This window comes from Aegilops tauschii, chromosome 3, assembly GCF_002575655.3.
Source record: "Aegilops tauschii subsp. strangulata cultivar AL8/78 chromosome 3, Aet v6.0, whole genome shotgun sequence".
Taxonomy (NCBI): Eukaryota; Viridiplantae; Streptophyta; class Magnoliopsida; order Poales; family Poaceae; genus Aegilops; species Aegilops tauschii.
The window spans coordinates 583,412,080-583,483,853 of record NC_053037.3 but is presented as its reverse complement, the minus strand read 5'-3'; the positions used below and the strand labels follow the sequence as shown (position 1 = coordinate 583,483,853).

Sequence of the window (71,774 nt, the reverse complement as noted above, 5' to 3'; positions counted from 1 at the left end):
TATATAGCTCAAAAGATATAAGTGAAGCGCATAGAGTATTCTAATAAATTCCGAATCATGTGTGTCTCTCTAAAAAGGTGAGTACAGAAAAGATGATTGTGGTAAACTAAAAATCAAAGACTCAAATCATACAAGACGCTCCAAGCAAAGCACATATCATGTGGTGAATAAAAATATAGCTCCAAGTAAAGTTACCGATGGAAGTAGACGAAAGAGGGGATGCCTTCCGGGGCATCCCCAAGCTTTGGCTTTTTGGTGTCCTTAGATTATATTTGGGTGCCATGGGCATCCCCAAGCTTATGCTGTTGCCACTCCTTGTTCCTTAATCAATCAAATCTTTTACCCAAAACTTGAAAACTTCACAACACAAAACTTAGCAGAAAATCTCGTGAGCTCCGTTAGCGAAAGAAAACAAAACACCACTTCAAGATACTGTAATGAACTCATTATTTATTTGTATTGGTGTTAAACCTACTGTATTCCAACTTCTCTATGGTTTATAAACTATTTTACTAGCCATAGATTCATCAAAATAAGAAAACAACACATGAAAAACAGAATCTGTCAAAAACAGAACAGTCTGTAGTAATCTGTAACTAACGCAAACTTCTGGAACTCCAAAAATTCAGCAAAAATAGGACGACCTAGATAATTTGTTTATTGATCAGCAGCAATTGGAATCAATATTTTATCACGTTCTGGTGATTTTTGAACAATTATTTTCGTGAACAGAAAGTTTCTGGAATTTTCAGCAAGATCAAATAACTATCATCCAGGAAGATCCTATAGGTTTAACTTGGCACAAACACTAATTAAATCATAAAAACACATCTAACCGGAGGCTAGATAGAATATTTATTCCTTAACAGAAGCAAAAAGAAAAAAAGAAAAATAAAATTGGGTTGCCTCCCAACAAGCTCTATCGTTTAACGCCCCTAGCTAGGCATAAGAGCAAGGATAGATCTAGGTATTGCCATCTTTGGTTTTAGGGAAGAAAAGAGCAAACCTGTTAGGTATAGAATTAATCTTTCTATTTTGATAGAGCACGTGGCTATTAATGGTAGAAGAAAGATTAAGCATGTTGCGGAAATTTGCATCGAGGCTAGTTTTTATCTCTTTGATGGATTCGTTTTGGTAGGAGAGCAAAAGAGATGTAGATTCAAGTTTCTCATTCATAGGGTGCCCAAATATGGTTTTCATCTTTTCATAAGTATCTACGGCATCCCTTTCAAGAAAGCCTTCTTCAAATATAGCATCTAAGACATGCTTAAACGAAGAAGGCAAGGCAACATAAAAGCTCTTCAAGTAAATTTCAATTTGGTATTGGGGTACATAGTTATCCCGGATCCTTAACAATCTATCCCAAGCATCTTTCAAAGTTTCATTGAGTAAATAATGAAAAATTCCGGAATCATCTTAATCAAAATTATTAGGACTCTCATTGACAACTCTGGCAGGTTTTTCCATAGTTTTATTTATGAGTTTAGATAGAGTAGAAGGGTCGTCCAAAGCACTAAAGCTCGGGAGAGAACCCCCAACTCTTTTTGGTTCCATCATGGCGAGGGAAAAGCGAACGAAAAGAGGCAAACGGAAAAGAGAGAGCGAATAAAACGACAAGGGTGAAGTGGGGGAGAGGAAAACGAGAGGCAAATGGCAAATAATGTAATGCGGGAGATAAGGGTTTGTGATGGTACTTGGTATGTTGACTTTTGCGTAGACTCCCCGGCAACGGCGCCAGAAATCCTTCTTGCTACCTCTTGAGCACTGCGTTGGTTTTCCCTTGAAGAGGAAAGGGTGATGCAGTAAAGCAGCGTAAGTATTTCCCTCAGTTTTTGAGAACCAAGGTATCAATCCAGTAGGAGGCCACGCACGAGTCCCTCGCACCTACACAAACAAATAAATCCTCGCAACCAACGCAATAAAGGGGTTGTCAATCCCTTCACGGTCACTTACGATAGTGAGATCTGATAGATATGATAAGATAATTTTTTTGGTATTTTTATGATAAAGATGCAAAGTAAACTAAAAGGCAATAAAAATAGCTAAGTGTTGAAAGATTAATATGATGGAAGATAGACCCGGGGGCCATAGGTTTCACTAGTGGCTTCTCTCGTGAGCATAAGTATTACGGTGGGTGAACAAATTACTATTGAGCAATTGACAGAATTGAGCATAGTTATGAGAATATCTAGGTATGATCATGTATATAGGCATCACGTCTGCGACAAGTAGACCGACTCCTGCCTGCATATACTACTATTACTCCCCACATCGACCGCTATCCAGCATGCATCTAGAGTATTAAGTTCATAAGAACAGAGTAACGCTTTAAGTAAGATGACATGATGTAGAGGGATAAACTCATGCAATATGATATAAACCCCATCTTGTTATCCTCGATGGCAACAATACAATACGTGCCTTGTTGCCCCTACTGTCACTGGGAAGGGCCACCGCAAGATTGAACCCAAAGCTAAGCACTTCTCCCATTGCAAGAAAGATCAATCTAGTAGGCCAAACCAAACTGATAATTCATACATAAAAGAATTCAGAGAAGATTCAAATATTGTTCATAGATAAACTTGATCATAAACCCACAATTCATCGCTCTCAACAAACACACCACAAAAGAAGATTACATCGAACAGATCTCCACGAGAATCGTGGAGAACTTTGTATTGAGATCCAAAGAGAGAGTAGAAGCCATTTAGCTAATAACTATGGACCCGAAGGTCTGAGATAAACTACTCACACATCATCGGAGAGGCTATGGTGTTGATGTAGAAGCCCTCCATGATCGATGCCCCCTCCGGCAGAGCTTCGAAAAAGGCCCCAAGATGGGATCTCACGGGTATAGAAGGTTGCGGCGGTGGAATTAGGTTTTTGGCTCCTTATCTGGTAGTTTGGGGGTACGTAGGTATATATAGGAGGAAGAAGTACGTCGGTGGAGCAACGTGGGGCCCACGAGGGTGGAGGGCGCGCCTGGGGGGGTAGGCGTGCCCCCCTACCTCGTGCCTTCCTCGTTGATGTCTTGACGTAGGGTCCAAGTCCTCTGGATCACGTTCGTTCCGAAAACCACGTTCCCGAAGGTTTCATTCCGTTTGGACTCCGTTTGATATTCTTTTTCTGCGAAACTCTGAAATAGGCAAAAAAACAGCAATCTGGGCTGGGCCTCCGGTTAATAGGTTAGTCCCAAAAATAATATAAAAGTGTATAATAAAGCCCATTAATGTCCAAAACAAAATATAATATAGCATGGAACAATCAAAATTATAGATACATTGGAGACGTATCACTTGCCGGTGCGTAAACCCAGGGCGGCATCTTGAGGACGGATCCCCAATGGACTGTCGGGTGTTCTTGCCGCCCCCAACGCAGCCGCTCGAACTGTCGAGCTTGACTCGAGTCAGAGTCGAGAGCGTTGCTGGTTGCGGAAGGCTACCCTGCCATTCTCGACACGGCCGTTTGAGCTGTTGAGCGGACTCGAAATAGAACAAAGGCGTTGCCAATCGCGGGAGGGCCCCTTTGCGTGCAGGTTTTCCATACAAAGAACAAGATCTCCGAGGGGAATAACCTGATATTAAAAAGGAAGTATTTAAAGATTGGCATGACTTAGCTTTCTTGTTGTCGCGCTGGCGTCCTTCGCGCTTGCAGGCGGCGTAGTCTTCTCCTGGTCGTCTTCTTCTTTAGAGGCCATGGCGATGAAAAACTGCTAGGCTAACTACTAGACCAGAATCTCACAATTGCGCCTGTCGGTGTCAAAACTGGCAGATCTCGGGTAGGGGGTCCCGAACTGTGCGTCTAAGGCGGATGGTAACAGGAGGCGGGGGACACGATGTTTACCCAGGTTCGGGCCCTCTCGATGGAGGTAATACCCTACTTCTTGCTTGATTGATCTTGATGATATGAGTATTACAAGATTTGATCTACCACGAGATCGTAGAAGCTAGCCTATGGTATGATTGTTGTTGTCCTACGGACTAAACCCTCCGGTTTATTTAGACACCGGAGGGGGGCTAGGGTTACACAGAGTCGGTTACAAGGGAGGAGATCTACATATCCGTATTGCCAAGCTTGCCTTCCACGCCAAGGAGAGTCCGATCTGGACACGGGACGAAGTCTTCAATCTTGTATCTTCATAGTCCAACAGTCCGGCTAAAGTATATAGTCCGGCCGTCCGAGGACCCCCTAATCCAGGACTCCCTTAGTATCCCCTGAACCAGGCTTCAATGACGATGAGTCCGGCGCGCTGATTTGTCTTCGGCATTGCAAGGCGGGTTCTTCCTCTGAATATTCCATAGAAGATCTTGAACACAAGGATAGTGTCCGGCTCTGCAAAACAAGTTCCACATACCACCGTAGAGAGAATAATATTTCCACAAACTAATCTGCTGACACGTTTGGCAACATGACATCATACCACGGCCCAGTCATTATTCGAACCGTTTTTCTCAACCAGCTATTGCACGTATTGCGAGGCGGTTTTCTTGGCACGTCTTGTCGAAGCAGAGTTCGTGTCCCCTTATCACGGGATTCTCATCAATACGGATGTGGGTAACCCAACCGCGCCATCAATTACGGCGCTTGGGGAATAAGCGAGTTTTACTAGGCAGGTGGGGAGGTGTATAGTTTCCTCCGTCCCTATAAAGGGACAAGGATTCCTCTTTTTTTACCCACGCCTTCTTCCTCCTTGCTCATCCATTCTTGCGCACTCGAGCTCCAGCACCCAAGTTCGCTTTTTCCCCTCAAACCACTCCAAGCATGTCCGGAGCGGGAGGCAAGTGCATGGTCTCCTCCGTCACGGAGGAGAACATCACAAAACTACGGGGAGCCGGATATCTGGCCGCGGACATCGCACACCGGCTGCCAGATGCGGGGCAGATCATCCCTATGCCCGAACCCCATGAGAGGGTGGTTTTCCTTACCCACTTTGTCCGCGGACTGGGATTTCCCCTCCACCCGTTTGTCCGCGGGCTCATGTTCTACTACGGGCTGGATTTTCACGATCTGGCCCCCAATTTCATCCTCAACATCTCGGTGTTTATCGTCGTGTGCGAGGCCTTCCTCCGCATCAGGCCCCACTTCGGCCTGTGGCTGAAGACCTTCAATGTTAAACCGAAGGTGGTGATCGGCCAGCAAGCGGAGTGCGGAGGCGCCATGGTGGGCAAAATGCCTAATGTCACCTGCTCGAAGGCTCCTATGTGGAGACCATAAAGGGGTGGCAATCGGGGTGGTTCTACATCACCGAGCCGCGCGACACCAACTGGGTGGGGCCCCAGAATTTTGATCCGGAATCCCCATGCGGCTCACCTCCTGGAAAGAGAAGGGCCTGTCTAGGGGTTCATCGGTGGAGCTGAACGGACTGCAGAAATGCATCAGAAACATGATGAGCAAGAAAATCAAGCTTGTCAACGTGGTCCAAGTCATGCTCTTCCGCCAGATCCTCCCGTGTCAACGACGGGCATTCAATTTGTGGGAGTTCGACCCGGCTGAGCACCAGACGCTGCGAGAGCTCTTCGACACGACGCACAAGGACGTTTGGAAGGTGCTGTTCAAGGGCGCCGAGGTACCTCCTCCCCTTACCGAGGACCACGGACTCGGCGCGAAGCGCCATACCAGAGAGCAAAAGAGGATGTTTTGCTCAAATTTTTCAAAGAACATTAGTGGGTTTTTTGCACAAAGATGAATAATATACTCCTACAAACATCCCCTAATTTTGGTGGAAGTTTTAAAGAAATATTTAAATAGGTTGTAGTGCAAAAGTGCAATTGGACCAGATTTGAAAACTTGGGGAAAAGCTCAAAATCTCCAAATGACTAAAGGATATTTTTGCACAAAAGTGATCTAGGAACATCACATGTCATCCCCAAATTTTGGTGGGATTTTTAAAATGAATTTATCAAAGGGTTGCAGTGCAAATGGGACCCTAAAACTTATGAAAACCCATTTTAGAGAACTAAAGCTCAGGAGAGAAAAAAATAATTATAAATAATCCCACTGATAAAAGAATTGTTTTATTTGAGAGGGTAAACAAGTCCAATAATAATTGGAAAGTCTTCACTTGGGGTGAAAACTCCACAACTTAGAAGAAAAGAGAGGTTCTGAGATCAAAAATAAATCCAGAAAAAAGAAAATTTAATTTCTTAGCAAAATTTTAATAAACAAAACATGGTTAAATTTTTGGGGCGTTACATGGATCACGTGATCACTTAGAGGATTAGAGGGATGTCTATCTAAGTGGGAGTTCTTAAGTAATACGATTAATTGAACTTTAATTTATCATGAACTTAGTCCTGGTAGTATTAGCATATCTATGTTGTAGATCAATAGCTCGCGTTTAGCTCCCCTGTTTTATTTTTGATATGTTCCTAGAGAAAACTAAGTTGAAAGATGTTAGTACCAATGATGCGGATTGGATCCGTGATCTGAGGTTTATCCTCATTGCTGCACAGAAGAATTATGTGCTTGATGCACCGCTAGGTGACAAACCTATTGCAGGAGCAGATGCAGACGTTATGAATGTTTGGCTAGCTCAATATGATGACTACTTGATAGTTTAGTGCACCATGCTTAACGGCTTAGAATCGGGACTTCAAAGACGTTTTGAACGTCATGGACCATATGAGATGTTCCAGGAGTTGAAGTTAATATTTCAAGCAAATACCTGAGTTGAGAGATATGAAGTCTCCAACAAGTCCTATAGCTAAAAGATGGAGGAGAATAGCTCAAGCAGTGAGCATGTGCTCAGATTGTCTGGGTACTACAATCGCTTGAATCAAGTGGGAGTTAATCTTCCAGATAAAATAGTGATTGACAGAATTCTCTAGTCACCATCACCAAGTTAGTAGAACTTCGTGATGAACTATAGTATGCAAGGGATGACAAAAGTAATTCCCGAGCTCTTCGTGATGCTGAAATCGACGAAGGTAGAAATCAAGAAAAACATCAAGTGTTGATGGTTGACGAGACCACTAGTTTCAAGAAAAGGGCAAAGGGAAGAATGGGAACTTCAAGAAGAACGGCAAGCAAGTTGCTGCTCAAGTGAAGAAGCCTAAGTCTGGTCCTAAGCCTGAGACTAAGTGCTTCTACTGCAAAGGGACTGGTCACTGGAAGCGGAACTGCCCCAAGTATTTGGTGGATAAGAAGGATGGCAAAGTGAACAAAGGTATATTTGATATACAGATTATTGATGTGTATTTTACTAGTGTTCATAGCAACCCCTCGGTATTTGATACTGGTTCAGTTGCTAAAGAGTAGTAACTCGAAATGGGAGTTGCATAATGAACAGAAACTAGTTAAGGATGAAGTGACGATGTGTATTGGAAGTGGTTCCAAGATTGATATGATCATCATCGCACACTCCCTATACTTTCGGGATTAGTGTTGAACCTAAATAAATGTTATTTGGTGTTTGGGTTGAGCATGAATATGATCTGATCATGTTTATTGCAATACGGTTATTCATTTAAGTTAGAGAATAATTGTTGTTCTATTTACATGAATAAAACCTTCTATGGTCATACACCCAATGAAAATGGTTTGTTGGATCTCAATCGTAGTGATACACATATTCATAATATTGAAGCCAAAAGATGCAAAGTTAATAATGATAGTGCAACTTATTTGTGGCACTGCCGTTTAGGTCATATTGGTGTAAAGCGCATGAAGAAACTCCATGCTGATGGGATTTTGGAATCACTTGATTATGAATCACTTGATGCTTGTGAACCATGCCTCTTGGGCAAGATGACTAAAACGCCGTTCTCCGGAACAATGGAGCAAGCAACAGATTTGTTGGAAATCATACATACTGATGTATGTGGTCCGATGAATATTAAGGCTCGTAGCGGGTATCACTATTTTCTGACCTTCACAGATGATTTGAGCAGATATGGGTATATCTACTTAATGAAACAGAAGTCTGAAACATTTGAAAAGTTCATATAATTTCAGAGTGAAGTGGAAAATCATCGTAACAAGAAAATAAAGTTTCTACGATCTAATCGTGGAGAAGAGTATTTGAGTTACGAGTTTTGTCTTCAATTAAAACAATGTGGAATAGTTTCACAAATTCGTGCCACCTGGAACACCACAACATAATGGTGTGTCCGAACGTCATAACCGTACTTTATTGGATATAGTGCAATCTATGATGTTTCTTACCGATTTACCACTATAGTTTTGGGGTTATGCATTAGAGATAGCTGCATTCACGTAAAAAGAGGGCACCATCTAAATCCGTTTGAGACGACACCGTATGAACTGTGGTTTGGCAAGAAACCAAAGTTATCGTTTCTTAAAGTTTGGGGTTGCGATGCTTATGTGAAAAAGATTCATCCTGATAAGCTCAAACCCAAATCGGAGAAATGTGTCTTCATAGGATACCCAAAGGAGACAGTTGGGTACATCTTCTATCACAGATCCGAAGGCAAGACATTCGTTGCTAAGAATGGATCCTTTCTAGAGAAGGAGTTTCTCTCGAAAGAAGTGAGTGGGAGGAAAGTAGAACTTGATGAGGTAATTGTACCTGCTCCCTTATTGGAAAGTAGTTCATCGCAGAAACCTGTTTCTGTGACGCCTATACCAATTAGTGAGGAAATTTATGATGATGATCATGGAACTTCAGATCAAGTTATTACTGAAGCTCGTAGGTCAACCAGAGTAAGATCCGCACCAGAGTGGTACGGTAATCCTGTTCTGGAGGTTATGTTACTAGACCATGACGAACCTACGAACTATGAGGAAGCGATGATGAGCCCAGATTCCGCGAAATGGCTTGAGGCCATGAAATCTGAGATGAGATCCATGTATGAGAACAAAGTATGGACTTTGATTGACTTGCCCAATGATCGGCGAGCCATTGAGATTAAATGGATCTTCAAGAAGAAGACTGGCGCTGACGGAATGTTACTGTCTATAAAGCTCGACTTGTTGCAAAAGGTTTTCGACAAGTTCAAGGGATTGACTACGATGAGACCTTCTCACCCGTAGCGATGCTTAAGTCTGTCCGAATCATGTTAGCAATTGCCGCATTTTATGATTATGAAATCTGGCAAATGGATGTCAAAACTGCATTCCTGAATGGATTTCAGGAAGAAGAGTTGTATATGATGCAACCGGAAGGTTTTGTTGATCCAAAGGGAGCTAACAAAGTGTGCAAGCTCCAGCGATCCATTTATGGACTGGTGCAAGCCTCTCGGAGTTGGAATAAACGCTTTGATAGTGTGATCAAAGCATTTGGTTTTGTACAGACTTTTGGAGAAGCCTGTATTTACAAGAAGGTGAGTGGGAGCACTACCGCATTTCTGATAAGTATATCTGAATGACATATTGTTGATCGGAAATAATGTAGAATTATTCTGCAAAGCATAAAGGAGTGTTTGAAAGGAGTTTTTCAAAGAAAGACCTCAGTGAAGCTGCTTACATATTGAGCATCAAGATCTATAGAGATAGATCAAGACGCTTGATAAGTTTTTTCAATGAGTACATACCTTAACAAGATTTTGAAGTAGTTCAAAATGGAACAGTCAAAGAAAGTGTTCTTGCTTGTGTTACAAGGTGTGAAATTGAGTAAGACTCAAAGCCCGACCACGGCAGAAGATAGAAAGAGAATGAAAGTCATTCCCTATGCCTCAGCCATAGGTTCTATAAAGTATGCCATGTTGTGTACCAGATCTATTGCATACCCTACACTGATTTTGGCAAGGGAGTACAATAGTGATCTAGGAGTAGATCACTGGACAGCGGTCAAAATTATCCTTAGTGGAATAAGGATATGTTTCTTGATTATGGAGGTGAAAAAAAGGTTTGTCGTAAAGGGTTACGTCGATGCAAGTTTTGACACTGATCCAGATGACTATAAGTCTCAATCTGGACACATATTGAAAGTGGGAGCAATTAAGCTAGAGTAGCTCCGCGCAGAGCATTGTTGACATATAAATTTGCAAAATACATACGGATCTGAATGTGACAGACCCGTTGACTAAAATTATCTCACAAGCAAAACATGATCACACCTTAGTACTCTTCGGGTGTTAATCACATAGCGATGTGAACTAGATTACTGACTCTAGTAAACCGTTTGGGTGTTGGTCACATGTCGATGTGAACTATGGGTGTTAACCACATAAAGATGTGAACCATTGATGTTAAATCACATGGCGATGTGAACTAGATTATTGACTCTAGTGCAAGTGGGAGGCTGAAGGAAATATGCCCTAGAGGCAATAACAAAGTTATTATTTATTTCCTTATATCATGATAAATGTTTATTATTCATGCTAGAATTGTACTAACCGGAAACATAATACTTGTGTGAATACATAGACAAACAAAGTGTCACTAGTATGCCTCTACTTGACTAGCTCGTTGATCAAAGATGGTTATGTTTCCTAGCCATTGACATGAGTTGTCATTCGATTAACGGGATCACATCATTAGGAGAATGATGTGATTGACTTGACCCATTTCGTTAGCTTAGCAACCGATCGTTTAGTATGTTGCTATTGCTTTCTTCATGACTTATACATGTTCCTATGACTATGAGATTATGCAACTCCCGTTTACCGGAGGAACACTTTGTGTGCTACCAAACGTCACAACGTAACTGGGTGATTATAAAGGTGCTCTACAGGTGTCTCCGAAGGTACTTGTTGGGTTGGCGTAATTCGAGATTAGGATTTGTCACTCCGATTGTCGGAGAGGTATCTCTGGGCCCTCTCGGTAATGCACATCACTTAAGCCTTGCAAGCATTGCAACTAATGAGTTTGTTGCGAGATGATGTATTACGGAACGAGTAAAGAGACTTGCCGGTAACGAGATTGAACTAGGTATTAAGATACCGACGATCGAATCTCGGGCAAGTAACATACCGATGACAAAGGGAACAACGTATGTTGTTATGCGGTCTGACCGATAAAGATCTTCGTAGAATATGTGGGAGCCAATATGAGCATCCAGGTTCCGCTATTGGTTATTGACCGGAGACGTGTCTCGGTCATGTCTACATAGTTCTCGAACCCGTAGGGTCCGCACGCTTAACGTTTCGATGGCAGTTATATTATGAGTTTATATGTTTTGATGTACCGAAGGTTGTTCGGAGTCCCGGATGTGATCACGGACATGACGAGGAGTCTCGAAATGGTCGAGACATAAAGATTGATATATTGGAAGCCTATGTTTGGATATCGGAAGTGTTCCGGGTGAAATCGGGATTTTACCGGAGTACCGGGAGGTTACCGGAACCCCCCGGCAACATAATGGGCCTTAGTGGGCCTAGGTGGAAGAGAGGAGAGGCGGCTAGGGCTGGGCCGCGCGCCCCTCCCCCCTAGTCCGCATAGGACAAGGAGAAGGGGGCGGCGCCCCCCTTCCTTCTTCTCCCTCTCCTCTTTCCCCCTCGCAAGTCTTAATCCAACTAGGGAAAGGGGGGGTCCTACTGCCGGTGGGAGTAGGACTCCTCCTGGCGCGCCCCAAGGCTGGCCGCACCTCTCCCCCTTTGCTCCTTTATATACGGGGGCAGGGGGCACCCCATAGACACAACAATTGATCTATTGATCTCTTAGCCGTGTGCGGTGCCCCCCTCCACCATATTACACCTCGATAATATCGTAGCGGTGCTTAGCCGAAGCCCTGCGTCGGTAGAACATCATCATCGTCACCACGCCGTCGTGCTGACGAAACTCTCCCTCAACACTCGGCTGGATCGGAGTTCGAGGGACGTCATCGAGATGAACGTGTGCTGAACTCGGAGGTGCCGTGCGTTCGGTACTCGATCGGTCGGATCGTGAAGACGTACGACTACATCAACCGCGTTGTGTTAACGCTTCCGCTTTCGGTCTACGAGGGTACGTGGACAACACTCTCCCCTCTTGTTGCTATGCATCACCATGATCTTGCGTGTGCGTAGGAAATTTTTTGAAATTACTACGTTCCCCAACACCGAATTGCTAGGCAAGCTCTGAACGTGCCAGGCGATCCTGTTGCAGGTTACTCCGGACTCGCTTGAAGGTGTCCGGGGGCTTTATCGCCGAATTGGCGGTTTGCCTTAAAAGGCTGCTTTGTGCCTCAGCTGCGAGGGCCACAGTGTGCTCCTCCATGCGGAGTGAGCGTTCTGTGTTTCCATTGACTGTTATAACCCCACGGGGTCCTGGCATTTTGAGCTTGAGGTATGCATAATGCGGTACCGCATTGAATCCGGCAAATGCGGTTCGCCGACCAGTGCGTGATAGCCACTGCAGAACGGGATGATATCGAAGATTAACTCCTCTCTTCGGAAGTTGTCCGGAGATCTGAAGACGACTTCCAGTGTGATTGAGCCAGTGCAATGGGCCTCTACACCTGGGATGACACCTTTAAAGGTGGTTTTAGTGGGTTTGATCCTCGAGGGGTCTATACCCATTTTGCACACTGTATCCTGATAGAGCAGGTTCAGGCTGCTGCCGCCATCCATAAGGACTCGAGTGAGGTGAAATCCGTCGATGATGGGGTCAAGGACCAATGCGGCAGATTCGCCATGTTGGATACTAGTGGGGTGGTCCCTGCGATCGAAGGTGATCGGACAAGACGACCATGGGTTGAACTTTGGGGCGACTGGCTCCATCGCATAGACGTCCCTTAGTGCACGCTTCCGTTCCCTCTTGGGAATGTGGGTTGCGTATATCATGTTTACCGTTTTCACTTGTGGGGGGAACCTCTTCTGTCCTCCCGTGTTCGGCGGCCGGGGCTCCTCCTCGTCGTCGCTATGCAACCCTTGCCCTTGTTTTCGGTGTTCAGTTTGCCGGCCTGCTTGAACACCCAGCATTCTCTATTGGTGTGATTGGCTGGCTTGTCGGGGGTGCCGTGAATTTGACACGAGCGATCGAGTATGCGGTCCAAACTGGACGGGCCCGGAGTACTTATTTTGAATGGCTTTTTCCGCTGACCGGATTTAGAGCCACTGAATCCGGCATTGACTGTCGTATCTTCGGCGGTATCGCCGTTGTTGCGGCGCTTGTGTCTATTACGACGTGGCCTGCCGTTAGTATCTTTGGTATCTGAAGTGCCAAGATTCCTTGATGTGTTGTTGCTGCGAGCCAGCCAGCTATCCTCGCCCGCGCAAAAGCGGTTCATGAGTGTCGTGAGGGCTGCCATCGACTTCGGCTTCTCCTGGCCGAGGTGCCAGGCGAGCCACTCGTCACGGATGTTATGCTTAAATGCCGCTAAGGCCTCTGCATCCGGACAGTCGACAATTTGGTTTTTCTTAGTTAGGAACCGTGTCCAGAATTGCATGGCCGATTCCCCTGGCTGCTGAGTTATATGGCTCAAGTCATCAGCATCCGGTGGTCGCACATAAGTGCCCTGGAAGTTGTCAAGGAATGCATCTTCCAAATCCTCCCAACTGCCAACGGAGTCTGCTGGCAAGCTATTCAGCCAATGCCGAGCTGGTCCTTTGAGTTTTAGTGGGAGGTACTTGATGGCATGTAGATCATCACCGCGAGCCATGTGGATGTGGAGGAGGAAATCCTCGATCCATACCGCGGGATCTGTTGTAGCATCATATGATTCAATATTTACGGGTTTAAAACCCTTTGGGAATTCGTGATCCATTACTTCATCAGTGAAGCATAGGGGGTGTGCGGCGCCTCTGTGCCGGGCTATATCACGACGCAGTTCATATGAGTCTTGTCTGCTGTATTCGGCCCGGCCGGATTTACTTTTAGTGTATCCGGCGTGACGGTCATCGTCCCGCGTTGGTGCGCGCCCCCGTGATCCGTAGATCGATCTTGCATGTTTTGCCTTGTTTTCCAATAAGTCTCGCTGGTCCCACGTGTTGCCCCGGGCCTTGGTATTTTTGTTTGAGTGGCGGCGGGGTGCAGGCTGAAATGCCTCTCTGTCTCGGCCACGAGGTGGCCGATCAGCCGCATCGTACGCCGGTGATGTAGGTTTCAATGCTTCCTCCTCGAGTCGGGGTAGCAACCTGCGCTTTGGGTAACTCTTGGAGGGGCGTTCGAGTTCGTATTCCTCGGCCGCAAGGACTTTGGTCCATCTGTCTGCTAGAAAATCTTGATCAGCTCGAAGCTGTTGTTGCTTTTTCTTCGGGCTATTTGCTGTGGCTATAAGCCGGCGCTTGAAGCGCTCCTGCTCGACGGGATCCTCAGTCACGATAAATTCTTCGTCGCCGAGGCTCACCTCGTCTTCGGAGAGAGGCATGTAATTGTCATCCTCCGTTTCTCCATCTGCTGCCTGTTCTGGAGGGCTAGCTTGTTCATCCTCCCGCTCTAAATCTGGCTGGAGGGGATTGTCGTCGTCTTCGGCACTATCCAGAGTGTTATTGTCTCTTGTGCCGGTATCACTACTTTTGCTATGGAGGGACTTAGAGCGGCGCCGCTAACGTCGATGCTTGGGTTGCTTCTTGGAGGGGTCATCCTCCACTGTCTTATCGCCATTGCCTTCTTTGGGGGTATCCACCATGTATATATATCATATCATGAGGTGGCGGTCCAGCGCCCTGTGGGCGGTGGTTCCTGTTCGTCTCCTGCATCGTCGTCTATACCGTCGATGTCTTCAGAGTCAAAGTCGAGCATGTCGGTTAAATCGTCGACAGTGGCTGCTAAGTGGGTGGTGGGTGGGTAGCGAATTTCTTCGTCGTCCACATCCCATTCTAGCCGGACATAGTTCGGCCAAGGTTCTCCTGACAAGGAGAGAGACCTTAATGAATTTAGCACATCGCCAAAAGGCGAGTGCTGAAAGATATCCGCGGAGGTAAACTCCATGATCGGTGCCCAATCGGACTCGATAGGCATGGACGCAGGCGGCTCGGAGCCCGTGGCCGGGGACGAATCCAATGGTTCGGCAACACGGCTCTCGTAAGGGGTGAAGTCAGTATTCTGCTCTATCACCACTAAGAGTGCGGCCTCCATGGCGGGGTCTATCCACCCGTCCTCGGATGGCGCAATTTGCTCCGGATTGAGGGCCGGAGTACTTGCAGGTGTGATCTCCCGAACACTGTCCGACAGCAGAGTTACGTCATGCTCGTCGTGATTGTGCGGCGCACCCGACATGGGTTCGAATCCGTCGAAGATCAAGTCTCCGCGGATGTCGGCAGTATAGTTCAAGTTTCCGAACCTGACCTGATGGCCAGGGGCGTAGCTCTCGATCTGCTCCAGATGGCCAAGCGAGTTGGCCCGCAGTGCGAAGCCGCCGAATACGAAGATTTGTCCAGGGAGGAAAACCTCACCCTGGATCGCATCGTTGCCGATGATCGAAGGAGCCATCAAGCCTTACGGTGTCGGCACAGTGGAACTCTCAATGAAAGCACCAATGTCGGTGTCAAAACTGGCGGATCTCGGGTAGGAGGTCCCGAACTGTGCGTCTAAGGCGGATGGTAACAGGAGGCGGGGGACGCGATGTTTACCCAGGTTCAGGCCCTCTCGATGGAGGTAATACCCTACTTCCTGCTTGATTGATCTTGATGATATGAGTATTACAAGAGTTGATCTACCACGAGATCGTAGAGGCTAAACCCTAGAAGCTAGCCTATGGTATGATTGTTGTTGTCCTACGGACTAAACCCTCCGGTTTATATAGACATCGGAGGGGGCTAGGGTTACACAGAGTCGGTTACAAGGGAGGAGATCTACATATCCGTATTTCCAAGCTTGCCTTCCACGGCAAGGAGAGTCCCATCCGGACACGGGACGAAGTCTTCAATCTTGTATCTTCATAGTTCAACAGTCCGGCTAAAGTATATAGTCCGGCCGTCCAAGGACCCCCTAATCCAGGACTCCCTCAGCGCCCCTACCTGGCTCGCCAAAGATGTCGGTGGGAAACGACACCTGTGGGATCACAAGAATCCCTACTACGGTTGCCGGGGCGCGGGGTTGTGAGAAGAGCAGGATTAACAGTCAGCACAAGGATCATTTACCCAGGTTCGGGCCGCGAGGATGCGTAAAACCCTAGTCCTGCTTTGGTGGATGTATTGAGTGTTCTTGAGCTCTCGAACTAGCTATGGTGGCTGTGTAGTTCCAAAGAGCCGAATCCTCCTCCAGTACGCCATGGGCCTCCTTTTATAGTCGAAAGGGGCTGCCACAATGGCACACATGAGGTGGAAAGGCCTACAGTACTACGAGCTTATCGCCCGTATTACAGGACAAGACACATTTAATGCGTCGCTTAGGTGTCCCCTAGCTTTATCGGGGACGGGAGTGAGGCCCGTCCCATCCGTCACCGCTCCTCTTCGCTTCGACACGCGCCCTGACCAGTGATGCATGCGGCGCCATGTAGGCAGGCACACTACTGGAATCAGCTAATTTGCCATCTGCCAGCTCTTTGCCGTCCGCTAGCTGACGGCAAAGAAGCTCTTTGCCATCAGCTACCCAAAAGCAGACGGCAAAGAAAGGGCAGACGGCAAAACTTCCCGGGGTTTGGACCACCATCATAGTGTCCGCCGGCCCAACTCCGTCCTTGGAGTTCTTTGCCGGCAAAACTTCCCGGGGTTTGTCACGTTGCCTGGTGAGGGTCGGCTTCCAGAGCTTGGGTTGAGCTGGGAGCACTACGTGGCTGCCCCGGCCCTGCCGGATGTCATTATCGACGGTGTCGTGTGCGACACGAGGGCAGACATGGTGATCAGGACGTTCTGGGTAATTTCTCCTTTACACATTTCAAAATCTTCAACTAGCTAGTTATTAATTGTACTAATCAATATTGTCTCATTTGATTGCAGACATTCTACAGGTGTGAGGAGGGATACGAGGAGGACGCGGCAAATGTTATCCAGAACGTCTGCAAGCGCCTACTCCAGAACTTACGGCACGAGGCTCGGGTGCAGGCTGTTCGAGACTACTACGCCTTGCGTGGTATCAAGAAGACCAAGCCGGCGTGCCGCGATAAGTTCCTGAGTAAGGAGCAGTACATGAAGATAATTCTTAAGGCCTTCTACTTAAGTTCCTTCATTTAGTAATTCTTAGCGGTAGCGCTCAAGTTTCTATTTGCTAACTTAGGCGCCTCCGAGATGGTGTGCGGATCGGATTGATTGTTGGGAGGTGTTGTTCAATGAGTGGTGCTCAAAAGAATGGCTAGCCCTCCACAACGAGGCCAAGGACAAACGTGCCCAAATGGAAGGTGTGCCACACCATCAAGGCAGCTCCAACTTATATCAGTTCGGGCGCAACCGGGTATGTGGTTTGCTTCATGATTCATGCAATTCATTCATCATGCTAGCTCGAGCCCTTTAATTACTAATTTTCATTGTTTCTCTCTTTCAGGCACACTACAATAAGGCGGATAAGGTGCCAGAGGTGTACGACCTGTATGCCATGGCCCACACTGGCTCTTTCAAGAAAGTCAAGGCTTTCTCTCAGTCTGACCTCGATGATGCAAACAACTTCACCAACATCTCCTCCCACAACAAGCTCGTGAGATATAGAGATGAGGGGAAGGCGAGGAAAGGGGAGGACTTTAACCCAAGCCAGGGTCCCATTGATCCAGAGCTGGTGATGATATCTGGTGGCGGGAGGTCCCATGGCTCCGTAGCCATTGGAGATGGACTTATCCGTTGTCCTAGCACTCTCCCGGAGATCAAGGCGCGCCAGTCGAGCTCCGCTCCTGAGATAAGGCCTCGTGAACGGCCAATGCAACTCGCCATCAAGGTTAGTGATACGTACTCAGTTATCTTTCTCCATTACATTGTGTGCGCTTCCATCAATGATTACAAATGGTCATGTGAGTGGTGTTGCAGGCTGCTATACAGACTGAGAGAGATAGAACGGAGAAACTTCTGGCGGAGGCGGCAGAGAGGCAGCGGGAGATGGAGGAGAGGATGAGAAAGATGATGGAGGAGGAGAGGGCACGGAATGACATGCAGGCAAGGGCCATGTACGAGCTCCTTGTGGTAAGTTTCTTCTGCAGATTACTTGCTAGTCTTAACATTTGAGTCTCATCACTAACTAGTATGACTCTGTTGTGAAAACCAAATGTGCAGTCTGTGTGCGAGAAGTCCGGTCAGCCCGCTCCGCCGATGCCAGTGATTGCTCCTGGGAGCACGGTGAGTTTAATTTGAATGGACATTACTTGCTAGTCTTAACATTTGAGTGTCATAATGCTAACGAGACATTGGAAATGATCTTTGGTGCAGCTTAACTCTAGAAACGCATCGCACGATCCTTCTCCAGGTAGCGGCACTAGCCACCCCGCTCCTACACCTCCCTAATCACGGTAAGTTTCTCTAGTGTTTTGCTTAACAAATGCATAAAGACCTAGACTTAGCTTTATTTCCTCCAATATGCTTACCATAATGACCTAGAGTTAGCTTCTTTTCCTCCAAAATGACTTAATAAGCTTACTGACCTCATAAACCATCCATTTTACCTAAGTTAGCTCTAAAACGATATGTACTTAGCTAACTTATGTCAAAAATTGCATAATTAGCTCATAAACGACCCATTTCACCTAGGTTAACTCATAAACGACCCATTTCACCTAGGTTAACTCATAAACGACCCATTTCACCTAGGTTAGCTCATAAACGACCCATTTCACCTAGGTTAGCTCATAAACGACCTATTTCACCTAGGTTAGCTCATAAACGACCCATTTCACCTAGGTTAGCTCATAAATGATCCATTTCACCTAGGTTAGCTCATAAACGATCCATTTCACCTAACTTAGCTCATAAACGATCCATTTCACCTAAGATAGCTCATAAACGATCCATTTCACCTAGGTTAGCTAATAAATGGCATATACTTCTTCTTCTAGTCTTCTTCTTCTTCTATTCTTTTTCTTCTAGTCTAATTCTTCTTCTAGTCTTCTTTTTCTAACTTTCTTATTTGTCATTTTGCAGGTTTCGTTCACTTCACGGAAGCCAGCTTTCTATGATGGATTGCTTGTTTTTTCCTTTGATGCACTTCTTGTATTCTGCTCGCTTGCTATGATGAAACTAGATTGCTATGATGAAACTTTGCATATTGTAATATGTAGGATCGATGGAACTATGTGCAACCTACTATGTATGTATGGATATATATGTGCTGGATATTTATTATGTTGGATATATATGTGCTGGCTCCTGTGATATATTTGTTGTGATATATTTCCTGTGATAATTGTTGGATATAAGAAAAACAGAACAAAAAGAGGCAGTGCAGGCTCTTTGCCGTCCGCCGCGGACGGCAAAGACACCTTTGCCAACGGTGGCAGACGGCAAAGGGGGCACGTGGCGCCCACCTGTGCTTCCTGAGAGATGGGCCATTTGGCAAATTTGCCTACCGTGGCGGACGGCAAAGCTAAGCTGATGGCAAAGACTTTGCCTTTGCCGTCCGCCGTGGCAGACGGCAAAAAACAGCGGGCGCTGACGCATTGCTGACGTCAACTGGCGGACGGCAAAGAGGCGCTCAAATTTGCCGTCCGCTGGCGGACGACAAAGGACGCCGTTAGCCGCCTAACGGACTAACGCTGGCGGACGTCCAGTATTTTTGCCGTCCCTCCTCTTTGCCGTCCGCCGCTGTAGGCAAAGGACTCTTTGCCGTCCGCCATAAAAAGCAGACGGCAAAGGACCTGTTTACCGTAGCCTACTTTGCCGGAGCCTTTTGCCGTCCGCGGCTGACGGCAAAGGCCTTTGCCGTCCGCCGTTCGAGCCTTTGCCGTCCGCCGTGCAGACGGCAAAATAGCTGTTTCCTGTAGTGGCAGGCAGTTGAGGTGGCGCGGTTAGGGTCTTCACGAAGATCTGCAAGCGCCAGCAAGGCAGTTGAGGTGGCGCGGTTAGGGTCTTCACGAAGATCTGCATGCCGCCATGCTGGCGCTTGCTGATCTGGACTGGAAGCTGCATGTTGCCACGCAAGTGCCTGCCTAGATGGTCGGGCTGGTAGCTGCATGCTAATGGCGGTGGAAACTTGGCTGGTGCGGGCCTGGCAATGGCCCCGCTGATGTCCTCGGCAAGGGCCTTGTCGGGGGCCCAACAAGGGTCTTGCCATGGCACGCAGTCGTCCCCGGCAAGGGTCTTGCCGGGGGTCTCGTGGCTTTCCTCTGCAAGGATCTCGCCGAGGGTCGCCGTCTTCTGGTCCTCATCTGATCTCATATATCTATGGTCTTGACAAAGATCTGCATGCCACCACAGAGGTGCCTCCCGAGCCCTGGTCCAGTCGTAGTTGGTTGGGTTGGAACCTGTGGGCTCAAGGGCGGCTCGCTCTGTTGGTGTTTGGGCAAGTTGTCCCGGCAAGGTCCTTTCCGGGGCCGCGGAGGCCGCCCCGGCAAGGGCCTTGCCGGGGGTCTCCACCTCACCCCTTTGCTGTCTTGTGTTTCTGGCCTTGGCGTTGCCTCTGACCATCTTGTTCCTCTGGCTTCTCTCCGGCTTCCCTCCCCTGCTTTGCTTAGCGTGGGCGCGGCTCCGACTGTCCGTGCACAAGTAAAGGGGTTAAAAGGAGCGCCCCTACTTTTGTACACCGACACGTTTTGCGGGTCAAGATTTTGCGGGGTCTGCTAGAGTTGCTCTTCCTCTGCTCCTTGCCGCCCAAACTCCCCCCACTCCATCTTGATTGCTCCCGGCTGCGTCAGCTTCATCCCATCCCGACCAACTCCTCCACCAGGTCCGCCGTGCAAGGTAAACCCTAGGCGGCTTATGCCTCTCCAGTTCTCTCACTAGATTAATTAGCTCCTAACTAGGCTACTTTTCCTGAATCACACTAGATTTAAGAGACGCCAACCTGTTTCCAGTCATTTTTCTGCATCTTTACTTTATTAATCTGTATTTATCTTCTTGAAAATAATGGCACGCTGATTGAGGCCAAACATTGATGGGAATGCCTTGGCTTTTTTGCCGGAAACCTTGTTTTTGCTACAGATTTCTTGACTGGTCAGCATCTTACCTTATCAATTAGCACGCATCCTAGTCACCTTGTGCTTGTGGTGAGCAAGACAGAGACATGCAGGAATTTCAGAGACTAGCAACATCTTTTACTCTTACTTTAATTGAAGTATTCTGCAGTATGTGAATCAATTCCTAAAAAGCTGCATTATTGGCAACATGGAGACAAACCTTAAACTTATATCGATTAAACTTGGTCACTTGGACGGCAGACTGAGCCACCACATGTCCATATCTATACTAGTTTAATTTGTTTTTCTTTTACTGGCAGTGTGAACCGCATCATGGGTTCTTGGATACTTGAGTCCGGTGGCCTACCCTTCCATGTGATTTTTGAAAGGCGATGGATGCAAAGCTAGTTGCAGGAGTTGCATCAGTACAGTCCAGTATGCTTGATTTAATTATCAGCACACCAGATTAGACGTAGTAGTAACAAAAAATACTATACATTTTGTTGTGGGGTATTGTCCTCATTTGGTTGGATTATTGGCTCAAACAGCTGTTTGTTACTCCCTCCGTCTACTAAAGTTAGTATAAAGTTAAGACACTTATTTTAGGACGGAGGGAGTATTTCTTAGCTTTGCATCATGAGTTGTTGGGTAAGTGAGTTTGGTGGCATCGCTCCATGTGAAGGAAGATGCGTTTAGTGTTTCAAAGATGATGGATGCAAAGCTAATTGCAAGAGTTGCATTAGTACGCTCCAATACACTCTAGTTTATGGTAGGAAAGAAGCACCACAAGACAAAATGTAAGCTGTAGTAAGGCTTTAATTAAAAATGGATGATAGATGCAGAGTGTACAAAGTACAAAGTATGTTTAATGGCTGGCGTGCCACTGCCAGACGAGACATAGTAGTTGAATCCAACCATATAATAGTAGTCATACTAAAATACTATGCACTTTGTTACAGGGTATCGTCCACATCTGGTTGGATTATTAGCTCAAACAGCTGTCTGTTATTTCTTAATGATTGCCTGACCTACCCCCGGTGATGACTTAACAGCGCAACCCACACCCCAATTGCACTATTGTTCACTTAGTTTAGGAAAAATGATGCAAGGCTCGGCTACCTAACCAAAGATGTATGTACTGCTTGATACTTTATATTGTAGAGTCCACAAGCATAGCACCCCATACCTTGTGCTGAGGAAGACATGGGCAGGCAGGGATTTCAGAGACTAGCAATATGGAAGGTGGCAAGTCATAGTGTTAGCAAACGTTTAAATTGGGAGATTTGGACAGGGCTTTACTTTAATTGAAGTATTCTGCAGTGTGCGAATCAATTCTTAAAAAGTATTGAAGGAGCTTTCACTCCAGTGAATAGATCAGATTCAACTAAGGAGAGGAACATGGGCCTCACATGGGTATGCGTGATGACAGATTGGCAACCCATGGCTTGCATGTGTGAAAACTGGCAAGAAATTTGTCTGCACATGACTGACCGTCCATGGAGCGTATGCCTGGCATGGCATAGGCAGAATTAGCCGTTCGGCTCTCTCGTCTTCCTAGCCATGCCATCTAAAGGCAATAGCTACGAGTAAGTGTTTTTTTTTCCTTAAGTTTCCCTTTTTACTACAAAGATAAAAAAGCACATAAAGAGATTGAGTTGGATTCGAGAGCTTGGATCGACCTTTTACTCTGCAGCTGGATATAGCTATACCCATTTCTGCCAGATAGGTGCTGGCAATGTAATACAAAACGATGATCATCCGCAAGTTGGAGTAATTGTCTAGTACTACTTGTTATGGTGTCACATCTAGCTCTGTCACCGATGGAAGGGTGAACTGGTGGAGGCCAGCTAGGTAGCTGCTCGTTGGTTGCCAAAAAAAGGAGACTCGAGCTAAGTCTAAAACAAAGGAAAGATACTACCATCATTAGCATAACTTGATCCTTCATATACGCAGGGAGTCACAAGGCGCACTCTACCTCTCAGCTTCGCTAGCTGTCGCAAACACATCCTTCTGGTGCAAGAGAGCAAGAGCTCGCTGCTGCTGCGACGCCATGGCGGAGGTGGCAGGGATGATTGCGAGTGCGGTGGGGAATCAAGTCGCTAGCAAGCTGGGCGAGCTCGTGAAAGACGAGATCGCTCTGCTGTGGGGATTTGAGGACGATGTTGAGGGCCTGAGGGAGAAGATGGAAGATCTCCAGGCCTTGCTGCTTGACGCTGATGAGAGGATGCGCCGAGGAGAAATACAAGGAAAAGCTGTCAGTCGATGGCTGGCCAAGTTCAAGGACGTGGCCTATGACGTCGAGGACGTGCTGGATGACTTGGACGCTACCGCGCTCGTCGAGAAAACCCAGTCAAAGGTAATCCACCTACTAGTAATTTTTGTTTCTCGGGGTTACCGATATCATTCTACATTTTTGAGATGATTCTGTACCTTTCATTTGTGTACCTTGGCATTCAGAAATATATATACTTTCTTATCTTATAATATTGTTGAAATACTAGAAGAATAATGAGATCAAAAACCTGGAGTTACAAGTGAAACAAATTTACAAATCTATATGGAACATTGTTTAAAAATTTCTGACGGTGTGCATCGCTAAAAACTTATGGAATTTGCAAAGTAGACAAGAGGCAACAAGTATTTGAGTGATTAAGAAAGTTTAATCTGTATCCACTTCTACTTGACAGTGTGCTCAGTTGTTGTAACTCATTCTAACTAATAATTTTATATTAGTTTTTTTAGGAACAGTCGGTCTTTCTGCCATTCGATTAGACGGAAAGAGTTATGTACAAGTTGATTTCCCTAAAAAGAACATCCCCAAAAGACCAAAACTGTATCACATCTCTCAGGTCGTGGGAGATTTTGTATGTTAGCATAGATGTTGGGGGAAAAAAATAATTGCTTCTTTCTCTAGGACGACTGGATTTCGGTTATGATAGAACATAGTATGAGCCAAGCCAATCTAGCAGTCGCCTGCCATGTAACAACCTAGGCGCCCCTTTCAAAACTAACTTTTAATTTTCGAATTAGCACCATCATTTTTATACCCTTTTGGTAAAACATCCATTTTTTTACTTGTATCCTTTTCCTTTTAACTTTTGAAATATCCAAATTTCAGAGAGAGAGGGAGAGGGAGAGGGGGAGGGGGAGGGGAGGGAGGGAGGGAGGGAGGGAGGGAGGGAGAGAGAGAGAGAGAGAGAGAGAGAGACTTGTATCCTTTTCCTTTTAACTTTTGAAATATCCAAATTTCAGAGAGAGAGGGAGAGGGAGAGGGGGAGGGGGAGGGAGGGAGGGGGGAGGGAGGGAGAGGGAGAGAGAGGGAGAGAGGGAGGGAGGGAGAGAGAGAGAGAGAGAGAGAGAGAGAGAGAGAGAGAGAGGGAGGGGAGAGAGAGAGAGAGAGGGGGGGGGAGGGAGGGAGGGAGGGAGAGAGAGAGCGGGAGGGAGAGGGAGGGAGGGAGGGAGATGGTTGCCCCTTGTCTTTGTCTAAAAAGAAGAAGATAACTTGAACGACTACTACTACTAGGTTGAACTACTACTTCATACTTCAGCTACACCATCAAAGATAAAACTACTCCTCATCGTCGAAGCTCTTGAACTGATCCCAGACCTCATCCTTGTCCGGGTCATCGCACCCATCGTCCTCCTCCTTTGAGTCACCCTAGTCCTCCTCCGAGGAATCTACGTGGATCACTGTTGAGGGGCATGCCTCGTCTTCCTCCTTCCTCTTCTTGTTGGCGTCGCGCTTCCAGTAGAATTGCTTGGCATGCAGATACTCCAGATGATCATGTGCGAACATCGCCATCGTTGCCTCGTCGCTATCGCTGGGACTAACGACAATGGAGGGCCTCTTCTTCGCCTTCTTCGTCGCGATCTCCTCCATACGAATGCCCTCGGCATGAGCAACTCCGCATCCGCTCGGGTCTCAGTCTCCGGGAAGTTGAGGTCCGTCCCCTTCCTCCCGGTATACCACACCACCACGTCATAGGCACGAGCGGCCTTGTGGACGGTGCGCTAGGTGCCGAGCCAAAAGCGGCGTCCGGTATCGTTGAACTCCACCCCGAAGTTGGCGGAGAGCTTCTCCTTACGCTAAAGAACCACGTATTGCTCTTCGGCGGCATGGCAACGACCGGGGGGGGGGGGCAAAGTGGGTTGGCGATGGCGGGGCAGGGAAGGGCGCCGAGGAGGTGGTGGTTGGTGACGGCGGGGTGACGACACGGTTGGTGTGCTTGACGACGGAGATGCTCTAAGGATAGAGAGCTCTTCATTTTCTTTCTGTTTCTCGAAATCTTTGCATGACAAAGTAAAAAATTTAAACCTGATTTGCTAAAAAGGTGTTTTGATTCAATAAAAGAAAATTAATTTTCTTCACTAGTAACTTTATAGTTTATAGTAATATTTCTTTGTTTCTATATTTGCAACATGAAGCACTGGTTGAAGACTCGTCTGCAATATATGTCGATGTCCAGGATGTGAGCAGATTTTTAGAAATTGGCTATGCAATATTTTGTAACTTGGCGAATATCAGACTTGTATAGTTCAAAAACAGTGTGATCGTTTTACATGTAGAGGTTGTGCAGTTAGCTTTGTGATTTTTGCACATCTCATAAACATAATTTATTTGTATATTTTCATTACTGAAAGCTTGATTTTTTAAATTTTATAAAATGCATTCTTATTTTCCCTTCTATAAATTAGCATTTTTTTTCACCCAAGATGTACTCGTTTATAGCTCCTCAATGCAATAAACAATTTTTTTTGCACTAGCCGAACCAAGAGATGTCGGGCAAAATCACTAATTGAGGAGTACTTATTGCAAAGATCACTCTCACCTTCCGAGGTTGCGACAAGTGGCATGCTGCATGTGTGTCACTTGTCGCAACCTGTTAGTTTTCCCTTTTTTTCGTAGATCCACTTATTCAAAACGTTTTATCTCTTAAACCGCGCGTCCAAATCTCGAACCGTTTTCACCGTTGGATTTCTCGCGTTGAGATCTTCAAAACTAGATCCCATGTTGATAGGTTTTGGTGAACATTTTTTTCACGAAAATAACCGGACGGAAAAAACCGGACCGGGAGCACGGGTTTTTTTCCTTTCCAAAAGAGGCACGCCCGTGCCTCTGACGAAATCACAACCATGCCTCTCGAGGAACCAAGGCCGTGCCTCTCGCGGAAGAAAAAAGAAAACGCGTTTATTTCTCGTTTCCGAGAGGCACGGCTGTGCCTCTCGCGAAAGGAAAAAAGAACAGAAAACGTGTTTTTTTCGTTTCCGAGAGGCATGGCCGCGACTCTCGCGAAAGCATAACCGTGCCTCTTGCGGAAGCAAAACGGTGCTTCTCGCGGATGGAAAAAAAGACAGAAACGCAGATTTTTTTCCCGTTTCCGAGAGGCACGGCCGTGACTCTCGCAAAAGCAAAACCGTGCCTCTCGAGGAAGCAAAACCGCGACTCTCGAGAAAGAAAAAAACGCGTTTTCTCGCGCAAAAAATAATTATTTTTGGAAAAAATTGATCCAAAAGTTAAGGAAGACCGGTGGAAAACCGAAATGTCGATAAAACCGGAAAAAAACCTTTTGAAAAGCCGAAAACGTGTGCGAAAAAAAAACAAAATCAAGAGGCAGCGCTCAGAGCACGACACGTGGTGAGTGGCTGAGAACGCGCCAAGTGATGTTGATCGTTATGAGGCTTCCGAAGAAACGCTCGTCAACTAGTTGCTTTCGATGTAGGTGCTATTATTCAACGCCTTTAACGAGTTGAACAACGTGGTCCAAGGCTCAATTGCAAAGCTCGGTCGCACGTGGCCTCCTAATTTTTGTTTCTCACCTCTGGTACTGCCACTTATGTTTATGCTGTTGCTGGCTTCAGACCGTTTTCTAATTTTAAAAAAGGTCAAACAAAAAATTATTCACAAATTTACGAAAATATTCACGCATTTTAAAATTGTTCACAAATCTTAAAAAGTTTTGTGTATTTATTAAATATTAATGAATTTTCAGAATAAATCATGAGCTTGGTAAATATACATGAATTTTAAAAAATTCTGAAATTTTAAAAATAGTCATGAACTTGTAAAAAATCATGAATTTTGAAAGTAATTTATAAAATTTAAAAATGTAAATGAATTTTAGAAAAAATGTTAATGTATTCAAAAGATGTTTGAAGGGTCATGCGTGTAATTATTGCCCCACCCCCACCCCAACAACGGGGTGGGGAATAGGATTTACCGCTGGAAGCAGCGTTTCCGAGCACGAGCTCAAATGATCTCGAGTGAGTAGTAAAATTTGAAGAAAAATCAAAAGAATCTGACCTCTTTTCTGGGGCAAATATTGACAAATGTTTTCCGTGCTCACACAATTTCTTCAAAGGAAGACATTCATGGAAGTCATGGCAAAAGAAAACAGAACCGATGCTCCAAAAGTGTTATTTTCTAAAGCATTTTGAAGCGCTGTTTTTTTTTTGCCATGACTTCAATGAACGTCATTTCAAGATAAAATTTTGCAAGCACTTAAACTCATTTGTCGAAGTTCATAAAAAAATCATATATTTTTATTTTGGTTTTATTTCTTTGTGATTTTACTGTTCATCGCGAGATCAAAGAAGATGACTTTCGTTTACCCCTGCTCTTCTCTTACGTGATGCTAGTTAATTTTTTTTTGAGATAACTGTGTTTTTTTAGATAACTATGTGATGCTAGTTTTTGTTTCTTTGTGATTTTACTGTTCATCACGAGATCAAAGAAGGTGACTTTCGTTTACCCCTGCTCTTCTCCTACGTGATGCTAGTTTTTTTAGATAACTATGTTTTTTAGATAACTACGTGATGCTAGTTTTTGTTTTCGAGATAACTACATGCATCATGGGCTGAACCCAGTCTAGGCAGCCCATGTTCTCCTAATAAATAAAAAAACCGAATCCTATCATCCAATCATCCATGGGGTCCTAGAGATCTTCCATCTATCCATTTTAAACATGGGAAACGTTTGGAGACGGTGCGCCGGCCGAAGCTTTCGGCCGGTCGCCCGCTACCTCGTGCTGCCTGTGTCGATGAGAATCTCCATTCGTACCCTATCTGCTGCAGCCCAATCTCGCAGGCGAGGCCGCCGTCCACCACCCCCCCCCCCCCCCGCATCGCGCCCCCACCCCGCTGCAGCCCGACCTCCATCGCCGGTGGCCAAGCTCCCCTCGCCGGCCGCCATGGCTGCCTGCCGCCATGGCCAGATCCATCCCCTACCTCCAGCCTTCACGCAGGCGCATCCCCTCCCCCTCCCCCCCCCCCACCCACGGCTGCGACTGGGCGACCACGACCTCTATCGCCGGCGGCCAGGCGCTCCCTTGCCGGCCGCCATGGCTGGATGCACCCGCGCATACTAGTGTTGCAACTGTCATTTAGAACAGCTTCAACAGTTGTTGAAAAAAGCTTCAACCATGGACAGAAAAGCTTCAATGAAACTGCACATCAAGAGAAAGCTGCAACCGTAGTTGGTTTTTGTTAGTACTGGGGAAGTTTTTTGCTACATCCATCAGGCAGAGCTGCGACCTCGCGGCGATGACAACGACGATTTTTGTTGCAACCGTAGTAGATTTTTGCTACTACCGCGGAAGTTTTTGCTACATCCATGTAAGGCGGAGTTGCGACCTCGCAAAAGACAGCGACGGTGTTTGATTTTTGCTGCAACCGTAGTACATTTTTGCTACTACCGGTGAAGTTTTTCGCTACATCCATGTAAGGCGGAGTCGCGACCTCGCAAAGGCGGCGACGGTGTTTGATTTTTTGCTGCAACCGTAGTTGTTTTTTGCTACTACCGGTGAAGTTTTTTGCTACATCCGTTCAGACGGCGCTGATTAACTGGCGGCCGTCATCGATGCAATCCCCTGCAGCCAGCATCCACGGCGAGGGTGGCAGCGGAGCTACAACCATCGCCGTCGAGAGCTACAGCCGCAGGTAGAGTTGTTGCATGGGTCGAGGCGACGACGAGGACGGCCGGGATGGTGGGGACCGGCGACGAGGACGGCCGGCGAGGGGCGGGGACCGGCGATGAGGAAGGCCGGCGAGGGGTGGGGCCCGGCAATGAGGATGGCCACCGAAGGGGGCAGGAGGCGCTGCGCCGCGGTCCCCCGAGCGAGAGGTGCAGATCTAGCCTGACCACGCGAGGAAGAAGCTGTTGGGGCGTTTTTTTTTTACCAGATCCAAAGGCTGCGCGGCTCACATCCAACGGCTGGGGCTCGACCGGCCCAACCATTCCGCCGGTGCGCCGGCGCCTAGCGTTGCCCTTTAAACATTGTGACGACTTAATAAAGGCTTCGCGAGATTGTCTAAAAAAAATCATATCGTCCATGATTGGTGGATTGCTCTAAAAAAATTCAAATCATCTGTGACCTCTTCTAAAAAAGATCCAATCGTCCATGACCGGAAACCGGTCGCTGCCTGTTGCGGCTTTGGCCGGAGTAGGAGACAGAGATCGGTGGTGCCGACCACGGCGATGGCGTGTGCACAAGGTCTCAAAATGTTAGGTGCCATGGGGGAGAGCGTGTCCTCCGAGAGCTGATGCGAGGCTGGCGATATGGCGGCTTTATGTAGGAACCGTACGATGATGGACGGCAGCGGGCGTGCTGGTGTAGGACGGAGGGAGACCACCATGTACGATATATAAAGTTCTATAGTATCGAGAGCATTTCCTTCTCAACTTCGTAGAGATAATGCACGAATCCATTATGTTATTTTTTTTTATGCTGACGGTATGAAAGGAAAATGGCAAATGACGTTGGCTCTAATTTGTTTTACAGGTCAAGTTATTCTGTTGTGGGAGCGATCAGCTGCTCCAACAGTCGACCATAGCCCACAGTATGAAGACCGTGAGGGAGAAAATACTCAAAATAAAAATGGACGGCCAGAAACTTAATCTTGTGCCTCATGCGGCAAGGGCAGAAGGGAGCCGGGACAAGGAAACATTTGCAGCCAGCATTAGTGAAGGCATGAAAACTGGAATGGTGGGGAGGGACATGGAGAAGGACAAGATAATCAGCCTACTATTGACAAGTGAAGCTAATGAAGATATCTCCATCGTTCCAATTATTGGGCTTGGTGGTCTAGGGAAGTCAACATTGGCTGAATCAATTTTGGCAGATGAGAGGGTCAATGTCTTTGATGTCCAAATCTGGGTTCATGTGTCTGAGCAGTTTGATTTGCACAAAATTGGGAGTGCCATCATGAAACGTATAAATGGTAGTTTCAACCTTGATTACTGTACTTTGCAATTTTTACATGACAATCTGAAGAAAGAACTATCTGCTACAAGATACTTGATTGTTCTAGATGATCTCTGGGAAGAAGATGGAAATAGACTGGAAGAATTGAAGCGGATGTTGCAATATGGCTGCAAGGGTAGCAGGATTGTAGTAACTACGCGAAACCAAAGCGTAGTGGAAGCACTAAGCTCTGGTTTTCTGGCAAAAGAGCATAAAATGTGCGTTGTGCCTGAGTCCGACCAAATCAGTTTGGGTCTTTTATCACCTGGTGACTGCTGGGAAGTAATGAAGCAAAGGGCACTTGGACCTGGTGATGACCAAAGTGGTTTGCAAGAAATTGGAAGGGAAATTGCAGCAAAGTGTGGAGGGTTACCAATTGTGGCAAATGCTCTTGGGAAAATATAAGAGACACCAAAGTTGACTTGGGTTTGAGAGAAGAACATCAAAGCAAGGCATTAGAACGTCTAATGCTTAGCTACTGCTACATGAAGCTTGAGTTTAAAATGTGTTTCACATATTTGGCGGTCTTCCCCAAGGGTTCCGTGATGGACCAGCACCATCTAATCCAGCAATGGACCGCTCTCGGATACATTAAGGCACATGATGATGGTGAAAGGTGTATCAACTATCTTCTCGGGATGTCATTTATTCATATTTCACGGTCATCCTCGGTGAGTGTTGAACTCTCTCTCTCTCTCTCTCTCTCTCTCTCTCTCTCTCTCTCTCTCTCTCTCTCTCTAGTAATATTCACTCCATGGATAGGAACTTTGGACAGATTGTAGGTTTTTCGTTGACATTTAATGTTTATTATCTTCAGTTTAATACATGTAAATGAATTGAAGTATGTGTTAGTAATACTACTTTTCAACACATAAATTTGGAACACTTTACGAAAAAAGGCTTTCGCCCCGCTTTATATTATAAAGCCAACCGCACAACAAGCATCCAACAAGGTCCAACACACACACACGCACACACATATGGAGGTCCACAGGGACAAATAGTACACGAAAGGGTCAATGCTGAGGGCACAGCACAACCAGCCCTAAACCCAAAACACACACGCCACAAACCACATAACCGCCAGGCGGTCTAGTCAGGCTCAGGTGGAGGAGGCGGCAGCGGGGGAGCCACGCGGAGCGCCATCGAGCGAAGATCGGAGAGGAGGGCGGTGATGACGTCTCGGTCCTGGGGGCGGCTAAGCGGCCGCCAAAGCTGCAGGTAACCACACATTTTGAAGATTGCGTCGGTCGCACGACGGAGGGGCACCTTCTGAATAACAAGCTTATTTCAAATGTTCCAAAGCGTCCAGGCGAGAACCCCAACGCACAGCCATCTAATATGGTGGTAGCGAGCAGGGCAGGCGTTAAGCTCAGCAAGCAGGTCGGGAAAATTGGTATTACACCACTGTCCGTCAACCGTTTCGCGGAAGCATGCCCAAAGGAACTGGGCAGAGTGGCACGAGAAAAAGATGTGGTTAGCATCCTCAATCGTGCCACAAATGGGGCACATCCCATCACCCGGGCCATTACGCTTGAGGACTGCAACCCCAGAGGGGAGGCATCCACGGATCCATTGCCACAGGAAGATCCTGATCTTCAGCGGGAGACGGATGTCCCAGATCAGGCTAAAAGGTTCCGGGGCCGTCGAGGGAGCAATGGCGCCATACAGGGACTTCGTGGAGAAACGTCCAGAGGGCTCGAGGCGCCAGGACAGAACATCCCGGTCCTCCGCCACGTCCATCGGCATAAGTGCGATGTCTTGGAGGAGGGAGTCCCAGGCGGCCACCTCGAGGGGGCCAAAGGGGCGCCAAAAGGCGAGACGCCCTAAGTCAATAAGGGTCGTCTCGACAGAGACCCGAGGGTCAGCCGTAATGGCAAAAAGTTCTGGGAAACGCGCCACCAGGGGGGCGTCCCCAAGCCAGCGGTCGAACCAAAACAAGGTCGAGGCTCCGGAGCCAACTGAGATGGATGTGCCGATGCGTAGTACGGGCAGAAGCTGGATCACGGACTGCCAGAACTGGGAACCACCCGTACGTTGGCAAAAGGCAAGAGGTTGGCCACGGAGGTACTTATTACGGATGATGGAGAGCCAGAGGCCTCCCTCCCCATTGGCAATACGCCACAGCCATCGGGTCAGGAGGGCAATGTTCATGCGTCGGGAGGACATGATCCCAAGGCCCCCCTGGTCTTTGGGTTTGCAGATGCCGGGCCAGCTCACCATATGGTACTTCTGCTTGTCGCCCTCGCCAGCCCAGAAGAACCTCGACTGGTATTTGGCCACCTCCTGATGGAGGGTCTCATGCAGGCTGTAGAAGCTCATGAGAAACCAGAGAAGGCTAGCCAGTGAGGAGTTGATTAGGATCACCCTGGCAGCCTTCGACAGCCAGCGTCCCCTCCAGGGTTCGACCCTGTGCTGCATCCTAGTCACCGTCGGGCGAAGATCCGCGATGGTGAGTCTGGAGTCACTAATGGGCACCCCCAAGTAGGTGGTGGGGAAGGTGCCCAGGCGGCAGTTAAGCCGGTCCGCAATGGACAAAGCTTCGTCCAGGGGGTAGCCGAGGACCATCACTTCGCTCTTGTCGAAGTTGATGGTGAGTCCCGACATCTGTTGAAAACACAGGAGGAGGAACTTCAGGTTGGCGATGTCGGACGCGGAGCCCTCCACCATGACAATGGTGTCGTCCGCATATTGGAGGAGGGAGACCCCTCCTCCGTCCACAAGGTGGGGGACAACGCCCTGGATATGGCCGCAGGTTTTGGCCTTATCAAGGATGACTGCAAGGGCATCGACAACCATGTTAAAGAGGAACGGGGAGAACGGGTCACCCTGGCAAACCCCACATAAGGTGGGAAAGTAAGGCCCGATCTCGCCGTTAATGTTGACCGCCGTCCGGCCGCAGGTGACGAGTTGCATAACCCGTGTCACCCAGCGGTCGTCGAAGCCCTTTCGAAGGAATACTTCCCGAAGGAAGGGCCAGTGGACCATGTTGTAGGCCTTGTGAAAGTCGAGCTTAAGGAACACTGTGTGGTGGTGCTTGGATCGAACTTCATGGAGGACTTCGTGAAAGACCAACACCCCATCCAAAATAAATCGGCCTTGGATGAAGGCGGATTGGTTGGGGTGGGTGACAGAGTCCGCAAGAAGGGTCACCCTATTGGCGTACCCTTTGGCCAGGATCCTGAAGATCACGTTAATCACGGCGATCGGGCGGAACTGGCGGATGTCCGAGGCCCCAGGAACCTTTGGGATGAGGGTAATGATCCCATAGTTCAGGCGTCCAAGGTCCATGGACCCAGAGAAGAACTCGTCGAAGAGGGCCATGACCTCCGGTTTGATGGTTTGCCAGAATGTTTTAAAGAACAATACTGGCAATCCATCCGGGCCCGGAGCCGAGGAGGGGTTCATGCCTTTAACCGCCGCAAGGACCTCCTCCTCCGAGAAAGGCGCCACTAAAGCGGCATTGGCCTCGGCGGAAACAAGCTGGGCACCCGACCAGGTATCGGGGGCCAGCGCAGCCCCACCCCGAGGGGTGGGGGTGAAAAGGGCTTTATAGAAGCCATCTACGTGGGTGCGGATGTCCGAGGGTCGAACAAGCTGAGTATCACCCGCCCACAGGGAGTGAATGGAGTTGTGGTGACGCCGGCCGTTGGCAATCGCCTGGAAGTAGGCCGTGTTGGCGTCGCCCTGGAGCACCCACCGTTGGGTGCCGCGCAACCGCCAGTAGGCCTCTTCGTCGGCATAGATGACCGAGAGCTGGTCCTCGAGATCATATCTCAACATCCACTCATCCGGGGAGATCCCGGACGAGTTAGCACGGGCGTCCAGGGCCTGGATGGCACTCAAGAGGGCCTTCTTGCGGTCACGGATATCACGACCGAGGTTCGCGCCCCAGCCCTTCATAAATTGGCGGGCTAGCTTGGCGCAAAACTGCCAGGAGTCGACCGCGGACATGGCGCGGTGGGGGGAGTCGCGCGCGGCGGTCCACTTAGCCGCAACAGCCGCGCGGAACCCGGCTTGGTTGAGCCAGAAGAGCTCGAACCGGAACCGGGGGGGAATGGGGGGGCGCTCATCAGCAGAGGAGAGGAGGAGAGGGACATGATCAGAGCCGATCCTAGTAATAGCCTGAACCGAGGTCAGGGGGCATCTGAGCTCCCATTCCGGGGAAACTAAGACGCGGTCCAGGACAGACTGCGTCGGGTTCGCCTGGCGGTTAGTCCAGGTGAACCGGGCCCCCGTGTACTCGAGCTCACGGAGGCCAAGCTCCGCGATGCAGTCGTTAAACATCTGCATCCGGGGGCGATTAACCCGGTCATTGTTCTTCTCATTCGGGGAGCGGATGAGGTTAAAGTCACCACCCACCACGACAGGTAGGGGGGAAGCGGAGATCTTCTGCTGTAGCTCGGCGAGGAAGGTCGGGGAGCGGCTGTGATCCGCCGGTCCGAAGACGATGATGACCTCCCATTTGAAGTTGAGCGTGCGCTCGAAGATCTCCATACTAACGAAGAACTCACCCCCGATCCATACCTCCCACCTCAAAGGTGGCATCCTTAACACCTAAGAGGATGCCACCCGAGTGGCCATTGTTCCCACTAGAAGGGAGCCAATGCCAGGCGAACAGGTGGGAGCTAAGGCTGTCAAGCTCAGGGAGACAGAAATCCGTGCGCATGGTTTCTTGGATGGCGATGATGTCGATGTGCTCGTCCCGGATGTACTCAACTAGCTGGCGGCGGCGGCCGTCATGGCCGAAGCCGCGAATGTTCCAGAAAAGGGCGCGCATCTAAACCGCCATTGAGGGGCTGCTTGACCCCAGGATGGTGGAAGCACTGTGGGCTCTAAGAGCGGCAGTGCGAGAGTGAGTGCGGCCACGGATCTCCTCGACCGGCGTCCCAGAGGGTTGGGGTGCCAGGGTGCGGAGGAAGCGGGCCCGTGTCTCGGCGAGTTTCCCGTCAAGGATCTCGCGGGCCTGGATAGCCGCAATCTGCTCCAAGGGGGGGGGGGCAACCTCCCCCCTGAAAACTACAGACGAGTCTAGGGCCACCTTGGCAAGGCGGCCGAGCGGAACGGCTTTGAGCGCAGAAAAAGAGCAGCTGGAAGAACTGGAAGGGATGTCGATCGCACCTGACTCGAGGTTCCGGGCTGCAGCCCGGATCTCATCCCGCTCGGAGATGGACAGCGCCGGGAGGCCGGCCGGGCGATCCGCGTCGAGCCGGGCGCTGCGGCGGGAAGCCGTCACCGGGGTCGACGAGGCCCGAACCCGACGGACGTAGGGCACCGACCGAGGCGGGTGGGAGGCGACGGGGGTGACCACCTCCTCGGAGGCCACCAGCAGCAGACGAGTCGGGGAAGCAGGCGCCGGAGGGATCATACGGGCACCAGACCCCGCCTGAGGAGAGGGCGGGTCCGGGGCCGGCGGATCCGGGGCCGGCGCGTCGTCAACCGTGGCCGGGGAGGGAGCCGGGGGGGAGGCGGGAGGCGGCGGCGCATCCGCCCTAGGGGGGTCCATCGGGGGGGATCCGAGGGGGGGAGGCACCGACATCGGCGAGGCCGGAGGCAGCAAAGAAGCCGAGGCCAGAGACGAGGGTGCCGTGGCCACCACGGGAAGGACGCACGGCGAGCGCGGCGAAGATGCCGGGAGGACGAGGAGGCTGACGCTGGAGATGTCGCTGAGCTCGGCCGAAGAGGAGGGAGAGGAGACAGGAAGCGTGGCGGGGGCGGCCTCGGCGGAGAAGGTCAACCCACGCGACCGGCCCGCACCCGCGCCCCCATGCCCCGGAGGTGGAGAGGGGTCCCGTGAGGGGGAGCGGCTGCGGCCAGAGCACTTGGCTCCGTGAATCCTGTAGTTTCAAATACGACTTCAGTAGAGTAAAAGTATTTGAAACTACAGGATTCACGGAGCACTTGGCTAGTATTTTTCACCTGCTATATTATATGTATACAGGTAGACAATACATACTGAAATATTAGTTATGTATATCATGTTGATTTTTTTTACCAAGTTATATCATATTAACAGGTAGGCAGTTAGCTAGTATGTTGATTTTTTTATGTATATCATGTCTATTGTCTCTTCTTTTTCCTTGACTATTTTGATAATATTAAAAGTGCGAACAGCCTATTTTGATAATATTAAACCATATAGTGATTGGATATATAGCGACCAATCACTTTATAACTATACCTAATCTGTTCAAAGGATTCTACATTTTAGCTTACAAGACTATTTTGATAGTATTTACTTTTCCAGGTTGATCCAGGTCCAATGCATGCAAAAACTTCTCAGAAGTTCACCATGCATGATTTGGTGCATGATCTTGCATCAGTAATTACTTCCAAAGAGTTCCTCATTTTGGACGCTGATGCCACGGAACCAAGGGGCTGGAATAGAGCTCGTTATTGCCGGCATGCACGATTGATCAACTACCAAAATCAAACCACAGTTTTCAAAGACCTGCCAATCACAGCTAGAACCATCCATTTTAGGTATTCAGGAAAATTGCAACTTCCCAAAATGGCATTTTCTCGATCCAAGTACATACGTGTGCTGGATTTAAGTGGGCATTCAGTTGGAAGGCAATCTACTTCAAGCAACTTAGACCTTCATGGAAGTTCAGTTGAGGGGCAATCCACTTCCAGCAACGTGGTACTGCCATCGTCCATTCATAAATCGAAGCTGCTTAGGTACCTTGATGCCACATCCTTGCCAATTACATCGCTTCCAAAGTCTTTCCACACACTAAAACACATGCAAACTTTAATTCTATCCAAATGTGCACTTGAAACATTGCCTGACACTATCTGTAGCCTCAACAAGCTTTGCTATCTGGATCTATCTGGTAATGTCAGCCTTACTAAGCTCCCGGCGTCACTTGGGAAGCTCTCCAAACTCTCTTTCCTCAACTTATTGGGGTGTTCCATGCTCCAAGAGTTACCCGAGTCCATCTACGAGCTAACTTGTTTACGGCACCTAGACATTTCTGAGTGTCGTACCATTAAAAAGCTCCCTGATAAATTTGGCACCCTTTTGAAACTCATCTTTCTAAACCTGTCTGGTTGTTCCAAGATAACCAGTCTACCTGACAATCTTAGACTCCAGTCTTTAGAGCATATGAACCTATCAAATTGCCACGAGCTAGAAAACCTACCAAAAGATTTTGGCAACCTTCAAAGGCTTGTGTTTTTGAGCCTTTCTGATTGCTACAAGGTTTCATTGCTGCCAGAATCATTTTGCCAACTTATTCATCTAAAGTTCTTAGATCTTTCTGACTGCCATGAGCTCATGGAACTCCCTGAATGTTTTGGTCACCTTTTTGAGCTTGACTCTTTGAACCTAACAAGTTGTTGCAAGCTGCAAGTACTGCCCGAGTCATTCTGCAAATTGTCTAAGCTGAGGTGTCTCAATTTGTCTTATTGTATGAGGCTTGATAAGCTCCCACCTTCGTTCGGTGACCTTAAGCTTCAATCATTGGACATATCTTCTACAGAATCTCTCAATGCCTTGCCAGATAGCATTGCTGAAATGACAAGTCTCACTCGATTTGAGGCCATGGAAGGAAATGCTAATGTGATGGCACGCGTTGAGGAAATTAAAAAGCATCTTATTTCAGGAGAAATAGAGCATGTTGTACAACAGAGAGAAAATAAAGGATGCAGCAGTATAGTGGAACTTGCAGATTTGACTTGTTATGAGTTGGATGTTCAAGAGCTTCAGAATGTCAAGCATCCAGAAGACGCAGAGAGAGCAAAGTTGCGTGATAAATCAGATCTGAGGCAACTATCTCTTCGCTGGGGAACCAACGGAGGCGAGGGTAAATCTGTGTTGGAGAAGCTCACACCTCCCCGGACTCTTGAATTTTTTTATCTATTCGGGTATATGAGCAAGGATTTTCCTAAATGGATGTCTGACATCTCTTCCTACCTCCCTTCTCTCACCTTCCTCAGCCTTTGTGGTTTAGGAACATGTGATACTCTTCCTCCATTTGGGCAGCTACCAAATTTAAGAAGCATATGTATGGAGAAAATGCCCAACATCAGGAAAATAGGCAAGGAATTCTTTGGGCAGGGCAGACCCTGTTTAAAATTAAGATCGATAATGTTGAAGTTGATGGAGAATTTAACTGAATTGTGGACAACAAGGTCTGGTGAAGAAAATGAAGAGTTCTTAATTCCTAATTTGCACTCTTTGTGTCTGTCGAACTGCCCAAAATTGAAGTTTCTGCCATATCCGCCAAGAAGTATGATTTGGTACTTGAAAAACACTGATGAGATTATTGCAGAAGGAGGATTTGGGAAGCTTTCATCTTCTGCGCTTCCTTTTGAAATGGTAATAAATAATTGCAGTTTTTCTCCAGACAATTGGGATAGACTTCATCACTTCCCCACCCTTGAAGTATTTCAAGTTGAATCCTGCAAGGGCTTGAGGGCATTGCCAGAGGTCATTAGATGCTTCACCTCTCTAAAAAGCCTAGTTTTGAAGTCACTGAAGGAATTGGAGTCACTACCGAAATGGTTGGGGTGCTTCATTTCCCTGCAACGTCTTCTCATCAAGGATTGTCCCAAGCTAACATCTTTACCAGAAAGCATGAAGAACCTTACTGCTCTGAAACTGCTACAGCTGCAGGGGTGCAAAGGCTGGGAAATATTGCCGGAATGGATAGGGAAGCTCACTTCACTACAAGACTTTCAAATCATTGATTGCCCCAACTTGACATTTTTGCCAGAGAGCATGAAGGGCCTTACTTCTTTAACAGAGCTTTGGATAGAGGAGTGCCAAGGCCTAGCTATGTTGCCAGAAAGCCTAGGACAGATAATTTCCCTGCAAAAGTTTCAGATCATCGATTGTCCCAACCTGACAACTTTGCCTGAAAGCATGAAGGGCCTTACTTCTTTAACAGAGCTTTGGATAGAGGAGTGCCAAGGCCTAGCTATGTTGCCAGAATGCCTAGGACAGATGATTTCCCTGCAAAAATTTTGCATCATCGATTGCCCCAACCTGACTTTTTTGCCTGAAAGCATGAAGAAGCTTACTGCTCTCAGAGTCCTATCTTTGAAGGAGTGCCAACGCCTACATATGCTGCCAGAATGGCTACAAGAACTCACTTCCCTGGAAGAATTTAACATCATGGATTGTCCCAACCTGATATCTTTGCCTCAAAGCATACAAAACCTTCCAGTCTTGAAGGAACTCTACATTTGGGGCTGTCCGATTCTGGTCGAGAGGTGCCAAGGGGAGGATGCAGGCCTTATTTCTCACATCCCGGAAGTGACGTTACATGTACCAGAAGAATGAGAGGTATGCAATTCCCAAAAGTAAAGATTTGTTCCTCTTAGTTACTTATGTCTTTATTTGCACATGCTTTTGCAATATTCGTGATGACCTCGGAATTATTTCAAAGGATGCATCCGTTGGTGTCTGTTCATACTTGATCTGTGTGCTCCGTCGCGTTAATTAGTTATGCTTTACCAATGAGTAGATATCTTATTACCACGATATTCTCTAATCTCTAATATGGATCATTGGATTCTCTTTGTACATGTTTTTACATGAATACAGGAGGGTAACTTAATGTTTGATACAGGGGGGTGACTTGTGAAGACGCGAGAGCTAAAGCAAATAAAAAGTGCAAAGTTATCTGGATTCTGGAGAAATGAGTTATGTCTTTGTCTGGCGGTGGTGACTTGTGAAGCCTGACGGTGGTGTATTCCAGGCAATCTAGTGTTCTCTGTAATGTCAATCTGGAGCTTTCCTATCGGGAATGACCTTGTAACCAAAGCAATGGAGAGTCGGAGGCTGTTGCAGCAACCTACCATAATGTCAATCTAGTGCTCTCTGTAATGTAAGTCTACTGCTGCCTTCTGACCCAACCGCGGTGTGGCAGCAAGGTTCGCTTTGATTCAATGTTTTGATCAGCTATATTTTCCTGCCATGGATTTTTGGAGCTTGCTCTGCTAATCTGTATTTTTTTGCATAATTTTTTTATCAGAGTTTTGGTCTGACCATGTGGCAACACCAGCCCTGAAGAAGGCACGAACAGGCCCACATTTGTTCCACCTGTGACTCTGTACTCTCTAGAACAGAGTGGAAGGACTAAGTAGAATGTTTCTGCTTGCTGACAAGTGCAGAGTGATGACGAGGAGACATGCAGGAGAAAGTTTCAGAGCAAAAGGGAGAGATACGTAGACTCTGAAAACTGAAAAGTGTAAGTAAGTATCAAACTGAAAACTGAAACTCTGAGCAGTGGTCTCTAATGTACAGCTTGCAGTTATGTCTGTCGTAACGCGTTTTTGGCCCTTGCTAACATCCCCGTTGGCAAAAGTTTTGGTTTTGTCTCAATATGGTAGCAGTAGCAGGTGGACTATTTCCCCGATTCCCCTAGTGTGCGGGTATGTATATGTAATTCTGTATGCATGAATCCAAAGTTTAAGCAATCTTCTTCCTGTACATTCAGGTGCTGTGCCGAGGAGACGTTGAAATGCCATTTGGCACAATGACTTGAGATGAGAATACGAGGTTCTCAAGAGGTCGGAGCCCTTCAACCAAGCAAGTTGAGGTGTTGCCGGTCTCTACTCCACTGCAGAGCCAATTGGAGATCCTCCTAATTGAGGAGACAAAGCTTAGGTGTGCGAAAGTCATGAGTTTTTTTTTTTTTTTTGCCGAATCAAGCTTTGTTAACCAAATACTATATTGTTTGCATTTTTTCTGCCTGGTTTTCGGTTTGTTCTGGCTAATCCTGATCTGTTTGCAGACTAATGAACCTTTTCTTGTTTCCTCAACTTCCTAAGGTAACATGGATTAGTCCTCTCACAAGATGCTTCCACAGCTTAACCTGGGCAGCAGAACGAGCTGGATGCAAGAGCATCTTCAGTTTGACTGTCTAGTGCCAGACCAAAGTGGGAGGCTGCATGCAGCAACATTCTCTGCCTGCCCTTCTCCAGATGGTAGCCACCCCTTCTCTCTTTGAGTCAATGTTTTTCTGCACCTTGAATGTACGTACATATTCTGACTGAAGTATAGGCGATATAGAATCCAGGAGATGCAACAAAAATGATCTGGATCTGGACTGACTCTGCGGGATCGCCGGTGTTTTTTTCTTGTATCCGGAGTGTCATCTTGGCTGCGGGTTTGATAGGCAGCGGAGAAGGCATGAAGAGGCCCACATCTGAAAATCCGTTCTGCAGGTAATTATTCAGTCCGCTCTGCAGGCTGATAAAAGAGATAGTCTCAGCATCGACGCCGTCAATGTTGTCCAGAACATGCACTCTGAAATCTGAAATGTGTAAGTATCAACCGAACTTGACTGTTTAGGTTCAGTTCTCTGAGCAGTTACGTCCGTCGAAACGCGTTTAAAGCCCTTGGTAACATCCCTGTTGGCAAAAGATGTGGTTGTGTTCAAATACACTAGCAGTTTGATTATTTCCCAGATTCACCTAGTGTGCGGCCGTGCGGGTATATATCTGTAGTTCTGTATTTTAAATCTGAATTTTAAGCAATTCTGTTCCTGATTGTGCATTCAGGTACTGTGCGAGGAAACGATCAGACAGACAAGCTCAGCTGTTGTCTCTCCTCGGTTGCAGAACCAATATGAAATCCTAACTGGGGAGACTGAATTGTACAAGCTTAGGTTTGTGCAAGTCATGGTGGTGAATCAAGCTTTGTTAACCCAACAAATTGTTTGCATTGTTCTGTCGAGTTTCGATTAGTTCTGGTAAATCATGACCTGTGTCCCGACTACTGAACCTTACCATATTTCCTCAACATCCAAAGCTAACATGGATAATTCCTCATGCAGGAAGGACAGCCCGAGGCCGAGCAACAGACCGAGCTGGCTGCGCGAGCTTCGACACGGGACGGGAAACACTCTCATCCAGAGCTGATAATTGATACGGGGATTACAACTTCAGTTACTGTTGGTCGCAGACCAATGTGTGAGGTTGCAGCAACGTTCACTGCCCTTCTCCAGATGGTAACCGCTCCTCTCTTGCAGTCTCGTTTTGCTGCACCTCCAATGTACATTTTCTGAGTTTTTCTTCTTACTTCAGGTGCACAGCACAAGCGTCGATCCTCCCAGTTCGCACAACAAAGATGGAGATGGGCCGATATGGAATCCAGGAGATGAGACAAACTGATCTGGATCTAGACTGACTCTGCCGGATCACCGATGTTTTCTCTTGTATTCCTAGTGTCAGCTTGGCTGCGTGTGGTGTTGATGGGCCGATATGGATAGTATTGCAGTGTTCTGTTCTGAATGTGTATGTCTTGGGACTAGCTACAGTGCGAGATGATGTGAATGCACAAGGAATCATCATAGATGTTCTTTATGAAATTCTAATTTATATTCTCTTCTCTGAGAGAAAATAATTTATGATCTTACACCTTCCATTATAGGATCACTAAAAATACAGCAAAGTAGCAGCAACTAAGCTATCAAATATAACGTACGAACCTATGTTCAGAGGCCCTGGTGTTCTTCTCATGTTGAAATAACAGTGGATACATACATTATACAAGTACGGTAGATGTCTCTTATTGGATTAGGTTTAAGGCTGAACAATTAGCTCACTACCCAAGGATTCTGAGTTGCCGAGTTCACGAGCATAACATCTATTTTAAGCAATGTTTTAAATAGCGGGCTATGGCAAATAGCGGCGGCCCTCCAAATCAGCTATAGCGAGGCTATAACAGGCTATTTCGCAAGTTTAGCGGGCTATGCCGCATAGCAGTACTTGCTGAAACCGCTATAGCTGGGCTATAACCGGCTATTTAAAACTTTGATTTTAAGGGTGTACATCTCTCATCTCTCTCTCTGGTCCAGTGGCGGCAACAGCCAAACTTACTTTTGAAGGTCCAGTTGTATCCATTTGTTAACCACGTCTGCAGAAAGTGAAAAAATGCACTACGAATCTAGGATAAAAAAGGTTTTGTACCTACTGATTGATTGAACTACAATTTCAGCTGGACCAGAAGATCCAGGATTTTTTTCATCCGATTCGGGCAACAATGTTGAGTGACTCAAAGGAACAAGGTTAATTTTCTGCTGGCAGCCCATCACCTGCTGATTTACCTAGCTTTCTTAACTAGTGAATATATTATTTTAATTCAACAAAAAAATATTATACCATTTGGATTACTCTGTTTAATTACGAACCGTGTCATGAATTCTGTTTTATCTCATCCTCTTAAGATAGATAGCTCCTCTCACAAGACGCTCTCATTGCCAGCATACGCGCGGCCGAGCAGCAGATCGAGTTGGATGCAGGAGTTTCGACATGGAAAGAGCGAATTGAGCCTGCCTTACGGCAGCTGGTTGGTTTGCACGACTGAACCACTAACTGTTCCGCATATTTACGAGCATACTTTTAGCACTCGTCGGCACTGCTCCAATTTGTGCCTTATCAGTATGCGAATTGAGACCACATTCTCGTATTGGTTTATATTAAGACTTAGGAGCATGCAAGTGAACCGTTGACACAGTAATTGTATCATTCAGTGAGATTGTTCCTACTACACCATAGATGCAACAACATTCTGTCCCCTTCGATCTCCGTACGGTAACCCCCATTCTCTCTTACACTCATGCATCAGGTGTGACTCCGATGTAACTTTCTGAGCTCTCTTCTTGTTTCAGGTGAAGGTGAACGGCAGCAGAAGTTTTGGTCTTGCCATTTTAGAAATCAACAAAGGCTAAGGTCGGCGCGGGGCTCGTGGGGGAGTAATCAAGATGTTTACGCTTATTGTAGTCTTCGAAGCATCTGCTACGTGGCAGCGGGCTGATCAATTCTGTACACATGATGATGTTTTGTGTGCATTCTGACTTGCGCCAAACCACAGACGCTAGATGGTGCACACATGAATAGCACAATCATCGTGGTGTTCCTCTATGACAAAGTAACTGTGCTTTGCTGACAAGTTGAGAGGTGTCATTGCCACTCTTCCTGTTGATGACCCCTCAATGACTAACTAAGCCCCGGCTCGATATTTTTTAAACTATTTGTTGAGTTCGGTTAGATGTGAATTACTCTGGTGGATAATCGATTTCTTAGGGCCAATTTGTAAAGTATGACTACTTCTTGATATCGTGCAGTTAACTATTCATTGAGTCAAAGATTTCTGAACCTTGGCTCTTTATATTCATTTTGTTCACAAGCAGTACATATACTTGTTTGAAGTCATAAAAAATGCTGCAACAGAAAGGATCAACAGCAAGTCCCTATATGAGACCTTTTACTGTACATCGGATAAATATTGACCATTCATTTTTGCTGATCTAAGGTTAATATTGTAAACTAGCAATGAACGTCGTACCTCGTTGGAGGCAACGGTTTCGTGTTATATAGGCAGGGGAGTATCCCTGAGATATGCATACAGGCTGTTTAAATTACATCTTGGGAACCAAGTAAAGAGAGAAGATAGAGATGAAAAGAGGTTACAAGAATATTGTCAAACTCTATCTCTAACTAACCTAGTTCGGCCTAGGTGGGACCATTGCGCCTAGCATATCACGTTTAACACCCTCCCATAATCACAACTTGGTCAAGTTGAGATTACGTTTGAACTCTTCAAAACTCCTTGTACATAAGGCCTTGGTAAAACCATCTGCAACTTGATCTTGAGAGTGAATAAATCGAATGTCCAATTTCTTGGCAGCAGCTCTTTCTCTAGCAAAATGAAAATCAATTTCGATATGTTTGGTCCTTGCATGAAAAACTGGATTAGCAGAAAGGTATGTGGCACCAAGATTGTCACACCATAAACATGGAGCTTGCTTGCAACGTATACCAAGCTCTCTCAACAAGGACTGAACCCAAATGATTTCTGCTGTGGCATTAGCTAATGCTTTATATTCTGCTTCTGTACTAGACCTGGATACAGTAGCTTGTTTCTTTGCACACCAAGGGATTAAATTAGGACCAAAGAAGACTGCAAAACCACCTATTGAGCGCCTATCATCCAGACAACCTGCCCAGTCAGAATCAGAGAATGCACTGACAAGAGTTGATGATGACTTGCTGAATGTTAATCCGATGCTCAAGGTATCTTTAACATATTTAAGTATGCGTTTTGCAGCTGTTAAACGTACTGTAGTAGGTGCATGAAGAAATTGGCATACTTGTTGACAGCAAATGAAATATCAGGTCTAGTCAGAGTTAAGTACTGTGGCGCACCAACCATACTTCTTTACCTGGTGTTGTCCTCTTGATTCAAGAGTTCTACTTCTGACAAGGATAATTTTTCTGTACTAGATAAAGGTGTTGGAGCTGGCTTACAACCGTGCAATCTTGCTCTGGCTACAAGATCAGTTGCATATTTCTCTTGAGAAAAGTGAAGACTATCTCCATTCTTCTTAACTTCAATCCCAAGGAAATAATGCAAGTCTCCTAGATCCTTAAGAGCAAACTCAGAGTTCAAATCCTTTAGCAGTCCTATAACAGCCTGATTTAATGAACTTGTGACGATAATATCATCAACATATATAAGGACAAATATAGAGGTATTTGACTTATTGTAAATAAACATTGAGGTGTCAAACTTAGAAGGAGTAAACCCAAGTGTTTGAAGTTTTGAGCTCAATCTGGAATACCATGCCCTAGGAGCTTGCTTCAGTCCATAGAAAGCCTTATCAAGTTTACACACATGAAAAGGGTTGTTTTTGTCCTCAAACCCAGGAGGTTGTCGCATGAACACTTCCTCTTCCAGAACGCCATGAAGGAACGCATTCTCTACATCTTGTTGCCGTAAACTCCATCCCCTAGACACATCAATAGACAAAACAAGGCGAATAGTAGCAGCCTTCACAACAGGACTGAAGGTGTCCTCATAGTCTATGCCATACCGTTGCTTCAAACCTTTTGCAACGAGTCTAGCTTTATAGCGATCTATGGTTCCATCAGATTTTCTCTTAATTCTATAGACCCACTTGCAATGAATCACGTTTTTACCTTGACATGTAGGAACTAGGTGCCAGGTTTTATTGTTCTGAAGCGCCATGTACTCCTCTTGCATAGCCTTCTTCCACCGTGTATCGCTCAAGGCATCTGCAATAGTAGTTGGTTCATCTGTGGTACAAGCAAGACCAAATTTTATTATGCTTTTATAATTTTTGGGTTGAGTTACTCCCCTTTGAAGCCTTGTTCGTAATGGTGAAGAAGTTGGCACAGAAGGTCCCGAAGGCTGCTCAAGAGATCCCGTAGCAGGAACAGCCGTGGATCCCGAAGGCGACCTGTCAGGTGATACGTCTCCAACGTATCTATAATTTTTGATCCATGCTACTATATTATCTGTTTTGGATGTTTAATGGGCTTTAATATGCTCTTTTATATTATTTTTGGGACTAACCTATTAACCGAGGGGCCAGTGCCAGTTTCTGTTTTTTTTGCCTATTTTAGAGTTTTTCAGAAAAGGAATACCAAACGGAGTCCAAATGGAATGAAACTTTCGCGATGATCTTTCTTGGACCGAAAGCAAACCAGAAGACTTGGAGTTGAAGTCAAGACGCAACGAGGCGTCCATGAGGCAGGAGGGCTCGCAAAGGGGGGGGGGGGTAGGCGCGCCCCCACCCTCGTGGGCCCCTCATAGCTCGACCGACCTAGTTCTTTCGCCTATATACACTCTTATACCCTAAAACACATCAAGGGGAGCCACGAAACCACTTTTCCACCGCCGCAACCTTCTGTACCCTTGAGATCCCATCTTGGGGCCTTTTCCGGCGATCTGCCAGAGGGGGAATTGATCATGGAGGGCTTGTACATCAACACCATTGCCTCTCAGATGAAGCGTGAGTAGTTTACCACAAACCTCTGGGTCCATAGTTATTAGCTAGATGGCTTCTTCTCTCTCTTTGATTCTCAATACAAAGTTCTCCTTGATGTTCTTGGAGATCTATTTGATGTGTTCGCCAAGATCCGATGAATTGTGGATTTATGAACAAGATTATCTATGAATATTATTTGGTTCTTCTCTGAATTCTTATATGCATGATTTGATATCTTTGCAAGTCTCTTTGAATTATCGGTTTAGTTTGTCCTAATAGATTGATCTTTCTTGCCATGGTAGAAGTGCTTAGCTTTGGATTCAATCTTGCGGTGTCCTTTCCAAGTGACAGTAGGGGCAGCAAGGCACGTATTGTATTGTTGCCATCGAGGATAAAAAGATGGGGTTTATATCATATTGCTTGAGTTTATCCCTCAACATCATGTCATCTTGCTTAATGCGTTACACTGTTCTTATGAACTTAATACTCTAGATGCATGCTGGATAGCGGTCGATGTGTGAAGTAATAGTAGTAGATGCAGAATCGTTTCGGTCTACTTGACACACACGTGATGCCTATGTTCATGATCATTGCCTTAGATGTCATCATAATTATGTGCTTTTCTATCAATTGCTCGGCAGTAATTTGTTCACCCACCGTAATACATGCTATCTCGAGAGAAGCCACTAGTGAAACCTATGGCCCCCGGGTCTCTTCCATTATATTGCTTATTGAATCTCGTTTACTATTTTGCAATCTTTACTTTCCAATCTATACAACAAAAATACCAAAAATATTTACTTTACTATCTCTATTAGATTTCACTTTTGCGAATGACCGTGAAGGGATTGACAACCCCTTTATCTCGTTGGTTGCAAGTTCTTGATTGTTTGTACAGGTATTCGGTGACTTGTGCGTCGTCTCCTACTGGATTGATACCTTGGTTCTCATAACTGAGGAAAATACTTACGCTACTTTGCTGCATCACCCTTTCCTCTTCAAGGGAAAACCAACGCAAGCTCAAGAGGTAGCATCAGGCTGGGGCGGCGTAGGTGGACTTTCTGTGGCTGCAGCAGGCGTTGGGCGAAAAGGAACCGATGCAGAGGATCCCGCACCAGCCCCCATATCCGCCGCAGGCTCATGATGAGCAGATGATGTTACGGCCCCGGCCGATCAGCAACAGGGCTCCATGTCGTGCCATGGTGCGCGCCGCACGTAGCAGCACGGGTCATTGCCGAATCGTCCAGGCGCGGGCTGGCCAGCAGAGGGCCATGTGGCGGTAGAGGATTGGTGCGGAGCAGGACGACCCACCGAGCCGCCGTTGGCGTCATGACGCGGCACAGGTCCCGGTGTGGACTGATACGCCGCACCCGGCGCAAATCCCGTAGGAGATTGCAGGACAGACCTGCAGAGAGGGGATCCCGAGGCTGCCACACTGCGATCCCGAGGCTGATTCGCCTCTATACTACTGCTACTTTTTCCAGGGTACATGAAATATTGATTCTGATCAATTTCTTCAGCATTTGCTGCACCGTTTTTTTCTGTTTCATCACAACACTCATGTTCACCATTAGTAAGAGTATTAGTCAATAATTGATCATCAGTATTTAACTCGTCCCCATGGTCAACACCGGTGAGATGAGATGGTAAAAGAAGGATCTCTTTTTGAAGAAGAGCGTCGGCATTTGGATGGAGATGTGCAAAGGGAGAAACAGTTTCATCAAACACAATGTCACGGACGGTGGACACATCCGGGTATTTTACACCTTTGTGTTGTGGATTGTAACCCAGAAAAACACATTGTTTGGATCTAAACATGAGCTTGCGATTATTGTACGGGTGAAGATTGGGCCAACAAGCACACCCAAACACTCGTAAGGAAGTATAGTCGGGTTTGGTGTGAAGCAAACATTCTACCGGAGTTTCACTACTAGGGAAAACACTAGCAGTAGTGCGGGTATTTTGCTTATCAGTAGCGCGGGAGGGCGCGCTACTGATAAGGCGCTACAGCTATTCCTTAGCAGTAGCGCGTGCTACACGCGCTGCTGGTAAGACATATAGCACCAACGTTTGTTCACACCAGCGCTACTGCTAATATAGCTAGTAGTAGCGTGTTTCCTCTCCACCGCTACTAGTATTCTTTTTCTCATCTTTTTAATTTTTAGTGTATTTATACACCGTTATACAAATTTTGGTACAATACCAATTATGAGGCTGTTATATCAATATGTCCATAACAATGTGTCAAATGAAGAAGGTGGATTAGGTTTAAGTGGAGGGAACATGTGGTGCATGTCAAAAGTATACTACTAATCCAAACTTGATCTAGTCTGGACTAGTAGTATTTTCGATGTGCACCACATGTTGCCTCCACTTGAATGTAATCCACCAACACAAGCTATTTAATCATCATCATAGTCATTACCACCAACAAGCTATTTAATCATCATCATAGTCATTACCACCAACAATACACATCATCATCTTCAAACTCATTCTAGCTAGCTAATCACCACCAACACTAGATGCGGTAGCTATCTAATCACCACCAACACTAGCTAATAATAATCATCATAGTCATTACCACCAACACTAGCTATTTAATCATCATAGTCATAGTGTAGCACATCATCATCTTCAAACTCATTTCTAGCTAGCTAATCACTCCTGCTGCTCTCTCTCAGGTAAAATAACATAAAACATGTGTAGCACTCCTCCTTCATCAAGTTGGAGCATGCAGATGAACCTGTCTCCTAATCGTGGGCTGCGCTTCTGATTGCTGCCCCCTAGTACTTCTCTGCACTCCTCCTTCACAGTTTTGGTCCAGTCTTTCACTATTAAGCATTCCTCGCTATTAGAAATCCTGAATGCACTAAAGTGCATTGTAGGATATCTTGGCCGTAAGCTAACAATACTCATGGTACCTTTAGTCTCGATCCCATGAGGCACAACATTCATCGGGAGTCCCTGTTGAAGAATATCGTATAGTAGCATACTTAGCAATGAAGTTTAGCTTAAAAAATAATGTATGCAAAAGATGCACTGAGGACAAATAGTAAAAATCTTACCATCTTTCCTAAATAGATGTGACCGTAGTTCAGTACGAACACTATTGGTCGCACGTTTTCAGTACTAACATTTCTAAGTGCAGGAAGAAAATTTGTCTTGACAGTATGAAGTCCTCAAGCCATGAAACATAATGACTTATCTCCTCGCAGTTTAGTTCAGCCCCGGGACAGTAGTAGGTCATGTCTACCAAGCGCTGGACATGTTTGCTTGAACGAAAATAAGCTGACAATAGAAATTAGTTGTCAACTATTTTTGAATAAACAATATCAAAGACATAAATATGGTTGAGAAACTCACATAATGGTATAACTGGAGGCGTCTGCACATCGACCCAGATGTCGATATTACCTTCAATATCATCTTCCGGACGAATATCAAAGGTGATCACCATATTAGGCTCAAATGCATAAGTCTTGCATAGTGCTCGCCAAGTTTTGCATCCAAAATAGGTGTAGTCGTCTGCGTTGTATAATTTTGCATGGAAAATACAACCATGCTCGGTCTTCAAGTAAACTTTCTTTACCTCCATAGTACGACTGAAACCTATCTTATCCAATACAAAAACTCTTGCATGGCAGGGGATACGCTACTAGAATAGTAAAAAAAATTAAATTATAAGTTGAAGCAAATGAAGCAGATGTCATGCTTAATTAGAAAAAAGACTTGTCGTTGTGACTTACTGTATCCACTTCGAAGTTCACGTCCAGCTTGATGCTGGAGCGCCTATCATTATCTAGGAAGATTCCGTCGCACAGGCCGCGTTCGTCTTCGCAGTATTTGCAAATATCGAAATCCTTTTCGTCGTTAGACATTTCCTATGTTCATAGTTGAAACATTAATTGAAAATCGATCGAAGATAACTACCAGGATACTCAACACACAAATCCGGGGCACTTGATATTTCCTACGTATTCTGGCACAAGTCATGCCAAAATTCACGGAAAAATCCGGCATGACCTTTGCTAAAATAGGACATATCGAGCGCCTGAAATTTGCCGGAACGGAAATGAATCAACACTCCGGCAAAACATAGGCCACTCGGACGTGTAACCTGCAAACATGACCGGCCACTTGGGCAAGCACATATCCTATTTGAGCAACACAAGATATACATTTCAAAATATCTTATAGGACTCATATTAGCATGCATTCAAATTATCATGCATTCAATAAGCAAAAGTAAGTCACCTCATGCGTCCGTACATCGTCGAATATTATCAATAATACATCCCGAATAGTATCATACATATAACATCACTAATACAACTAAAACCCTAGCGCACGACGGGTATCGGCACGGGTGGTGGACACCCACAGAGAAGGAACCATCACAGGATCATAGCTCCAGTGAGATCCCTGGAGAACTTGCCAGGTATTGGAGAACCTGTGCTCCAACGCAAACAAGTGGCGACGGACGTGCGCATCCTCCTCACTGACATGGTGACGCACCACCTCCGCGGGGTCCTCGAGCCTCTGGACCATCACTGGCCCACGCGACCGCCACCAAAGAAGGTTCGGGTCAACGACGGGCTGGCTCCTCACCAACCTGCGCCCCCCAGTAGGTAGCGCCTCCCAGTACCACCCCGGCGGAGCCCAGTGCCGAACATGGCCCATCTGGTGACGCAGGTGTCCTCCACCGACTCAACGACGAGGATGCAGGATAGGCATCGTCGACGTCGATGCGGGAAAAATTGCTTTAACTAAAAAAATAACAACAAGTTCTTACTAACTAGTTCTATTAATTCAACTAGTTCCTACTAAAAATAAACTTACTATGAATAAAAATAAACTAGTACCTAATTAGTACCTAGTTCTTACTAACTAATTAGTACCTAGGAACTACTGCCCTAATTACCATCTAATTTGATGAACCTAGGGGTGGAAAGTGGCAGCGGATATTCCAATTATCCAACTTAAAAGTGAAATAAGTGGTCAAATTTTACTCGTTTTATTATGCATTACACTAGTGTTTATTCATCATCTAAGAAAACATCATCTAAGAAAACATCCCAGCCGCATCCGTATCCGATTCATTTCCACCCATAGAGGAACCCTAACTAATTTGATGCGACTAAAATTTGAAGAACCCTATCTAGGCAGAGGTAGGGGTGGGGGAGGAGCAGGCGTGCTCACCTCGGGTGCCTGCGGCGAGAGAGGGGCAGGCGGCGTCGAGGTCAGGGTCGGGGCTCGGGCGCGCGGCGGAGGGCGGCGTCGAGGTCGGGGTCGGGGGCGGCGTCCAATCCAGGGTCGGGGACGGCGTCGAGGGTGTGCGGAGAGCGACGGGAGAGCGCGCGGCGGCCGACGGGCGACGGCGGCGGCGACAGCGGGAGGAGTTTGATTTGGGGGAAGTGGTCGTGGGGAAGAACGACCGCGCGATTAAGTCAGAAGTAGCAGTAGCGCGTTCCAGGAAATACGCTACTGCTAAGCTAGCTACAGAGTTTTCCTCGATACGCGCTACTGCTATTCCTTTCTCTTTTTCCCCCTTTTCATTTATTTTTCTTCACATTTTATTTTTTTCCTTTCACCTTTTTCTATTTCTTTCATTTTCATTTACTTTTCTATTTGCTTTCCATTTAATTTTATTTCCTTTAGCAGTAGCGCATTGCATCGTACACGCGCTGCTACAAAGCAAGTAGCGGTAGCGTAGTTCTACGTAGATCGCTACTACTATGTGTAGCCTATCGGCTAAGCCGTGGGAATTTTAGTAGTAGCGCTTTTATCTTCAGGCATGCTACTGCTACAACTGTATCTGTAGCGCCGTTTACAGCGGCGCGCTACTGCTACTTAGCACCAACGTGTTTTTTTGACACGCGCTACAGCTAAAGTTCTGTGTATAAGGTTTTCCCTAGTAGTGTTTCATTATTGATGACACGACTAGGCAATATGTTAATAAGATGAACTGCGGTGAGAAACGCTTCATCCGAGAACTTTAGTGGCATGGATGCAGCAGCAAGCAAGGCAAGACCTACTTCAACGATGTGCCTATGCTTACGCTCGGCAGATCCATTCTGCTGATGAGCATGAGGACAAGACACATGGTGAGATATGCCAATTTGTTGGAAGAATGAGTTTAGATTTCTGTATTCTCCTCCCCAATTAGATTCGAGAGCTAGAATTTTGCAATTAAATTTTCTTTCTACGAGTGCTTGAAAATTGTGAAACACTTGAAATACATCAGATTGTTTCTTAAGAAGATAGATCCATGTGTATTTGCTGTAGTCATCGATAAAACTAACGTAATAGGAGTGTCTTCCAACAGAAGTAGGGGCAGGCCCCCAAACATCAGAAAATATAAGCTGGAGAGGTTTGGTAGAAACACTTGTAGACACAGGATAAGGTAATTGATGACTCTTAGCACGTTGACATGAATCACAAATTGTTTCACAACTACGCTCACCAACAAAAGGGAGCTTATTTTTCCTAAGCACTTGATTGATCAAAGAAAAAGATGCATGCCCTAATCTATCATGCCACCGTGTTGACGAAACTTTGGTGACACCTAGGCTTGTTTATTCAATCTCCTAAGCTCCAGAATCAACGGGTAAAGCCCTCGAAAGCATCTACTTTGATATAGGATTTTCTTCGTGACCTGATCCTTGATCAAAAAGAAGAACGGGTGAAATTCAAGAAAGACATGGTTATCAAGGGCAATGCGATGAACGGAAAGGAGATTTTTCGAGGCACTAGGAATATGCAAAATTCTTCTAAGATGGATTTTTCTATGGGGAGTTTTAAATACTGAGTGACCAATATGGCTAATTCTCATACCTTCTCCATTGGTAGTGTGAACTTGGTCCTATCCACAGTACTTTTCACGTACGGTCACCTTCTCCAGGTCGCCTGTAATGTGGTTTGTCGCGCCGCTGTCCACATACCAGTTGGTATCGACGCCGTAGGAGCCTTCTGCCGCTGCTGCAACTTTCTCATCTTGGGAAGATTCTTTATCTTCTTCAAACCGGTACCAGCAATCCCTTGCTGTGTGGCCTGGCTTGCCACAGATTTGGCAGTGCGTGACATCTGCGCCCTCGCGAGGCTTGCCAGAAGAGTTGCGGCGCCCCCTGTTGTTGTTGTAGAAGGGCCACCCGCCGCCGCCACTGTTGGAGGAGTTGCCACCGCTGCTGTTGCCTCCACCCGATGGCTTGCCCTTGTTGTGCGGTTGCTCGCAGTAGCAAGAGCCGCCACCTCCGCGGCCGCGGAAGGCCGCGTTAGCAGAAGACTTGAAGCCTCCACCAGAGCCCGTCCCGTTGTAGAGAGCAAGGAGCTAATCAAAGCTGCTCATCTGAGCGAAGAGGTCGTCGAGGCTGATGGGCTCGGTGCGGGCGTCGTTGGCGGAGATGAGAGGCTGATACTCCATGTCGAGGCCGACGGTGATGTAGGAGGACAGTTCATCATCACCGATCAGCTTTCCCGTGGCTGCAAGCTCATCTGCGAGTGATCGCATGTGAGCAAAGTACGCTTCCACCGTTTGCGTGCCCTTTTGCGCCGTGGAGGGTCACTACAAGAAATATGTCAACTAGTGACCTTCTGTTAGTGACCCTGGAAGAATTGGCCATAGATCTATGACCATTTGAGACCAATTGGTCAAAAGCTGTTCGGGGGGCTCCAAACCCTAAACCATTGCGACCATTTTTGGTCAGAAAGGTTGTAATTTCCTTACACGAAATGGTCATAAAGCAAACAGCGTTGGTCCGCTGGCTTATTTCTAGTTGTTAACGACCAATATAGATGGTCATAGCCTTGTAAATTGTGGTGGGTTGCGATGACTAGGCGCCATCTCATCAGTTTTGCCTATGTGTAATGGCCATGTGTCAATTTTTGCACTAGGTTGTGAAGCAACCTATATTTCTGTTATTCCAAAAATTCATATTTCTGTTATTCCAAAAATTCCCAAAAAATTCTCATAAATTGTTTGGATCATATCTTCATCAAATATGTCAAAAACCTACCTTGCCTAGTTCAACAATGTTCATTTTCCTATTCTGTTCAGAGCAACACTTTGTGAAGGAAGTGTTATTTATATATTCTTGATTTCCCTAAAAATTTGTGAAGACATTCTTCTTAGTATATGACCATCCTCAGCCAAAACTCACGCCCATTGGCCATGTTTATTTCCCGTATCGCTAATCAAACACTTGGCTGCTAATTCATGTTTGAGCATAGTTCGGTCTCCTCATGAGAATTTTATGTTATAATTTTCTTCCTAGCACCTACCAGGGGAGTGCCCAATCCACTAGACATTCCTAGTCCGCCCAGAACGCATGGCAACACCACGGTCACGCGGTGACCACGCGATGGGCATGCGAGCTTACGCGCTCTACAGTTGGGGCCCTCGGCCACCATCCAAACCTCGATGTATCGCCACGAAACCATGTATTTATGACTAAATAGGTACTTATGTACCTAGTAATGATTTTTGGAAAAAATAAAGAGCAAACTATGAGGCAGCTGCAGTTCAAATTTGACCCGCTTCCTACTGAATCGACAGGAATTTGTCTTTTTCACCAGAGGTGGATCAAAACTTTTGACACCCAACCATTTTGTCAATTGTGCATTAAATATGGCCTAGTATTTTATAAAATTGATTAGGTCCAATTTTGCAACAAATATATGGTAGGTCCTTCACAAAAAAACTCATTTCGGGCACTCGGAAAATGGAAAATGTATTTTCCATGCAAAGAAAATGAAAACTCCGTTAGGAAACATTGTTTGGAATTCCAAGATTCACACCCTTGTGCACAATATAAGATCATTTGAACAAACTATGCCATGAATGTGGCCATAAGATTGATCATTTGACTTGAAAGCCATGAATCTTCATGCATGATAGCTCATTTCTGAGAAAACTTTTTAAAAATAATTGCCGTATTACAAGTTTATAATTTTTCCTGATAACTTGGTCACATATAATGACACAATGCGAAGGTTTTCCAATTTTTTGATTTTTTTTGAATTTTTATGCCCATTTCAAAATGCGGTCAAAACAGCGGGAATGACCGTTCCTAGCTAGTGGTTGAATCTTGGATTTTTTTTGGTGTTTCTCTGATTAAATAGATACTTATGTACCTACAAATGATTTTTGGAAAAAAAATAAAGAGCAAACTATAAGGCAGCTGCAGTTCAAAATTAACCCGTTTCTAACTGAATCGGCGGAAATTTGTCTTTTTCACCAGAGGTGGATAAAAACTTTTTACACCCAACCATTTTGTCAATTGTGCATTAAATATGTCCTAGTATTTTAGAAAATTGATTTGGTACAATTTTGCAACAAATATATTATAGGTCCTTCACAAAAAAACTCATTTTGGGCACTCGAAAAATGGAAAATGATTTTTTCGTCCAAAGAAAATGAAAATTCCCTTAGGCAACATTGTTTTCCATTCTAAGATGCACCCTTGTGCACAATATGAGATCATTTGAACAAACTAAGTCATGAATGTGGCCATAAGATTGATCATTTGGCTTGAAAGCCATGAATCTTCAGGCATGATAGCTTGTTTCTGAGAACACTTTTTTAAAATAATCGCCGTATTACAAATTTATAATTTTTCCTGATAACTTGGTCACATATAATGACACAATGCGAAGGTTTTCCAAATTTTTTAATTTTTTTGAATTTTTTATGCCCGTTTCAAAATGCGGTCAAAACGGCGGGCACGACTATTCCTAGCTAGTGGTTGAATCTTTGAATTTTTTTGGTGTTTCTCTGATTAAATAGATACTTATGTACCTAGAAAGGATTTTTGGAAAAAATAAAGAGCAAACTATGAGGCATTTGCAGTTCAAATTTGACCCGTTTCCAACTGAATCGGCGGAAATTTGTCTATTTCACCAGAGGTGGATAAAAACTTTTGACACCTAACCATTTGGTCAATTGTGCATTAGAAAATTTATTTGGTACAATTTTGCAACAAATATATTATAGGTCCTTCACAAAAAAACTCATTTTGGGCACTCGAAAAATGGAAAATGAATTTTTCGTCCAAAGAAAATGAAAACTTCCTTGGGCAACATTGTCTGCCATTCCAAGATGCACCCTTGTGCACAATATGAGATGATTTGAACAAACTATGTCATGAATGTGGCCATAAAATTGATCATTTGGCTTGAAAGCCATGAATCTTCACACTTGATAGCTCGTTTTGTGAGAACACTTTTTTTAAAAGAATTGCCGTATTACAAGTTTATAATTATTGCTGGTAACTTGGCCACATATAATGACACAATGCGAAGGTTTCCCAATTTTTTGATTTTTTTGAATTTTTTATGCCCGTTTCAAAATGCAGTCGAAACGGCGGGAATAACCATTCCTAGCTAGTGGTTGAATCTTGGATTTTTTTGGTGTTTCTCTGATTTAATAGATACTTATGTACCTAGAAATGATTTTTGGAAAAAATAAAGAGAAAACTATAAGGCAGCTGCAATTCAAATTTGACCTGTTTCCAACTGAATCGGCGGAAATTTGTCTTTTTCACGAGAGGTGGATCAAAACTTTTTACACCCAACCATTTGGTCAATTGTGCATTAAATATGTCCTAGTATTTTAGAAAATTAATTTGGTACAATTTTGCAACAAATATATTATAGGTCCTTCAAAAAAAACTTATTTTGGGCACTCAAAAAATGATTAAAAATAGCTAGAAAGATCAAAAATACATACAAATTGATGCTCGTCCATAAAATGTGGTCTAACTTGAGTGAAAATTTGTGTAATGCCCTTTTGCAAAATATTTTTGATAGCCGCTTCACAAAATAGCTCTATCTTTAGTACTTGAAAATTATTTTAAATCATAGATTATCGGACCAATCAGAACACTTCTCACGGATCACCCCACTCTATCTGATCTGAACCGTCCACACCAGACGGATCCAACGTCTCTCACTCACCTCTCAGCAGGCCAACCCAAACCCTAGCAGCCCGCGGTCGCGTCTCTCACCCCTCTCCTAGATCCAGATCGACGACGACGTCCCTCCGTTGCCGCCCCCTCCTTCCCCGCTCCCCACCCCGTCGGCGCTCTCACCCACCCATCGGCGGCCTCGCTCCGAAAATACGCTCTCCTCACCGCCGCCGATGCCCCACCACCATCCCCCTCCCCTCACCCGCCCCCACCTTCTCTACTTACCTAACCAGATCCAGCCGGCCAGGCGGCAGCGGCCATGGTTTTGGCTTCTCTCCGGGCAGATTCCTCCCTCCCCTCGTCGTCTTCATACGAGGATGGACGCCCTGCCTGCCGATGCTCCCCCATATATACCCCGCTCCTCCAGCCCCACACCACCTGCCCTCGCCATCGCCGCCGACAAGCCCCTCCTCCGCGCCGCCGACCACCACCCGAGATCCGCCCTTCCCCGATGAGCTGGGGACGGATCCGGTGAAGACCTCGCGGCTGGTGTCGAAGGGGCGCTGCTGCATGCCGGTGGCGCAGGACCCCGTAGGCGCAGGCGCGGACGCCACCTCGTCCCACCACAACCGCGACCGGCACAAGAAGTCCTCCTCCGCCAACGCCAACGACGCTGCCTCCACGGTCCCGTCTCCGCCCCGGCCCCGGCGCCGCCCACGCCGACCCCTGGCTTCGTCCCCCCGCCGGACGCCGTCGTCCGCCTCTCCGCAATCCTCGGTAAGCATCCCCTCCCCTCCCCTGCCCTTGCGCGTGCGTTTTCCGTCTGATTGCCGTCGGTCGAGTCCTAGGTGGTAGCCAGATTGCTGTCCAAAGTTTGATTCTCCGTCCGACTCTATTCGGATGGATCGCGCATGGCATGGGCGCCCATCAATCCGTGTCCCCCGTGCTCCGGATTTAGGATGCAGTCGCAGGAGAATGATGATTAGACTATATACAGAGTCAGCACGCATGTAGAATGGGCTCGGCCAATTTGCTGTCTCCCGACTTGTCCACGTCGCGGCTGGCTCAATCGCCCCGTGACTTGTACATGCTCCTTTTCTGGCATGCCACGAGGTCGAGGCCCTGGTATTTCTTTTTTTGCCATGCACGCGCCAGCATGTCTGCCTGCCTGCCTGCCCGTGCCGCGCCAGGCCATTGCTGCAACACCACTGCTCTGTTCTACCAGTGTTAATAATAAGTGTGTCTGTGTGAGTGTATCCTGCTGAACCTGACAGCAGCCACCATTGTTAGTGCAAGTGATTTTGCATGCTACTTACTCATTTGTCCCACGAGTTTTCATCGGTCTGCATAGGGTTTGATACATGCATTGCATTACTCGGAAACTTGTGTCACTAGCGTCCCAGTAAGTTTGGTGTTTACAATATTCATATTGTGTGATGATGAGTTTGTGTCACTCTGCATGCATGCCGAGTTCTGCACAAGCATTGCTTTGCTACTCTGCTTCCGTTCCTTGCTGCTGCTGCTGCTGGTAATCACTCTGGCAGTACAAGCCTTTTCGATGATACATCGTCAACAATCATCTCAGATTGTGGGAACTCCTGCAAAACAGCAGCAGTCTCTCGGACAAGCTGGGTCACCGGGATGGTTTCCTGCATTTGGAAATGAATAATAATTAGGAAACATATATTTGCTAGGGATGAAATTGTAGTCCCAATCTCTGATTCACTGCAAATTGCAGTCCTAATCTCTGCGATTGTTGATAAATGGATGAAATTCTAGTGTATCACTACAATCATCTCTTAAGGTTCCTTACATTTTGGTTCAGAGCACGGACGACATCTGATGTTCAGACCATAAATTGACTACTGTGTAACATTATGGTCGATGCCTTTTCTTTTTTTAATCATCCCTGGTTCCATTATATCAGAATGAAACCCGAGTAGTACAAAGTCCATCTAAATTAGTTACTACAGTATGCCTTATGCTCATGTTGATTTATTTATTTTGCGCTCTTTTGCAGTTCTAAATTGATGAGTGAGTGATCTAGTAGCAGCTAGCTAACTGCCTGTAGATTGTAACCCTGTTATGGGATGTGTGGTTGCGCATGCGTTCTGCATTGTCAAATGTGTTCTCTGTTGTCACACATGTATGCGATGTTGTTCATAGTTTTTATATTTGTTGTCATGCGATGCGGTCACTGAATTGCTCAAATTTGCTGGCCAAGTACTATGTAGTGTTGTTCTATGCTAGGCTACCAGGCTAGGTAACTTCTGTATCAAAATCATGGGTTCTAATCTTTACTATTATCTGCTTTGGATCAACAATGATGCGTCACAGGTGGTAGTTAGTAGAGTCGGACTTGGTGCTGCATTGCCCAGTTATTAGCTACTCGATCTGTTCCTCACAGCATGGGGTCAGCACTTTACCTCAACTTGTCTGCATTTTCTCTCACACACTAGACTTGCTCATCCATAACATAATGGCAGTGCGTGAGTGAGTCATAACATAACATAATGGCTTTGTATGTTATGGTAGTGTGCTTGCTCTCCGTGCTCTGCTTTCGCTTGGAGAAGAGAAGAGTAGAGCAGAGCAGGGTAAGTAAAACAAACAACACTTGTTTGCAGCTAATGCGTACAAACACACTAGCAGCTTTACCTGAATGAAATTCTTCAATCTTTCCAATTCTGATGATTTTTTAACTGTATATTTCAGAAATCCAAGGGAAGTAGTATTTCAGAAGAAGTGGTGTGTGACAACACGTCCGATGCTCCGGTCCTAAAGCTCTTTGGGAAGACGGTTGTTGTGAACGAATCACATCAGCTGTCAAGCCGACGGTGGTGAGGACACCGAGTTCGTCGAGGAGGAGCAGGGATGGCGCAGGCGGTGGAGGAGTGGTACCAGCAGATGCCCATCATCACGCGCTCCTACCTCACCGCCGCCGTCCTCACCACCGTCGGCTGCACCCTCGAGGTACGCGTCACCCTGCGCCCACTGTAGTTCACCCGTGGGGGTGGGCCTCTGGCCGTTCGCGGCGCGATCTGGTGCTTCTTCTGCTGAGTCGAGTCGATGACCTAGTGATTGATTGATTGATTGCAGATCATCTTGTCGTACCACCTGTACCTGAACCCCAAGCTGGTGGTGCAACACTACCGGATTGGTGCCTCGTCACCAACTTCCTCTACTTCCGCAAGATGGGTATGTCTGTCCATAAACGACGCTCGCCTCCTATCCACTCCCTGGTCCAAGTGCAAGGCGTTGTGAAATTCAGTAGGTTGGCATGGCGTAGGGCTAGGTTTGCCGAGGCTGCGTAGATTCATTCATGCAAGTGTTGTGAATGGACGAACGATCAATAGCTCTTGATGTATCAAACATTGCATCCTACTGATGTCTACTGGTTGAGCACAACTAAGAGTATTGTGTGCAATTATTTGCATATTGAAAAGCATGCTCTATATTATTTTGTCACATGCACTTTGGTCTATATATGATGGGAGATTTTGTACATGAACAAAAGAAACAAAGGTAAAACTGTATTTATCACTTTGCATAACCTCAGTTTATTTACATGCACACGCACACACATTTGACTGCTGAGTGTTTGAATTATTGGAATGTGGGGGTTGGTCTGTTTATTCCCATGCTCTTTGCTGGTTTGGGGACTGGTGTGTTATTTGTTGGGAAGAAAAATGGAGCTGATAATTTGTTAGGCTATTCAAAACCTGGAAGGAAGATGAGTACTTTGGTTATTGATAATTTGTAGTCATGCTAACAGGATTTACAACTATTGTTTGATTCAAACCTTTGTTCTTTTTCTTGGTGTTTACACGATGAGTAGAGGCTGGTCGAATTCTCGATGTCCTACATTGCCGGCAACCCCAGAATGTGCGACACTGAATTCGACAAGCTCAAGCTCATACTCAAGGTACCCCCAGCCTGGGTTATGATTCAAATTTACTTGTTTATATTTATTCAAATTCATCTATTTACATGGCGGAGCGGTCAACAGACGTTTCCTTCATGCAACAGTTTAAGTTGTGATTTCGCTTCCAATTAAATCTGTTGTGAATGTGTTTTATATAATTGAATCTGAACAAAATTTATTCCTGCTGCTTGTGAGGATCTGGGGTTTATTTGTTTCCTGATATTTTGATGTTTGCGTAACCTAGCATCGGTCTTTGTATGTCAATTCTAAGAATTTTACTTGTTTATATTAGCACTGCTTGTAGCGTACCTGGGACATGATCATATTGAGGAACCATTTTTATCCTGCTTAGATTCTTCATTATATTTGAGTTGCATAGTGATTGGGTCACTTCCTAGCCTTAATTTATTTTTCGTCGTGTTTGTTTGTGTGCATGTTCAAGCGACTATTGCTGGTGTGCTAAAAGTTGCTTAGAGCTCATGTAGGTTAGTAATTAAACACAATTGAACATATTCATGAAAATTCTGTTTAGTGGGTGGATGGCTTCTAGTTGTAAATGCCATTTTCAACAAATTGAACTTATTTGAAGAAGACACCACATATTCATTCATCTGTTGTAACGCCAAGTTTGGTCTATTAACGTGCCGTCGATTTTATGCTGCAGATCTGTATGAACCAAGATTTGGAAGCTGGGAAGCTGGGGAATTCGAAGTTTGAAGAGACCTGGAGTATATAGACTGATTGCCATTTGTATGTGTTATATGATGATGTAACACACTGATTCTGCTATTGTATGATGTATCAAACTGATTTTGGGTATTATTTGAAGTGTTGCGTGTGTTCTTTGTCTGTTCCCATTGGAATATTGGTTTATTTATTTACTAGCAAATTGAAATTTGAAGAAAATGACCGAGACAACTGGGACCAACTTACCAAAAGAACCTGACAATTGGGACCCATCATTAAAAAAAGAAATACTTGATCTGCTGAACCAAAAAGGCCACAACCAGAAAATAAAAAAGGCTTAATTGTTGGGCTCGGCCCATGTAGTTGAAAAAAACTGAAAGAAAAATAACTAATAAATGGGCTGAATTAATGGGCTCGGCCCATATAGACACCTAATCGGACCGGGCTGAATCTTATCAGTGACCTTTTCAATTGGTCGCAATTTGCCACGTCAGATTGCCACGTCGGATCCGACGTGGCCTGGGTAGACAGCCAGTGACCAAAACAGAAGGTCATAGGTTCAACGACCTTTTGTTTTAGTCGTAAATGTCTACGACCTTATCCCGAAGAAGGTCGTTAATTTCAGTTTACGACTGCCAGCTTTTGACCTTCTGTTTTTTGTCACAAAAAGGTCACAAATGGAAAACAACGACCATTCAGTGACCAATAGTGGTGGTCACAAGTTGACATATTTCTTGTAGTGGGTGCGGCGCGGATGTTGTTGACGCGGGCTCTGGACTACGACGAGAACATGTGCGCATGGGCAACCCAGAGTTCATGCGGCGTAGCTATGGATGTGACCTGCACAAGCACTTCCTTGGTGAGATTGTTCAGCAAGTATCCAAGTACCTGCTCTCCTTCTTTGAACCAGATCGCGTGAAGAGGATTCGGCGTCTGTTCATCTTTCCCGTCCTTGTCCTTCGTGGTGAGGAGCTTGGCGGGCTCCGGCATGGTCTGGTCGACGTAGCCGAAGAAACGAGCTCCTCTCAGCTGCAGTGTCACCTGCGCATGCCACAACACGTAGTTGGTGCAGGTGAGCTTCTCCGTGACCTGCCCAGGAAGGGAGGACTGGCCGATGTTTGAGGAGGACGACATGGCTGGCGATGGAGATGGGTTTTTCTCTAGATGTAGTGGATAGAGAAGGCTCTGTATACGATGTAAACTAGCGATGAACGCCGTACCTTGTTGGAGGCGACGGTTTCGTGTTATATAGGCAGGGGCGTATCCCTGAGATATGCATATAGGCTGTTTAGATTACATCTTGGGAACCAAGTAAAGAGAGAAGATAGAGATGAAAAGAGGTTACAAGAATATTATCTAACTCTATCTCTAACTAACCTAGTTCAGCCTAGGTGGGACCATTGCACCTAGCATATCACGTTTAACAAATATTAACCGATACTACTGGCTTAGATGTGTAGTATTCTCTGCAAAAAGGGCACAATTGGAAGAGTTGCAAAGTAGTAGTACTTCTTATGGCTTTCATCGAGACGGGAATCCAGCGCGATGATTCAGGAAAGATTGACAGAACCCGTACCGCCGAGCGTTCCGTCTGTGAGTATTGATTCAAGGAGCAGAGGAGCGGAACTAGCCGGTAAGAGGGCAGCCGTCAACAAGACAAATCTGCCTTTGATGCTCGTCAAGCCTCCGGCGCTGGCCCGCTGAAATGATCGATATAGTTGACTAGAGGGGGTGAATAGGCAACTAACAATTTTTAGCTTTTCTTTACCAAATTAAACTTTGCATCAAAGTAGGTTGTCTAGATATGCAACTAGGTGAGCAACCTATATGATGCAACAACAACAAGCACACAAGCAAGCAAGGGATATAACACAAATAAGTTTGCACAAGTAAAGGCACGAGATAACCAAGAGTGGAGCCGGTGAAGACGAGGATGTGTTACCAAAGTTCCTTCCTTTTAAAGGGAAGTACGTCTCCGTTGGAGCGGTGTGGAGGCACAATGCTCCCCAAGAAGCCACTAGGGCCACCGTATTCTCCTCACACCCTCACACAATGCGAGATGCCGTGATTCCACTATTGGTGCCCTTGGAGGTGGCAACCGGACCTTTACAAACAAGGTTGGGGCAATCTCCACAACTTAATTGGAGGCTCCCAACGACACCACGAAGCTTCACCACAATGGACTATGGCTCCGCGGTTACCTCAACTGTCTAGGGTGCTCAAACACCCAAGAGTAACAAGATCCGCTAGGGATTAGTGGGGGGAATCAAATTTCTCTTGGTAGAAGTGTAGATCGGGGCCTTCTCACCCAATCCCGAGCAAATCAACAAGTTTTATTGGCTAGGGAGAGAGATCGGGCAAAAAAGGAGCTTGGAGCAACAATGGAGCTTAGGGTTGGAAGAGGTAGTCAACTAGAGGAAGAAGACACCCCTTATATAGTGGAGAGACAAATCCAACCGTTATCTACTAACCAGCCCGCGACCTGCGGTAGTACCTCCCCAGACAAGCGGTACTACCGCAAGGGCTCACGGTACTACCGCGGCGGACCGCGGTACTACCGCTGCTACGGCAGGAGCTAGACCAGGCCTGAAGCGCAAAGGCTGAGGGCGATACTGCCGCTGGCGCGGTACTACCGCTCCCCCTTGCGGTACGACTGCAAGGCATGCTTGGACTAGCCAGGGAAGGGCGTGAATGAATAAAAATACATCTGTGCCAACTTCCGTAGAAAATCAAACAATGCAAAAATCCGACACGGTACTACCGCACATGGCATGCGGTACTACCGCGCAGGGAGCAGATGTAAAAAATTACATCCGCCCCTACTTCCGCTTATGTTGCTGTGACAGACCAGGACTCACGATACTACCCCGCGCATGGGGCGGTACTACCGCGCGCATGGGGCGGTACTACCGCGTAGGAGCGGATGTAAAAAATTACATCTGCCCCTACAGCCGCACGAGTGTCTGAGTCTGGTCTGAGGCCACGTTACTACAGCTCCTTAGGAGCGGTACTACCGTGGGCACCTACGGTACTACCGCAGGGGCCTGCGGTACTACCGCTCCAAAGAGCAATGCTACCGCATGCGCCAGAACAGCAACACTAGGAATCCTTCTCTTTGCATATATATGAAGAGAACGGAGGACGCTCCAAAGCGCAAAGGGAAAGGCGTTGCAGAGGGAGTAAACGTGTACGTGATGATTCCACTCGAACCTTTCCAACGCGGACCCCCTCTTAATATAGAATGCGGCTTTCCTACGACTCAAATCCACCGAAAAGGAACGTAAAAAAACGCCGTCTTCAATAGTCTTCGAGGGGCACCAAACCGTCCTGTCCCTAGTGACGAAACGTTTGAAATACTCAAGGCACACGATTAGACCACAAAAGCATTGTCATCAATCACCAAAACACCTTAGGGATAAATATGCCCTTACAATCTCCCCCTTTTTGGTGGATTGATGACAATAAGGGATTTGCACAGGGGGAAATAATATAGAACATAAGGAAACCCCACATCTTTAAAATATATACGGGCTCCCCCTAGATGCGTGCTATCTAGATAAGTGCTTTGGACTGCACGGCACGCATACTAGGATCAACACTCCCCTTATATTTTATAGACAAAGCATATCTTGCAACAATAAGGCTAACACTAAACAAGATGGTAAATATGAGCATAACATAAATAGCACAATATATCATAAGCTCAATAAGGTACGATAGAGTGCATATGACTTACACCATATGATAGAACAAGTCTCACGAGCAAACTAAACCAAAACAAGCAAGGTTCAACGGAACAAACGCGAGCAAAACAAACACAAGCACGACACAAGACTCAGAAATCCCTACACTCTCTCCCCCTTTGGCATCGAGACGCCAAAAAGGCAGAGAGGACACCTACAACACAAGTGGTGGCTCAAGCAGAGTAATCACTCGCACGCTCCTCGTTAGACTCGGCAGCGGGAACGGTCTCCTCGTTGCCCTCCTCAGAATCAGTCCACTTGAAGCCTTGTTTTGCCATCCACTCAGCCTCTGGAGTGATGTGATCCTCAGAACCTCCAGAAACATCCTCTCCAAAAAGCCTCATAATCTTCTTGTCGCGGCGGCGACTCTCCTTGGAGGCAACATGAGTCATGTACTGCCCCTTTGCCTGCATGCAGAACAAGGCCTTCATCTTGGCCGTCATCTTCTTAGCCCATGAGGGCTCAGTAGAGGGAGGGGCAAACCCAGCAGAGCGATCCTCATCTGTATCCTCCTCTGCAATCTCCTCCTCATCAACATTCATCTTAGTAGCCTCAGCCTCAGCGCGAGTAGTAGTGTTGGCCCACTGGGGCTTGACACGGAGCCTTACGGGCTCATGACGAATCCAGTCCGGAGCAAGGAACTCATCACCGGGAAACAACTTCTCCCAAGTCTTCAAGATCAACAGAAACAGGTACGGTCCATAGATGGGTACCTTGCGGTTGAACACCGCGAACCGAAGCTCACACCACATGATATGTGAGACATCAAGTGGTTGAGACTGAGAAACACGCGCATCCTCACACAGGAGCATCATATCCACCAGATAGGCATGCACCTTGTCCTTGTCACCAATGCGAGGAAAGAGGGAGTTGCGGAAGATGCGATACATGATGTCCAGAAAGGGGTTCAGCACCCCCGTCTTCTTGCCACTGGGAAGCAACTTCTCAACATAATACGACTGAAGCTTGTTCTTGTTAGCTGACTCAGGGTTGGCATGAGGGCGAACACCAACGGGCGTATTGAGCCCCTCATCAGGTACGTGGAGCAAATCCATGAAGTCCTTCCAGGTAGCAGACAACTGACGTCCATTGGTCATCCAGGTCATCTTTCGTTCCTCCCCAGTGTGAAAGTGAACCGAAGCAAAGAACTGCGCAATAATCTCAGGGTCATAGTCCAGGTGGAAGGAGATCACATGCTCAATGCCAAACTGCTCCACCAGATCTAGAGCCTCACCAAAGTAAGTACGGTGCTTGTCCTGCCTCATGTGATGCATGTCAATCCAGTGCACATCCACATAGGTGTTCTGCTTGGCCTTGATCACATCTAGATAAATGAGAGCCTGCTGCTTGGTCCAAAACAAGTCATTCCCTTTGAAGTCGGCACAGGGATTCACATACGGGTTGATCTGCCTTCGAGAGATATACTCAGTAAGGGGCATCTCATCCATGCTCTTTGTCGGTTCCTTGTAGTTGCTAGCAGTGGTCTTGACATTGCGCTTGGGGGAACTGGAGCCCTCTGGAGCTTCGTCTTGGTTGCGCAGACGCTTGGAGCTAGTGTCACGGCTGGGATTGGAATGGCGAGCAGGGGCACCGGAGCCACCACCTAAGACACAAAACACAAAACACGCACGAAAAGCGAGAAGGATCAATGCAAAGAACACAACAAAGCAGGTGAAACAAGTAGAAGTAGCACGTGATAATTGCCACCTGAGGGATTTGAGACAACGGTAGTATCGCAGTGCTGTGCGGTACTAAAATTTTAGTGCTCCTCCTAGCCACGGTAGTACCGCACCAGGGAGGCATGGTAGTATCGTGTCTAGGTGTGGCAGTAAAATTTTAGTGCCGTGCCTCGCGCGTTAGTACCGCTCCTGAGGAGCGGTAGTACCGGACGAGCGGTAGTACCGCACCGGAGATGCGGTAGTACCGCACGGTTGCAGATCCAAAACCACAACTTGATCTATGCACAGCCGTGACAACAACGCGGTACTACGGTCGCTCAAATCCATCACAGGGCAACATAGCAAGTACCATCTCTACGCATTACTACTCTCCTACATCCTACTCTTGCAAAGATTTAGCCTAAAATCTCAAGAACAGGATGCATCTCCCCAAAAACCTAGAAGCAAAAGAATGAACCAAAAAGAGAGGGATTTGGGGAGAAACCTTGTTCCATGGCAAGAGGAAGTGGTGGGGAATGATCCCACCGGTCGGAATCCGCGGAGAGCGGCCGGAGACGGAGATCCGGTGAGGGCCTCCGGCGCCGTTCTTCGGCAGGAGAGAGAGAGAGAGGCTGTAACACCCTGGATGTAACTTTCCATATTTGTAACTCCAACTCTTGCCATTTTCGGCTATGTGTTATGATATTTTCCTTCGTGGTCGGGTTTTTGTCTTTCGTTTTGCATTTTGTTCATGTCATGCATCTCATATCATGTCATCATGTGCATCTCATTTTGCATACGTGTCCGTCTCATGCATCCGAGCATTTTCCCCGTTGTCCGTTTTGCAATCTGGCACTCCCACATCCTCCGGCGCACCCCTTTTTGTTACTTTTCGTGAGCGGGTGTTGAACGTTCTCGGAATGGACCGAGGCTTGTCAAGTGGCCTTGGTATACCACCGGTAGACCACCTGTCAAGTTTCGTGCCATTTGGAGGTCGTTTGGTACTCCAACGGTTAACCGGGCAACCGCAAAGTCCTTTTGTGTGTTGCAGCAAAACCCTCCTCCAAACAGCCCAAATCCCCTCTAAGTCACTTCCATGCTCTAGGTCGTTCGATCACGATCGTGTGGGCGAAAACCATGCTCCGTTTGGAGTCTCCTAGCTCCCTCTAACTATATATATGTGTCTCTCCCGAATCCTCCCGCAGTCCAAAACCCTAGCCTCTACCTCCGCGCGCCGGACGTGTCCGCCCGGCGCCGGACGAAACCCGCCGCCGCTCGCAGCCAGTCAGAGCACGCCACGTGGCAGCCCGCCGCCGCCTGTACGCCGCGGCCCGCGAGCCCGCATCCGGCCCCCGAGCCCACGGCGCCCCGCCGGCGCGCCACCGCCGTCCTCATCCAGCGCCCCCGCGCCTCCACCGCCGCTTCGCCGCCCCACGTCACCGGCGCCGCCGTCCGCCGCCGCCCGGAGCTCCGGCAACTTCACCGCGCCGCGCCCGAGCTCCTCCGCCGAAGCCCGACGCCGGGACTCTTCCCCGCGCCCGGATCCGGTGGTCCCCTCGTCGCCCGCGCCTCCTCCGGCCATCTCCGACGCCCCCGAGCTCTCCCCGCCGGCGCCTCCTCTCCCCCAGCTCCGGCGGCCTCGAGCTGGCCCGATCCAATCTGGATCCAGCGAGCAGGGTTGACTTTCTTCTTCTCTCCCGAAATCTCCAAGTCCTTTACATTTTTACAGTACAAGCCCATGTTCATCGCATCATAACTCTCTGCATATAGCACCGTTTCGTGCGTGTAATATATCGAAATGTTCGCCTCGAGATGCTCTTCATTTTGTTCCATTGCACCATGTTCATTTGAGTCCGTCTTGATGCCCAAATCTCTGGTGCAAGAGTACTAGTTGCTGTTATCTGCTGTTACTTATCAGTACTTGATGATTTGTTATTTTTGTTGCATTTAATCTGTGCATCTTATGAGTATGAGCTCTACATGTGCTTTGATGTATGCCATACCATCTTTACAGAGGTGTATGCCATGTATTTTTGTGATCTCTGTGGAGACTAGCACAAGCATGCAAAATAGGCTTCGTGATGTTTCTGATTTCAGAGACTTGGTAATTTCTCCAAGTCTGTGACTGTTGTTATTTTGTTGCCATGTATCCATATGGCTACAGAGAGATCCATCCTTATTTTGGAGATGTTCAGTAAGGATGTTTTGTAGATATTGTTGTAATTGATCCATTCATGCCCTTATTTGCAATTATGGAGTGCCATAGTATGACTCAATCTTGCTCTACTTTTGCTATAAAATATTTCTGGCAGATTGTTATCATGATATTCAATTTTGCCAAGCTTGTTGTAGTTGTTTCATACATGCTATGTATTTGCTCTTGCCATGGATAGCTTCATAAACATGCCATCTTGCTGTAGGTATGCTTTTTTTGTCATGCGTTGCTTTGTGGTGAGTGCATCAAGCTCACCCAGATGCCCTCATAATGTCTGTTTCTGCCATGCTCTGTTTTCTGCCAAGTCTGAAACCTGATAACGAAACTTGCTATGTTTACATGGTTGGCATCATATCTTCTGGTCCTTTTTGGCTTATGGTCAGTAAGGGAATTTTGTCATATGCATTTAGTAGAATACTTCCATGCCTTGTTTTGCCATGTTAAGTTCATGTAGCATATTGATTTCGTGCTCTGAACATTGCTACGTGATGCCGTTTCAGTCATGTCCAGTAATTTCACAAAGTCTGTGAACCTGATATCTTTTGCACTTTTGCCATGCTTGTTTGAGCCTGTTATGTTGAGATCTAGCCGTAGCTCAGTGTTCATCTTTTGTCAAGTATCTCCTGTAGATTACTGTCAAATGCTTTGTTGTTATGTTGGAGTGCTGTAGTATTGTTACTTGTTGCATTCTAAGTGCTATCATGCTGTTAATCACAGATTCGTATCATTCTTGTTTTGCTTGCCATTGGCAAACCGTGCATCCGTTTCCGGTGATCTTTATATCGATTTCAACCGAAATCATATCATCTTTCCAGTGGCATGCTTGGTTTGCCACGTTACTGCCTTTTTTATCATTTTTCTTCCGGAGCACGCATATGCATCGCATATTATATCTTGCATGTCATTCATGTTTTGCATCATGTTGCTTGTGCATTTCCCGTGATTGATTGTGGTTCCGTTGCTTGTGTTCTTATTTTGGGTAGAGCCGGGAGACGAGTTCGTGAACGAGGAACCTATTGAGTACGCTTACGAGGATCAAGCTTTCAACAACTCTGAGAACCTTGCAGGCAAGATGACCATTCCCTCGAAATCTATCTTTGCTTTGCTAGTTGTTCGTTCCATTGCCATGCTGCGCTACCTACCACTTTCTATGTCATGCCTCCCATATTTGCCATGACAGCCTCTAATCATCCTTTCCTAGCAAACCGTTGTTTGGCTAAGTTACCGCTTTTGCTCAGCCCTTCTTATAGCGTTGCTAGTTGCAGGTGAACATGAAGTTTGTCCCATGATGGAACATGGAGATGTTGGGATACCACATTATCTCTTATTTAATTAATGCATCTATATATTTGGTAAAGGGTGGAAGGCTCGGCCTTATGCCTGGTGTTTTGTTCCACTCTTGCCGCCCTAGTTTCCGTCATACCGGGATTATGTTCCTTGAGTTTGCGTTCCTTACGCGGTTGGGTGATTTATGGGACCCCTTGACAGTTCGCCTTGAATAAAACTCCTCCAGCAAGGCCCAACCTTGGTTTTACCATTGGCCACCTAAGCCTTTTTCCCTCGGGTTTTCGCGAGCCCGAGGGTCATCTTTATTTTAAACCCCCGGACCAGTGCTCCTTCGAGTGCTGGCCCAAACTGGGCGATGTTCGGCGCCCCCTGGGCAACCAGGGTCTATGCCAACCCGACGTCTTGCCCATCCGGTGTGCCCTGAGAACGAGATATGTGCAGCTCCTATCGGGATTTGTCGGCACATTCGGGTGGCTTTGCTGGTCTTGTTTTACCATTCGAAATGTCTTGTAAACCGGGATTCCGAGACTGATCGGGTCTTCCTGGGAGAAGGTTTATCCTTCGTTGACCGTGAGAGCTTATG

At 46.6% G+C, this 71,774-nt stretch overlaps 2 protein-coding genes, 1 non-coding gene and 1 pseudogene across 7 annotated transcripts; 2 read left to right on the top strand and 2 right to left on the bottom strand.

The window, feature by feature from the left end:
* The first annotated feature begins 22,531 nt into the window (after positions 1-22,531).
* Positions 22,532-42,686, top strand: LOC109741675 (uncharacterized; annotated as a pseudogene).
* A 10,954-nt stretch (positions 42,687-53,640) lies between these two features.
* LOC141020737 (uncharacterized) lies at positions 53,641-54,285 on the bottom strand. The gene is made up of 2 exons (XM_073495678.1): positions 54,120-54,285; positions 53,641-54,026 (listed from the first exon to the last, which is right to left on the bottom strand). Exons 1-2 carry the CDS (start codon positions 54,283-54,285, stop codon positions 53,641-53,643), a joined length of 552 nt encoding a protein of 183 aa, XP_073351779.1.
* On the bottom strand, positions 54,108-54,246 carry LOC120962212 (small nucleolar RNA Z247). The gene has a single exon (XR_005753055.1). It is a non-coding gene; the product is annotated as a small nucleolar RNA Z247 (small nucleolar RNA).
* A 3,595-nt stretch (positions 54,286-57,880) lies between the features above and the next one.
* On the top strand, positions 57,881-62,450 carry LOC120962022 (uncharacterized). Of its 5 annotated transcripts, none has more exons than XR_006671155.2 (6): positions 57,888-58,456; positions 60,017-60,092; positions 60,215-60,273; positions 60,392-60,649; positions 60,776-60,874; positions 62,266-62,450. XR_006671155.2 is itself a non-coding variant. In XM_040385782.2 (6 exons), exons 3-6 carry the CDS (start codon positions 60,551-60,553, stop codon positions 62,335-62,337), a joined length of 357 nt encoding a protein of 118 aa, XP_040241716.1. In that variant the 5' UTR covers positions 58,484-60,092; positions 60,215-60,273; positions 60,392-60,550; the 3' UTR covers positions 62,338-62,450. The 5 variants fall into 5 exon arrangements, 1 of the variants encoding a protein (XP_040241716.1); XM_040385782.2 differs by lacking the exon at positions 57,888-58,456 and adding an exon at positions 61,515-61,601 and having other exon boundaries at positions 58,484-60,092; XR_006671153.2 differs by having other exon boundaries at positions 57,881-58,456; positions 60,017-60,273.
* Positions 62,451-71,774: the final 9,324 nt, after the last annotated feature.

Coding starts and splice junctions, on each gene's coding strand:
- LOC141020737 (XM_073495678.1), bottom strand. CDS start 54,285: ATGCGATCACTCGCAGATGAGCTTGCAGCCACGGGAAAGCTGATCGGT. Junction 54,027..54,119: donor CGACCTCTTCGCTCAGATGA/GCAGCTTTGATT, acceptor GCGGCCGCGGAG/GTGGCGGCTCTTGCTACTGC.
- LOC120962022 (XM_040385782.2), top strand. CDS start 60,551: ATGGCGCAGGCGGTGGAGGAGTGGTACCAGCAGATGCCCATCATCACG. Junction 60,650..60,775: donor CCGTCGGCTGCACCCTCGAG/GTACGCGTCACC, acceptor GATTGATTGCAG/ATCATCTTGTCGTACCACCT. Junction 61,602..62,265: donor AGCTCAAGCTCATACTCAAG/GTACCCCCAGCC, acceptor TTTATGCTGCAG/ATCTGTATGAACCAAGATTT.